This window comes from Microtus oregoni, unplaced genomic scaffold, assembly GCF_018167655.1.
Source record: "Microtus oregoni isolate MIOR12 unplaced genomic scaffold, Mior012 000025F_ref0000491, whole genome shotgun sequence".
NCBI classification, from domain to species: Eukaryota; Metazoa; Chordata; class Mammalia; order Rodentia; family Cricetidae; genus Microtus; species Microtus oregoni.
Window position 1 is genome coordinate 20,655,037 of NW_024543084.1, and position 71,401 is coordinate 20,726,437.

At 47.0% G+C, this 71,401-nt stretch overlaps 1 protein-coding gene across 1 annotated transcript; it reads left to right on the forward strand.

Annotated features, from left to right (window-relative positions):
• The first annotated feature begins 6,039 nt into the window (after positions 1–6,039).
• On the forward strand, positions 6,040–26,911 carry Ptgs1 (prostaglandin-endoperoxide synthase 1). Its single transcript, XM_041674592.1, has 11 exons — positions 6,040–6,114; positions 6,209–6,301; positions 13,217–13,333; positions 13,666–13,806; positions 13,983–14,126; positions 15,565–15,746; positions 15,832–15,915; positions 18,187–18,433; positions 20,545–20,831; positions 24,644–24,791; positions 25,581–26,911. Exons 1-11 carry the CDS (start codon positions 6,108–6,110, stop codon positions 25,934–25,936), a joined length of 1,806 nt encoding a protein of 601 aa, XP_041530526.1. The 5' UTR covers positions 6,040–6,107; the 3' UTR covers positions 25,937–26,911.
• Positions 26,912–71,401: the final 44,490 nt, after the last annotated feature.

Below are 71,401 nucleotides of genomic sequence, written 5' to 3' on the forward strand. Positions count from 1 at the left end.
AAGGCCAAAGGCTGTTAACCTTCCTTCACCTCCAGCTCTCGGGCGGCAGGCAAAGCCCCCTTGCCTCAGCGCACTCCTGCGCCTTCCTTGTTACCTAGAGGGAGAGAGGGTCTGCAGCTGTTCCTACCTGCCTCTCTTCCTTCCTGTTTTAATTTAACTTAATCACACAATTGTGTGTAGATGCTTGCATGTCTCCGTGTGTATATGTATGTGAAGCCTGACTTTGATGCTGGCCTTCATCTTCAATTGCTTTCTACTATTTTGTTTTGCTCTGATTTTTTGTTTGTTTGTTTTGTTTTGTTTTTCGAGGCAGGGTTTCTCTGTGTAGCTAGCCCTCGCTGTCCTGGAACTCTCACTGTAGACCAGGCTGGTCTTGAACTCACAGAGAGCCACCTGCCTCTGCTTCCCTCGTGTTAGGATTAAAGATGTGCACTGCTGCTGTCCCGGTTCTACCTTATTTTTTGAGGTAAGTCTCACACTGAGTGTGGAGCTCATAGATTAAGCTAGTCTGGCTGGCTCTGAGCACCAGGGATCCTCCTGTCTCCGCCAAGTGTGGGAATGAGAGGCGGTGCTGCAGGATCAGGCTCTATGTGGGCCCGGGAGAGCTGAACCTAGTTCTTCCTGCTTGCAACACTAGTTCTTTACCCGAGACATCATCACCCCAGCAGATCTGTTGGCTGCACCAGGTTTCTTGAGGAAGCATCCTGCTCCCGTTCTGCCATGTAGGTGCAGTCTAAGATGGGTCAGCCAGAATACTCAGGACATTCCGTCTTCCTGGTGATAGCAATTGGTTCAAAACTGGCTACTGGAGCTAAGGCAGAATAATCAAGAGTCTCAGGAACCTCTCTTGGGACTGTTAGGAGAAAGACATTATCCTGTCAAATAGGACTGGGCCAGGGGGCAGTGTGAACCTGGAGGTACTCAAGTCCTGGGAGGGAGAGGGAATGAATAGGAATTTGGATGTAACCATATCTGTCCTCTGATTTTCAACTTCTTTGTCAAAGTGACCTTGGATGTCTGTCTCTTGCATTGGAAACCATCCTGGTTTCTTCAGGGGCTCCCTATTCAGAGGTGAAACTCCTACTTGAAGGCTTGCTGCGCAGATCAAATGAGAAGCTGACGTAAGTGAGAATGTTTCCAGGCTGTATATGGAAAAGTGGTACTGAGCGATCAACAAAGCTTTAAAGCAGGAACACGTTCCCTGCCTAGGGTGGGTCAGCAGTCGGCTTCTATCTGCAAGACTCTAGAGAGTGGACTTACGGCTTTGGCCTGGGGATGGAGGAGTTGTTTGAAGTATAAATTCTTGCGCTCTCAGTCTCTAAGCCGTGGTGTTGTTTGCCAAGGATGCGTGCCCTTGCATTGGTGCACAGCTGTTTCTTACGTGATTGATGAAAGATTTATGGTGAGTGACCCTGGCAGGTCCCGTGGGTAAGGGTCAGACAAATACGCCATGCAGAGAGAGCTTGAGGATGGAGAGTTTAGTGGGTGTTGGGAGGGTATGGGGAGGTGGGGGGTATGAGGGAAGAGAGAAAGAGAAATAGAGAGATGGGGTGGAGATGAGAGAGAAAAAGGGGTGGGGGAGAGAGACAGAAAGCTGCCTCTTCAGAAGAACAGAGGGCTGAGAGTGAGGAAAGGGAAGGGAGCAGAGGTCAGCTTGCCTGGTAGGAAGGGGAAGATCAGGAGTGGGCAGAGCTCATCTCTTAAAGGGACAGGGTACTGACAGGGAAGACCAGCAAAATCATAACAATTGGCCCATTTTAGAACAGGCCAGAGGGTTACAGAGGAGGGATTGAATTCTGGTACCTGTAGGCAGCTGAACTGGATTTTCTCTGGGAGCCCTTGGTTATGCCTCACTGTGGTCTTGCTATTTCTGGACTTCTTCCCTTGACTGGAAACTGTTGCTCACCTCAGAACTTCAGCATGTAATTGTGCCTTCATTCTCCAGAGGAGTCACAGCGCACACGGGAAGCAGTTTTGGCTCTTGGCAGACACTGTACCTGGCCATTCCATTCCACATGTCTTGCTCTTTGTTTGCCTATTATAAAATTCCATTTCCCAAGCTCCTTTGCAGTTAAGGGAGGCCATGTACACAGTCTGGTAGAAGAGCAGTATATGTGTGTCGGTGGGGCTGTCTGTTCTTTCCTCAGCCTTTCCACACTTGGAGTAAGGGGCCTGGGGGGTGACACACAGATATAGCCATCAGAAGGTCTGACTGAAGAGCCCACTCCTCATGACATGCGTCCGCATGACTGGCATCTCCACCTAAGTACTTTCTGCCGTTTGAGGAAGAACTCCCTCCCATCCTCTCTTTGGATGGAATCTCTCATGTGTGGTGCTTTATGTCATATGCAACTAAATGTAATCCTGACACCGGAAGCTGGAACATGCCGTCCATCATTCCCTCTACAGTGCTCGTGAGCTACCCATGATCGAGGACCACAGCGACTGATCAGAACCTAGCGTGTACAACTTCTAGCGTGTCAGCTTGTTTCCCTGCTTATAGGAAGAAGCAAGGCCCATCATGGATGCTGTGAGAGTCAAGCTCTCAGCTTACAAAGTGCTCCAGCATGGGCTGTTGTTCCCCCTCTCCCTCTCAGCTCATGTAAGATCTAGGGGACTCCTTGGGCCTCTGCTTCTCCTTTTGCACCATCTCCTTCCTCTCAGGGTTGTTTTTAAAGATTTAAGCAAGAAAGACAAACAAGTGGATTTTGTGGCTTTCAGTCCTTGGCTTCTCAGGTAGACTGGGTTGTGTAATTTAACTGGTGCCCCCACCCAATTTTCCACTGCCCCAAAGAGTTTCTGCTTCCTCTTAGTGAATTTTGAGCAAACCATGACAGTCCTGGGCTTCAACCTTCTTTCTCTGTAAATAGAGATGACAATATTGGCTTCACAGGGCTACTGGGAATCTGTAATCTAAAAAATAGATTATAGATACATAGTACATACATAAAAATATTATTGTTATTTCATTATTTCAATACTTAACGTAAACCTGGCACTGAGCAGGTACAGGGCATGGAGGTAACCCTGCTCAGGTAGGGAAGAAAAGAAGGGACAGTGGAAAGCCAATGCTGAGGTCCCTGAAGGCTGGATGCCCACATGGACCAGCTCTTGCTGTCCTCAGAGCAGCTGTTGCAGAAATGGAATGAGTAAACCCATTTTCTGGTGGGGAAACTGAGGCCCACAAAAGTCAGTTGAAGGCTTCAGGTAGTAAGAGAGGAGACTGGGGTTTGGGACCAAGATTTGAAGAGATCTGAAGCTGACTACAGAACTTTCTGTTCTGTGAACCTGTCTGTGAGGTGGGGCGGGGTGGGGCTGGGCTCAGGAATGATTCAGGTGAGAGTCAGCTTGGGATTTCCAAATGCTGGGTGGGACCCAGCTGGGTGAGACCTCCCCAGTGACATTCAGATGTGGGCCCTAGGTAGACAGGAGGGCATGTGGCTGGTGTGGGGCAGGAGGTGGGGCCCTCGGAGAGACAAAGTCTTGTCACTGGGTAGGAAAGCCGTTCTTGTTGCCTTGGCTCGGAAGAGCTCTGGCCCGTGGTGGAGCTGAACCTATGGGACTGTCAGGGGTGTTAACTGGTAGGCTCAGTGGGAACTGAGGTAGCAACAACCGTTGGGGGGTTGCTCCAGCAGAGGGCACATTGGCAAACATGACTGTGGCTTCCTTAGGCACATGATTTTTTTCCTATATAATTATTTAAATTTTTTTTGTTTTAAATTATGTTGTCTAAATTATGGTGTCTACAGAGGACAGAAGAGGGTGTTAGCTTCCCTGGGACTGGAGTTACAGATGGTTGTGAGCCACCATGTGGGTACTAGGAACTGAACCTAGATCTTCTGTAGGGGCAACCAGTGCTCCTAACTGCCAAGCCGCCTCTGCATCCTTTTTCTGGAACATTCACACAGTCCGCAACCCTTTCCTAATCCAAGTATCCAGCCTCTTGTGCCGTTTTCAGTCAGTCACACCTTGTGCTTGGGTGTAGGGAGGCCACAGTGACCAAGAGAGTGGCAACTCAGGGGCGAGAGAGGACAATGCAGGGAAGGGCTTCCTCCAGGAGAGAACGAAAGGCATGCCGCGGATCAGCCACCCTCCACACCGTCCACATAGAGGACATTGGCTTTGGAGCAGAGGGCCAGGAAAGGCAGCCCTGACTGTGATCCTTCCAGCAGAATAAGGACGAGGGCTAGTCTGGATGTCCTCCAAGCTGGGTATGCACCTGCATCTTCCTTTGTAGTAGACCAAATTCAAGCTCTACTTGTTCCAGCTGACTGCACATCCCGAGTGTTAGCCCTGGCAGGATCTAAACAGGCTCCACCTCTCTAGCCCATACTCCAGTGTCGACTGCTGAGAACTGGCACTTCAACCACCATTCTCTTGTCTCCATCCCTGGAGGCCTGGATTGGCACCCCAGCTGGTCTTTTGGCCTCTGAATTCTCCACTGCATCCGTCCTTCATCAATTCCACACTCCCATTGCGTCTCCTTCGCTGTATCCAACTTTGAATTCCATGATTGATCATAGAGCAAGGTTATAGTAAGGGCTCATTTGCTCTCTAGTGGTGAGAGACCCGTCCTCATTAACCCCTGGTCTGATTACCCTGGTGTTCAAATGCGAAGCAGTCCCTAGAGGCTCCTCAATGATCAGAGCAAAGAAGGGAGACTTTACCTTAATTTCCTGATTCCCAGGCTAAGTCTCCTCCCTCCGACGCCAAGGTTGAGCTAGTTAGTGTTTGTTGTCTTCACTAAGGGAGATGGAGGTCTGGGCTACAGGTGTGGTTACTCCCTGGGTCTAGGCCCAGGGTGAGGGCGGGCCTGGGAGTAGAGGACTGAGGCTCATGCTAGCTCTTCTTTCATTTCTGGATCACCAGAAGGTCCCCTTTCCTCTGGGCGAAGGAACCTCAACTTCCCTCCTAGACCTCATTGTTTTTGCTGACACTCACTTGACTCAGGGCTCCTTGTCCTCCTGGGTGGTTAGCAGGGGCCCTGCCTCTGGGATGCAGAGAAGGCTGAAGCTCATCTCAGTGTCCTGGGGCTCCAGTCCCTCCCCTGGTCTGCCCCGGCTTGCTCTGTCTCCCTAGAGCAGTTGGCTTTTGTCCCAGTAGAGCATGGGAACAGTTCTTTGGAAGGGCATCCTGGCAGATCTCACCTTTCCCACCTGGTGTGGTTTCTTCCCTGTACCCAGAGATGCCTGACAGTCAGCACAAGGCTCCATGGGCCCTTCCACCAGGCCTTCACATTGGGTCTGGGCACAGGGTAGCTAGGTGTGCTGGGAAAACCGAGGGAAGGAGCTTACAAATGATAGGACCTGGGACCTTGCTCCTATATCTCTTTCTTCTAGGCTCAGTTTCTCAAGCTGTGAAAAAGAGTCAAAAGCTGAGATTCTCTAAGGCTGGCTGACAGCCACCCAGCTGGGGGATGACACTGGGCCACCCCTGGAGTTTTGTCTTCTGACCACAGAACAACCACTGCATATGAGATCTGTGTAGTGTCTAGGGTGGTCTTATATGCCCACGGATAAGTACACGGAGGACCAGCAAGGATGAGTGTGTACCTCGTCTAGGGTGACCCAGATGGCAGATTGTGCAATCAGAATCTAAGCTACAGTCCTTCATCTCTGGCAGGCAGAATTCAGGCAGGGAGGGAGGTGGTTCTGCTGGCTTCGTGCAGGACCCCGTGTGCAGAAACGGCTGGGGGCGCTGGGCTTCTTACTTCCTTTCTCCTTGTCATCTGCAAAGGGGTTCAAATCCACCTCTTCCAGCATTTGTTCTGTCCCTAAGCCCTGTCCTCTGTAATGCCTATCCTCAGCGATTCTCAGTTTCCTATATACCAAAGGAAACATTTCTAACACTTTCAAATGGTTGTGCACCTCAAGGATCTTGAGTGACAGTCTTATGGGTCACTACGCAGTAATTAATAAAACTTTGTCTTGGCCAAGGCCCGAGCAGAAGTCAGCGAGCGGGCGGGTAGCGTCGAGGTGACAACTGGAGGGAGGAGTGGGGGTGGAGCCATGGGGATGGGTGGGAGGGGACCCGCCAGGGCTGGGGCAGTGCTGGAGTTGCACTCGAGAGCCAGCCGTCCGCTTTAACATCCATCAACTCCCAGAGCCATGAGCCGTGAGTCCGACCCCGGTGCCCCCACGCACCCGGGAATCCGGTGGCCTGCAGGCGGAGCCTTGAATGCCAGGCTCAACTTGTGTCTCCTCTGCAGGAAGGAGTCTCTCGCTCCAGTTCCCGCTGTTGCTGCTCCTGCTGCTGCTGCCACCCCCTGTCCTCCTCACAGATCCTGGGGTGCTCTCACCGGGTAGGCAACCCTTCTCCAATGCCCATGTTGATCCTGAGTTCTGTGCTGTTGACTTGGTCCATCTCTCTCTTCTCCCTTCCAGAAGGCCCCACTTCCCCTTTCTGCTCGCGGTGCTGGGAGTGCGGTGTTGAGTTTGTGAGATGGGGCTCCCTGGAGAACTCCAGGGGTGTAGCCGAGGCTAGATCCTACCTAGGGTCTCTCTTGGCACCCAGCCAACTGAGATCGGAGCCGGCAGGGGGAGAAGGGACGGTTCTTTAACTTCACCTGTTCTGGGCTCTGACTTTCCAATCAGCCTCCAAACCCCTTCTCCCACAAAAGCAGGCAGTTTCCTGTGGGGGCTCTTTCGGGGAGGAAGCGGCAGGCGCCAAGGGAAAGGCAGACTGGACAATGAGTTCCCATTTTTCAGCCTCTAACGCTCAACCTCCCCCCATTGGTAGAGAGAGGGGCTGGGGTGGGACGCCAGCATCCTGGGAATAGGGAGGTGGACACACACTGATGAGGAAACTGAGGCTCAGTAGTAGGTGTGAAGTTAGAACTAGCCTAATCCAGAACTTCCCAATATCTGTAATGGCCCAGAGACCCTTCTAGTTTGTTCGTGAACGGGACCAAAAGTCAGGTCCCCTGAAGTTCTGTCCTTGATTCCTCCTCCAGGCCAGTACCAGGTTCCAGGAAAGAAAAAAAATTCACCCTTCCACCTCAGCCCCTCTCCCCTCCCCTCTCCTACCTTTTCTTCCTCTCTCTCCTTAGTTTGGATGCAGGGAAGGGAGGAAGTGGGAGTTTCTGCTGGATGCTCCTGGGACTTGGAGCTCCGAGGAGGGAAGAGCAGAATCTGAGTGGATGGGGAGTCAGGGCAAGCTTCCTGGGGGAGAGGGTTTGTTTGTGTGAGGAGAATTAGGGAAACCTGAGCAAGGATGGAGATAGCCACCTCCCCACAAGCCTGGGTTTTGGGAGTGCACGTTTCTGACCCCACTGCAGCTTACCGAGTTCAACTCTGGTGGATTTTTCTTTGGTGCTCACAGAGGCCTGCAGGGCAGATGTGTTAGATCTATTTCATAGAACAGAACTCTGAGATGCCCAGGAAGTGGGGTGACTTGTTGGGGATCGCAGTGACCTGGCTGTGCTGGTCCTGGGCCTGAACTATCAAGGTCAGGATGAGTCCAGCTCTCATCTGACCTCATCTGGGCCCCTGAGTACCTGATGCCAGCTCACTTGTCTTCCTTGCTTATTATTGGGAAGGAGGGGTTGGAGTTTAGCTTGGAGGGCAAGGGTCTGCTGGGAAATCCACAGTGCTCAACCTCCAGTCCCTGGTTTTGGCTCTCTTTGGCCACGGAGCAGGCATGACCTGGTGACCTGAGCTGCACAGAGCACCTGAGCCGTGATTTGAGCCATAGCATCTCTTCTGCATATGCCCATAATGCATGTGCTATAGTGGAATTTTTGCATTCCACGGGCTTCTTCTGTGCCAGCCTTTGACTGGGACCCTGGTGACACAGAGCCCAGTGGAGCTCACAGTCTGATGTGGAGTGATGTAGGTATCCAGGGCGACACTGGAGCTCACAGTCTGATGTGGAGTGATGTAGGGGTGCAGGGCACACTGGAGCTCACAGTCTGATGTGGAGTGATGTAGGGGTGCAGGGCACACTGGAGCTCACAGTCTGATGTGGAGTGATGTAGGGGTGCAGGGCACACTGGAGCTCACAGTCTGATGTGGAGTGATGTAGGTGTGCAGGGCACACTGGAGCTCACAGTCTGATGTGGAGTGACGTAGGGGTGCAGGGCACACTGGAGCTCACAGTCTGATGTGGAGTGATGTAGGGGTGCAGGGCACACTGGAGCTCACAGTCTGATGGAGGAGACAGATGCCAAGGGATTGTTATGTAAGGAGGCGAGTGAGGGCAATGGCTAAGGATGAGAGAAGCAAAGGACATCAAGGAGGGAAGATCTGTCCACATGGGAGGAATAGGGGGGTTTTCTGAAGGAGGTGGAATTTATTTCAATAAGACTTTGAAGGAAAGGAGGTGGTGGGAGGGGGAAACTGCTTCCTCTGGCGTTCTGTGAGGGTCTTTCTGACAGAAAGCAGTAGGGAGTGGTATGGCAGGCAGGTGTTGGACAGGAGAGCTTGTGAATACAAGGTCCCTGGGGATGTGACAATAAGGAACAATTCTGGGGTAAGCCTGGAGACCAAGAAGCCTGACACAGACCCCTGCAAGGTTTAAGGATAGGACAGGAAAGGTGGGTGCCTGTCTGATCCCAAGTCTGCTATAAATAGAGGCTCAAACTGCTTGGGCACCTGCTTGGAGTGCAAGGCTGCAGACAGTTTGTGGGAAGGAGGCCTCTGCCATGGATTGGGGAAAGATAGTGCCCTGTTTGGAGCTCAAGACTGTGCTGGGGACCCACAGTCTTCAAATGCTTCCCTTCCACAGCATGTGCATGTATGTGTGTGTGCGTATGTGTGTGCATTAGTGTGTACATGTATATGTGCATGTATGCGTGCACACAGATGTGTGTGTGGGTCTAATGTAGCCCTGGCTGTCGTGGAACTCACGGTGTAAACCAGGCTGGCCTTAAACTCACAGAGATCCGTCTGTTTCTGCCTCCTGAGTGCTGGGATTAAAGGCGTGTGCTTTAGGGAGGTGGTGGCGTGCGCCTTTAAACTCAGCACTCAGAAGGCAGAGGCAGGTGGATCTATGTGAGTTCGAGGCCAGCTTGGTCTACAGAGCAAGTTCTAGGACAGGCTCCAAACCTACAGAGAAACCCTGTCTCAAAAAACAAACAACAACAAAATCCAAAAACAAACAAACAAAAAAGTCACCAACATTTTGCTGGGTGTTGGTGGCACATGCCTTTAATACCAGCACTCGGAAGGCAGATGCAGGTTGATCTCTGTGAGTTCGAGGCTAGCCTGGTCTACAAAGTGAGTTCCAGGACAACTATGACTGTTACACAGAGAAACCCTGTCTCAAAAAAAAAAAAAAAAAAAAAAAAAAGAAAAAGAAAAAGAAAGAAAAAAGCCTGCACTATAATGCCAGGACCATTTAGGTGCCCCATGCCTACCTAAGGAGAGGGTATGACCTGGTGAGTAGAGCTGTGAGCCAGGCTGAGGAGCTTGAGGCCAGCTAACTCCTGCATGTGGAGTGAGACTTTAGTACATGCCAAAGCCTCCCTCTGTTTTCCTTGGCTGCTCCTGTCTTCAGTCCCAGCTGGTCTGGGGACCCCAAGTGGCCTTTCTTTCTTGCTGCAGGCTGCTGCTTGGGCCTGCCCTGGAGGCACAGGGCCTGGATCTGCCTACAGGCACGGGAGACCCAGGCCTGCCTACTCAGGCTTGCTTTCCCCTTGGCTGCCAGCTCCTCCACCCCAGCTTCTATAAATATTATTCTTAGAGGCTTTGGGCACAGCCTTTTCTATCTGATGCTGCCTCCACATCCGGGAGGGCTTGGTGTTCCCAGCCATACCTGTCCCCTGCCCTGCTTGCCTTTAAGTCCAGAGTCCCGGCTTTTGGGCTGGAGGATGGGTTTTGGATCCGGGAGATCCTGGTCGTGGTTATCTGCGGGGACACGGGTTGACTGCTTCGGCCTTCAGGTCTCTGTGTCTTGCAGGCACAGTGTCGGGCACTGAGTGACAACAGTTGTAGAGCTGTGTTGAGGGCAGGAGAATGAGGGGAATAATCTAGAGGAGCAGCTTGGCTTCCTTTAGAGTATGGGGCGGGCAGGGAGTCAGGGACGCATCCTCTGAGATACTCACTCTACCTGCTTATGAGACAGATGGGCAGACATGGCCCTACAGCCAGGAACAGCATCAGTTCTGAGTTCATCTTTTCTGCGTTCTTCTTTGGTAGCTGATTTGTGCTTGAGTGTGGGTCACTTGAAGTAAATCAGAGTGGGTGCCTGCCCCTCCCAATTCTCTCTGATGGCTCCTTAACTCCATGAAGAAAGATGGGTGGTCTCAGTAGATTGGTCCCTTCGGTAGGCAGAGGACTGGGTTGCCATGGAATCCTGCAGGTATGAAGTCCTACTGAGAGGACAGCCTCCTGTTGAATGACTGGCAGTCTGCTCATAGCAGGAGGCAGAGACCCTAGGCTTCCATATTCACTTGGGACTTGCAAAGGTCACTTTGAAGAAGCAGCAACATCCATGGCCTATGGATCAGTGTGACTCTGCCGGGTCTCTCCCCAAAATCAAGTACCAGACATCCCTAGGAGGAGTTGGGCAGGGAAAGGGAAGGAGATGAACCTTTTGGTTCTGCTGTCTGGAGGCGATGGGGCTTGAGTGTAAGCCTCTTGCCTTCTCTGATCCTCGATTTCCTCATTGTGCAATAGGAGTCTCGCCCATCTTCCTACTGGGTCTGGAAGACAAATACACCCTGGGGGTGTGAGGTCATGGACTTGGTCAGTGACAGCCCCAGTTTCTCCCAGCATGACTGCCACAGTTGCCATGGCAAAGTGGCACCTGGTCTCCTTTCTGCACACTCTGGTGTCCCTGCTCAAGAGGACTTTTCCTGCCGAGGGGAACTTGGTGTTTATGGAAAGAGAGTGGGGAGGAGTGGGGGAAAAGGGCCTCTTTTGGCTTGAGGCAGGACATGGTGCTGCAGGAGTCTCTGGTTAGTTGGAGCAAACCCTGCTGCAGCAGGAAGAAAAGTGTCTCTGCCCAGCAGGAAACGGCGAGGCTCATCAGGCCATTTTATTAGTTCCACACACACTTGTTAAGCTCTGGTCTCCAGTGGTTGTCCAGCCTGCACTAGGCCAAACCCAGGCTGTGAGCCCAACCCAGTAGGGAGGTAGATGTCTGGGAAGGTGTGCCCCTCCCTCAGGGTAGAGAAGAGACAGCAGGAAGGGCAAGGAGGACTTAACAGTGGGGACTTGGTGAAGCTTGGGCAGGACGCAGAGCAGGTTTCTTTGGGGAGCGCTGGGAGATGTGAGAAGTATAGCCTAGGTAAGGGTGGTGGCAGGAGGGGGGTTGCTCAGCCCCTTTGAGTTTCAGGACCTTTTGAGACTCCTGCTGAGGTAGAAGTCGAAAACTGAAGCCCAGAGGAGGCCTGGGCCTGTCCCCTGTTTCTTCTGAGTGGTAAGACATCCTAGCTACGGGAGAGCGCTATGGCCGAGCCCCACTCTGCTCTGGCACATGAGTTGCACTCAAGCAAATGATGATGGGAAAAGCCCCAGCCCTGTCAAGCGGGAGTGGATTCAGGCCCCTTTGGTTTTTCTGGGGGCTGTGACTAGCTTGGGGACATCCAAGGATGTGGAGAGCTGGGGTCCTGTCAGGTCTGCAGTACCTGAGTCTTGCTTACCAGGTCTGCTTATGGCAGCTTGGTAAGGCCTTTGTGTTTCTTCCTCTTCCCCTTGGCCTCTCTCTTCCAAACTCCTGCCAGAAATCACAAGAATGTCATTGTGGGATTTTTCAAAGTCACCGGGGCTTAAGCAAAACTATTTGCATGGCCTGTACTAGTTTTGCTGGTGTGTGTGTGTGTGTGTGTGTGTGTGTGTGTGTGTGTGTGTGTGTGGTGATGGTGGCTCTGGGGGCACCTGGAGGTTCCTGATGGCTGGAGAGTACTGCACCATGGCAGCTGTGAGCTGTGGACACAGGCTGGAGGGCTAGGCCCTGCTCAGGGGAGGTTCTCTGATGTGGATCTCTTTGATGACTGGCTCGTTCACGCCAGGCTACTCTGACTTTTTTCCACCCTCTGACCGCTAATCATCAGTCACACATGGTGTCAAAGTTTCTCATGCAATCTATGCCCAGAGAGAGAAGCATCTGCAGAAGGGATCTTGGCATTTCTGTGAAAACCAAAGGGAGGTGCCTTCTGCTGGCAGCCAGGAGTCCTGGGTCTGCCTGGCTTTGCTCTATGTCTTTGGCCAAGTAGCTCTCCCTGAGCCTCAGTTTCCCTGGCTGAGCCATGTGTGAAGGAGGGACTGGACCTGGATGAATTGAACAACTGTCTAACTTGACTGCTGAGGCATCACTGAGACCACAGAGCTATGGAAGGGGATGGCAGTCAGAAGGATGGGGTTGGACATAGGGAGGGACTTCATTGTTAGGGGTTCACGGGGTGGGAGTAGGAAGGAAGGAGGGTGAATGCAGAGTTCACACACCATCTCAGGAGACTTCTTTCCAGCCAGGCTTCTTGTGTTCTCTCTGTTCTTGTCCTCCCCAAGATCTTAGCATATAGACTCCACCTTCACTTAAGTCATCTGAGTTTTTAAAGGCAACTCAGATCTTGGGGTCCCCCTCCCTGCCACTTGTACTTTATTTTTGGTTCTGAAAAACTTCTTCCTGGAATTGATTGCTGAACCTGGGGAGGCTGGGTGGAGAGGAAGTGAAGGGATGGACAGTTGGCCTGATGTGACCATTTCCTGGTGGCCTTTTCTGGCCTCAGTTTCCCTACCTGCACAGTGGGTGTGATGAACGGGCTGTTCCCTCCCTTCTGCAGAAATGGAAGGCCAGTGGCAGATCCTCTTTTCCTAGCATCTAGAAGCTCACACAGATTGGTGGGGAGGGGGAGGCTCATCTGAGAGGAACCCTCCCACACTCTTGTCTCCTTTCTGAAGCCCCCACACATACCCTTGTCACTTGGCTCTGATCGGGCAGGAAGTGAGATCTCAGAAGCTCACAGTATGTTGTCTTATCAGCTGCTTCCCAACTTCCCAGGCTTGGTATCAACTGCTTGGGCCTGCACTCTTCCCCTGACCCCAGGCAACAGGGAGGGAGGGTGCCTTTCCCCTGGGCCCTGAGCATGGGCTAGTCTGGAGGTCCAGGGCAGGGGATGGGGGTTTATGTCTTTGGTGCTGGAGTGGGGTTGGTCAGAGAGAGTTCAGATGTCATTTGGGACAGAGTTGCCTCTGTGCCCTTTCTCCACACTCAGGGATTGGGTGGGATCAGGGGCTACTTGAGGGTATCCCTAATTCTTGTTTCTCATCCACAGTCAATCCCTGTTGTTACTATCCGTGTCAGAACCAGGGTGTCTGTGTCCGCTTCGGTCTCGACCGCTACCAGTGTGACTGTACTCAGACGGGCTACTCGGGCCCCAACTGCACCATCCGTGAGCTAGGCCTCAGGCCCCTCTCTCCTGCTCCTCTGGATCTTCCTCTCTACCCTACACCTGCCTTCCTTTCTGGCCATGGCTTCCTTTGCCTGTTTGGCTTTGACCCTGCTCAAACATGGCTTCCATGGGGCTCTTGGTTCATCCACTCTGTGGTAGTTCTTCTCCAATGCTCCCTGTCCCCCGTCCTCATTTTGGGTCCTGGCTCTTTCGTGTGTCATCACTCCTAAGGGTGCTGCCTATAGATTCCTGTTTGGTCCCTATCCTCTCACCACGGGTAGCTCTGGTCTTATCAGAAAGGATGGACTCAGTGACCCCCACTGTCCCTGCAGCTGAGCTCTGGACCTGGCTGCGAAATTTCCTGCGGCCCAGCCCCTCATTCACCCACTTCCTGCTGACACATGGGCGCTGGTTCTGGGAGTTTGTGAATGCCTCCTTCATCAGGGAAACACTCATGCGACTGATACTCACAGGTGGGTATGGGGCTGGGTCCCTCTAATCTGGGGAACAAGGAATCACCCCAGTTCATGGGATTCTTGGCATCTGATAAAAACAGTGGGTGGAGAAACTCCCAAGGCCCTGCATGGGAGGAGGCAGGGAAGTGGAGTGGGAGGGGAATAGCCTTGTCACCATTGTTTTTGATCTGCAGTACGGTCCAACCTTATCCCCAGCCCTCCGACCTACAACTTAGCACATGACTATATCAGCTGGGAGTCCTTCTCCAATGTGAGCTACTACACTCGAGTTCTGCCCTCCGTACCCAAAGACTGCCCCACACCCATGGGGACCAAAGGTAAGGGGCAGCGGTCAGGAGCTGACCTGAGTTCTCCTCTTCAGGCCAAAGCAGGCAGAAGAGCTGTTACTGATTCCATAGATGGGTGGATCAAGGCAAGACAGTTGACATGTTTAGGACCAAGGAAGGGGACAGAGAAGGCAGCTAAGGTTCTTGTCTAGGGTGACAAGGAAAGTCAGAGGCAGATTCTCCCAGATGAGCCTTCCCCTCCCCACCAATCTGTGTGAGCATCTAGATGCTAGGAAAAGAGGATCTGCCACTGGCCTTCCATTTCTGCAGAAGGGAGGGAACAGCCCGTTCATCACACCCACTGTGCAGGTAGGGAAACTGAGGCCAGAAAAGGCCACCAGGAAATGGTCACATCAGGCCAACTGTCCATCCCTTCACTTCCTCTCCACCCAGCCTCCCCAGGTTCAGCAATCAATTCCAGGAAGAAGTTTTTCAGAACCAAAAATAAAGTACAAGTGGCAGGGAGGGGGACCCCAAGATCTGAGTTGCCTTTAAAAACTCAGATGACTTAAGTGAAGGTGGAGTCTATATGCTAAGATCTTGGGGAGGACAAGAACAGAGAGAACACAAGAAGCCTGGCTGGAAAGAAGTCTCCTGAGATGGTGTGTGAACTCTGCATTCACCCTCCTTCCTTCCTATTCCCACCTCGTGAACCCCTAACAATGAAGTCCCTCCCTATGTCCAACCCCATCCTTCTGACTGCCATCCCCTTCCATAGCTCTGTGGTCTCAGTGATGCCTCAGCAGTCAAGTTAGACAGTTGTTCAATTCATCCAGGTCCAGTCCCTCCTTCACACATGGCTCAGCCAGGGAAACTGAGGCTCAGGGAGAGCTACTTGGTCAAAGACATAGAGCAAAGCCAGGCAGACCCAGGACTCCTGGCTGCCAGCAGAAGGCACCTCCCTTTGGTTTTCACAGAAATGCCAAGATCCCTTCTGCAGATGCTTCTCTCTCTGGGGATAGAGCCAACAGCATGAGGAACTTTAACACGTGTGACTGACGATTAGGGGCTTGGGGGCGTGAACTCAGGTGGTTAGGCTTCTGTGGCAGGCATTTTTTATCTGCTGAGCCATCTGCCTGGACCCCTGTATGATTTCAGGATACAGCCTCCCTGCATACCCCATGCAGGCCTTTAATCGAAGATGCTTTTGCCTTAGCCTCCCCAGTGCTGACATCCACCACCATGCCTGGCTCTTGGTAGGAAATTTTAAAACAAATTCCAAATATCAGTCATTTCCTTGGCAAATACGTCAAGGTCTTTCCATGGAGCAGGTTCAGGCTACCTGTGGGGAGAGACAGGTCCTTGGAGGATGTTCTGGCCTTCCTGCTTGGGATAGTTTGCCTGGGGACTTCTGGGAGCTCAGTGGTCCCCAGGGCAGGCAGACAAGTGGTACCAAGGCGTCTACTGTTCTTTTCCACCCCCCTACCAGGGAAGAAGCAGTTGCCGGATGTTCAGCTCCTGGCCCAGCGACTGCTGCTGAGAAGGAAGTTCATCCCAGCCCCCCAGGGAACCAACATCTTGTTTGCCTTTTTTGCACAACACTTCACTCACCAGTTCTTCAAGACCTCTGGGAAGATGGGTCCTGGCTTTACCAAGGCCTTGGGCCACGGGGTGAGCGTGCAGGCGGGACCTCAATGACACTTGCAGGCTATGACCAGAATCCAGGTGATCTGAGTGAACCTTTCTCCGTCCTCAGATAGACCTTGGCCACATTTATGGAGATAATTTGGAACGGCAGTATCACCTGCGTCTCTTCAAGGACGGGAAACTCAAGTACCAGGTAGCGTTGACTTGGGGGTGGGACAATGGGAAGGGCTTCCCTCATTTTCTCTTACAAAGATGGCTGGGTCGGGGAGTGGGACAGAGATCAAAGGCTGGGAGAAGCTAACAGGGCAAAAAGCAAATAAAGAACAGGCATGGCCTCCCATGGCCTCCCCATGGCCTCCCATAGCCTCCCACAATCCCCATGGCCTTTCTTGCCCCCAATGGATTCCCATATCCCCCTGTAGCCTCCCACAGTCTCTCTTGGTTTCCCAATGGCTTCCCATATCCCCCTATGGCTTTCCATGGCTCCCAATGGCTTCCAATACCCCGCCCCCCATGGCTTTCCATGGCTCCTATGGCCTCCCATGCTTCCAATGACTCCCCATGGCCTCCCTTGGCCTCCCATGACCTTCCATAGTCTCCCAGAGATGCTTTCACTCATTTTGCTGACTTACTTTGTGGAATGGGCACCATGATGGGACTTGTGCAGGTGATGAGCAGTGTCCGTCTTAGCTATAGGCCCAGTCATCAAGAAACCATAGTCCATCAAGGGTCATGTACATGAATGTCAGGGTATGGGGGCCCACAGTCAGTCAGGGGGTCACACACATGAATGTCAGGGTATGGGGACCACAGTCCATCAGGAGTCACACACAGGAATGTCAGGGTATGGGGACCACAGTCCATCAGGGGTCACACACATGAATGTCAGGGTATGGGGGCCACAGTCCATCAGGGGTCACACACATGAATGTCAGGGTATGGGGAGCCACAGTTCATCAGGGGTCATGTACATGAATGTCAGTGTATGGGGACCACAGTCCATCAGGGGTCACACACATGAATGTCAGGGTATGGGGACCACAGTTCATCGGGGGTCACACACATAAATACTGACTGTGGTATCGGCTGTAGCAAGATTGATTGGGTAACCAGAGCTGTCAAACAGTAGTGTGAACCTCATATGTAATTCAAATTTCCTAGTGGTCACATTAAAAGTGAAAAACAGATAAGATGGATTTTAATAATATACTCTACTTGGGCTGGTAAGATGACTCAGTTGGTAAAGGCATTTGGCACCAAACCTGACAGTCAGTGTTTGATCCCTGTGACCCACGTGGAGAAAGGAGAGAACCTGTTGTCTTCTGACCTAAGCAGGTTCACTTCAGCACCACTTTGCTCTTGCCTCGTGAACACATAAATAAATAAATGTAATAAAAGTTAAAAAGGTTTTCATTGGAGGTAGCTGATCTCTCTCTAGATTTCATAAAAATTATAATTCAATAAGTAGGTTCATATACCCAATAGCTGAAACATTCACTTTAAAATTTAAAATTACGGGACTGGAGAAATGGCTCAGCAGTTAAAAGCTTGCCACTCTGCCACAGGATCTGGGCTTGCTTCCTAGGACCCACAAGAGGCTCAGAACTGTCGGTAACTCCAGCTCTAAGGGATTGATGCCCTCTTCTGGACTTTGTGGGCATCCCCACACATGAGGCATACAAACACACATACAAAAATAAATCTTAAAAAAGAAAAATTTAAAAGAAATGTCAAGTAAAATCTAAATGAACAAAATAGTCGAATTTGGAGTGCCAGGGGCCATGGGTGGCTAGTGGCGACTATATTGGATTATGGAAATCTGAACGAATGGAATGAAAATTCACTGGGGTGTCTTCATAGCTGAGGCTAGTACTTGGCATATAGCTTGGCAGTGTGTATATTTCATGAATGGATGAAGAAGAGACCACCTACCTAGTTACTATTGTATAATTGCCACCAACCAGTTGCTACCATTGGGGGGCCTTGAGAAGTTGGAGTTGTAGCAGCAGAACTGCAGAAGCCAAGACGTGGCCAGAGTCAGCTCTCTGTAGGGTTTAGCTATGAGAATCGTGGAGGCAGGAAGAACCAAGGGTGCGAAGGAACGACTGGGTTAAAGGAGGGAGTAGTCGTCTGTAGTATGTAGGTTTCTGACCTCTGCTGAGAGCGGAGGGTGGCTGGCAGAGTTGCAAGCTCACATAGCTAGCCTGTGATGCTAGAGTTGGAGTTTTTGTTGTTGTTTTGTGTTATAAGTGGGTGCGCAGACTGCTGTGTACCTAGAAGGATGTCTAAGAGCAAGAGTTGGCCTAGGGCAGGTACTTAGGGAGAACCAGGCAGGCGGGTCAGGGTTGAGGAAGTAGAGCTGGAACACAGAGCCCCGGATGTGGAGAGGGATCTTGGAGGAGGGCTGGAGTCAGCTGCGGCTGCTCTGCCCGGCCCTAGGTTGCCAGGCGGCCCCATCCCACAGGTGCAGGACGGAGAGGTGTACCCACCGTCGGTGGAACAGACGTCCGTGTTGATGCGCTACCCACCGGGTGTCCCGCCCGAGAAGCAGATGGCCGTGGGCCAGGAGGTGTTTGGGTTGCTCCCAGGGCTGATGGTCATGTCCACAATCTGGCTGCGTGAGCACAACCGCGTGTGTGACCTGCTGAAGGAGGAGCACCCCACCTGGGATGACGAGCAGCTCTTCCAGACCACTCGCCTCATCCTTATAGGTGAGCATGCCCGAGGAGCTGAGACGTTGGGACTCTAGAGTTACTGAACTGGGGAATTCACAGCCTGAGCCCCAAGCCAGGTTTGGCCACCCATATTCAGTAACCCAAATAAAAGTAAAACAAATTAACAGTGAAAAGCAGAAAAAGACAGTCAGTGTGGTCCCATTGGTGAGAGGGACGGTTGCTGGTGTCTGAGACCTCAGTCGGGGCCTCCAGGCTGCAGCTTCAGATCCTGAATGTGTTGCTGGAAGGATTTGCTATGACACTTAGTCAGAATTTTCTGGGCATATTTGTTTGGTTACCTCGAATCCCAGTTTTTTTCCCCTTGTGCTGTACCCAGCTCCCTGCTTGGGCTACCACCCCGTTTGGCACTAAGATTCTCAGCACACCAGGATCAAACGCCAGTTTACCCCACCCTCAGGAACTTCCCAACTTCCCCTCTGTCAGTCTATCAGCTTTTGTGGAGTTTGGGAGATGCTCGGTGACTCAGGGACAGATATTTTTGTGTCTACTACAGAGGTGGGTCCATAACCTAAAATGTCAGATGGCTTCCTGCCTGGGAGCTTGGACCCTGTCACCTCTGTCCTGACTACTCTGTGTGAGTCACCCATCTCTGGGCATTACTGGGCATGGCTGGTCCCAATTACAGCGGCGAATTCACTGGCTTCAGGAAGAGTCGGGGATGAGAGTACTCTGAGGTGGACCAGCTGAGCTTTCTTTTGAAGTCTGTATCTCACAGACCTTTACCAGAGAGACCAGGTCTCTGGTTAGAGGTTGCCCAGCACCGCGGCTGGTGAAGAAACTGTGATCAAAGTCAGGACTGTGGCTAACCTGTGTTCACATGGTTGAAATTGCCTGTCCCATGCCAACAGCATAAACTTTGCCTGTTGTCTACTCTTCCCGTGGCCTGACACGTGGTCACACGGGAATCACGTGGGAATTTATAGAGCCCACAGTTTGCAGGTAAGAAGGGTGAGCCAGGCTCAGATGCTCACATATGAAGAAGCTGGAGACATATGAAGCCGTGGCTGCTAACCAAATCCTTCAGCTCTGGGTCGTTTTACTAAAAAGCCAGCTCGTGTGCTGGCCTGGGCCAGACACCAGTTTCCTGTAACTATCTGCTGGCCGATTATCCTGTTGTCCGGGTGTGTCCAACTTACTTCTTTCTCGGCTGTTTCCATTGTGTATAGCTGGTTCCCAAGGGGTCAAGGAAATCTCTGACCATGAGACTGTAATGTACATAATGACACATGAGAACTGTAGTATGTTTAATCGAATGCCCAAGGCTGCGCTCCCAACAGTGTGGCTTTCTCTGCAGTAGCTGTCAGGTGGTGTCTCTGAAGCCTGCGCCCTCACTAAGGATTTGCATGAAATGACACTCCTCACTAACACAGCACTACGTTTTTATATCTTTCAGGGTTTCTCAGCTTTTTCTTTTTTAGAGACAATTTTTTTTTTAAACGTAGGTCATTCAGACATCAACTTTGCAACTCTCCTGCTTTGGCTCCTTAAGTCCTGGGTTTTAGTTTAGGGGCTTGTGCCACCATGACTTCTCCAGACCCTGTCACAGTCTGCAGGGAAGACAGGTTTTGTTTTTTTTTTTTTTTGATTTTTTTTTAAAATATTTATTCTATGTATTTTGGTGATTTTGCCTTCATGTATATCTGTGTACCATATGCATGCCTGGTTCCCGAGGCGGTCAGAAGAGGACATCAGATCTCTTGAAGCTGGGGTTACAGATGGTTGTGAGCTACCATGTTGGTGCTGGGAGTTGAACCTGGGTCCCCTAGAAGAGCAGCCAGTGTTCTTCATCTCTTTTCATCTACCTCTAGCCCCTGGATTTCTCCCTTACTGGGCCCAGGGCCTCTTTCTGGAGCAGCAATGCCCCTGTCTGGGGAGCTCAGTCAAATCTGAGATAGTGTTTTCACATCCCTTGAGAAGGACAGAAAGCAGAAGTGACCAGGGGAATGAATGAGCGTCAGCAACAGTGAGGGTGGGAGTGGGGGTGCGGGGGCGAGGTGGGGTGGGGTAAAAACAAGCTCTTTTCATGAGCTTCCCGGTTTCCCACACATGAAGCTCTGCTGACCCCGTTCCCCATCTTCCTCACACAGGGGAAACCATCAAAATTATCATTGAGGAGTATGTGCAACACTTGAGTGGCTACTTCCTGCAGCTCAAGTTTGATCCGGAGCTGCTGTTCCGAGCCCAGTTCCAGTACCAAAACCGCATCGCCGTGGAGTTCAACCATCTCTATCACTGGCACCCACTCATGCCCGACTCCTTCAAAGTGGGCTCGCAAGAGTACAGCTATGAGCAGTTTCTGTTTAACACCTCCATGCTGGTGGATTATGGTGTCGAGGCACTGGTGGACGCCTTCTCCCGCCAGAGGGCTGGCCGGGTAAGCGTCAGAGAAACAGAGGGTGGGCTCTGGGAGCCAACAGACTTGATCCAAAACCCAGTTTTCTCATCTGTGGGATGAGCATAGTGTTACTTACTTTTTTTTTTTTTGAGACAGGGTTTCCGCTGCATAACCACCCTGACTATTCTGGAACTCACTCTGTATACCAGGCTGGCCTCGAACTCACAGAGATCTGCCTGCCTCTGCCTCCCAAGTGCTGGGATTAAAGTGACACTATGACACCAACACCCAGCTCATAGTGTCACTTCTACAGGTGTTCATAAATATCTCTTTAGGAATTCTCTCATTCAGGTGACAGTACCAGGGTTCATTAGTCACTTTCATATTATTATGTCTCAAATACCTTACCAAAAAAACTCAAGGGAAGAAGGGTTATTTTGGCAGTGCCACAACGAGGAAGCCATGGCAGAGTGACCCTGTCAGTGGCAGCAGAAGCTCAAGGCAGAGGTGTTCATGTCACAGCAGACCAGGAAGTAATGAGATGGGAACCAGGAGCTGAGCTGTAGCCTTTAAAGTCTGGCTTATAGTGACCTATTTTCTTCAGTTTGGCCACACCTTCTAAAGGCTCCACAGTGTTCCCAATAGTGTTACCATTTGGGGAGTAAGTGTTTAAAAATACAAACCTATGGGATATGTTTCAGGTTGAGACCACAACACAGACACTACTTCAGATGCTTGGGATGTGGTGATGAACAAGATTGACATGGTTCTTGGACCCTATCCTTTTGGCATGTACACCATAAAAGGAAGACAGTCCAATGACAGCTAACATAATTCGAGCTAGCACCATGACAGGTGCCTGCTAATGTCCTCAGAATGATAAGATGTTGATGCCCATATTTCAGAAAGCCATGGTACTCTGTCAACTCTGTAACCCAGAGCTGGGTGTTAGGGCGATGGCAAAGTAGAGAAGGTAAAGATGGGCAGGGATTTCCCCTGGAGAGGGTGGTGATGGTGACAGGGATGATTGTGTTCCAGATGGAGAGGACAGCATGTGCAAAGGCTTGAGGGTCAGAGGGCTTGAACTCTGAGGGACATGAGGGCCCTATTAGGATCTGGTAATATACATGACTGTGCCTGTATGAAATGCCTTTTGAGTTCTGTATTTCCTATCAGCTGAATTGTGTCTTACCCCAAATTAATATGCCATGATCCTAACCCTCAAGACCTCAGAATAACATTTGGAAATACTGTCTTTAAAGAGACATTTAAGATGAGCTAAGAAATTGGGGTGGGCACTAATCCAATGTGACTGGGATCGTTGTAAGATAAGGAGATTAAGACAGACTCGCCCAGAAGGAGAGCCACGTGCAGACACAGGGAGGCAGTGGCTATCTATAAACCAAAGAGTCTGGCTTTAGAAGGGACCAAGCGTCAGACACACTAGACTTCACACGGAAACTAAGCTTCAGTTAATTGAGACACCACTGTCATGGCCCTGGCAGACGAATGCATTCTCTTGGGATTCTTAGTCAGCCCCTCTGAAATCACTCCTTCCCTACAGCTGGAAGCTCCTCATTCTTTGCCTGTCTTGAGTCCTTTGCTTCTCTGTCTTAACTGTCCCCTACCCCACAGGAAGCTGTGACACTTAGTGGGTTTACATTTCCTCTTGGTAGTTTGACTGCAATTAGCATTTGCTGCCCCCTGAGTACCCTGTGCTCTCTGTGGGGACATGGGTGTGAAATGGGACAGAAGCCTTTGTGTGGGGCTGTGTGACTGCTAAGTGTGTGGAAGGTCTGGGTTTTGAAACTGGGAGAAGATAGCAGCTGTTGACTCTGAGGGTATTAAAAAGGAGCAGAGGCAGGACAAAGTAGGCCTTTCTCCAATGAACATCACGATGGCCACTGTGTGATGTTGCCATGTGACCAGCATTGTGACAACGCTTTATTTTACTACAATATATCAGGTGGATGCTTCCACACTCCCCATGTTTGCATATGAGGAAACCCAAGCATAATCTGTCCTTGTGTTTGCATGCCAGGGTTTCCCAACAAAATGCTTCAAAGTGGATGGCTTAAGGTAATAGAGACATGTCCTTCACTGGGGAGTGGCAGCGTGGCCACTCTCTGAGGGCTCTAGAGAGGAATCTGTTCTTAGCCTTTCTCACTGGACTCCCACAGTCCTTGGTTAGTTCTTGACTTGTAGAAGAAGTGTCAGTCAACTCTCTGCCTCTTCCTCTTGTCACATGGTGTCTTCTCTGTGTCTCTGGGCTGGGCACAGAGGTGCACTGTAATTCCAGCACTCTGGAAGTAGAAGTAGGACCACTAGGTCATTTCAGCTCCTGGGCTAGTTCTAGGTCAGCGTGGGTTACATGAGACCCTGTTTCAAAACTTGAAAACAAACAAACAAGGCATCATTTCTTGGATTAGGATCTCCCCTAATCAAGCATGACTTTATTTCGTCTATACCAGTAAAGGCTATATAGTTCTCCTATTCATAGGGAATACATCTAAGACTTCTTCCCAAATGGATGTCTGAAATGGTAGAGTACTGAACCACATATATACTTTTTTTCCTATACATATGAACTGTGGTGGTAAAGTTTAACTTACAAATTAGGTACAATAAGAGACATAGTAATAATAGAAACATTGAATATATGCATAATAATTTTCTGTAATAAAAGTATATAGTGTGAATTTTCTCTCTCAGTGGTGTGCAGTACTTGCCCCTCAGGATAATGTGAGCTGATATTGTGTCTATGTGAGGACATGGGGTGAGGTGAACGACACAGGTATATGATGCTTAGTTTACTGTGTAGGGGTTACCTGTGCATAGGACTTCGATATCATGACAGTTGACCTGATGACTGACAGATGCCAGATGATTGACAAGCCAGGGGTCTTGTGCAGTACAGACATGCTGAATGAAGGCATGATTCATATTCTGGGCAGGATCAAGAGACTCCTCATTAGATTTCATCATGCTACCCAGAATAGCATGTGATTTAAAACTTAGGAATTGTTTATTTCTGGAATTTTCCATTAAATATTATCAGATTGTAGTTGCCTGTGGGTCATGGAAAGTGTGTGAAGCCAAGCCACCAGAAAGGTGAGACTATTACATTTTCAGCTAAGGTCACATTTGTGGGTGCTGCAGGTTAGATAGTGCATCTTTGGGTGGGGGCACCATCGCAGCCACATAGCTTGGCATGGCCAGAACTGGGGTTGGAACTACTCTCTGCTTGCTGTTCCAAGTTTGCTTTGCTCTGAGTTGTATGATTTCAATTCAACTGTTTTTCTTTCCGGCTCAATTATACTTGTTCAATCAAAACAGATCTCAGAAGTAGAGCTTCCTTTAAACTGTTGCCCTGTAACTATTATGACTTTTTGTGGGGTTGTGTGTGTGTGTGTGTGAGTGTGTGTGTGTGTGTGTGTGTGTGTGTCAGAAGTCAGCTGTGGGTGTCACTCCTCAGGAAATGTTCACTTGACTTTTCAGACAGGATCTCTTACTTGGCCTGAAGCTTGCCAAGTATGCTAAGCAGGCCGGTCCACAAGTCCTGGGGATCCAGAGTCCTTCTTTTTCATCTAGACCTTTTTTTCTCTTTGAACAAAAGCGACACTACCTCTTGGTGTGACTCCAAAGAGCTCCAGTCACTAGAGAGTGGAGTGCTGCACACTTCAGTGTTGGGGGAGCAGGCGGAGATAGAGCCAAACCACAGTGTCATGACCACTGGGCTGCACCCCATTCTCTGTCCTGGTTCAGAAAGACCTGGAGTTCTCCTTTTAGGACCTTACACAGGACAGTCTGGCCTGGTTCCTAGACTGACAGCTGTGCTAATTTCTTGGCAGATTGGTGGGGGTAGGAACTTTAACCACCACGTTCTTCATGTGGCCATGGATGTCATCAAGGAGTCCCGAGAGATGCGCCTACAGCCCTTCAATGAATACCGGAAGAGGTTTGGTATGAAGCCCTACACCTCCTTCCAGGAGCTCACAGGTAGGTGGCAGCCGCTGCTTCCTGGACACAGTCTCTATCTATCTTTGAGACATGCCAAGGAAGTGAGGGAGATCACAAGGACAGAGACTGGAATGGTGCAGATGGCCAGCACTACACTGGACATTGTGAGGGAAGGCAGAGATGTGGCAGCAACCTACATGGGGAGATGATGACCTTCCTGGTGGGTTTGAGGGATAAATAGGAATTTTCCAGGTTGGAAATAGAAAGAGAAGAACTTCAGGTTTGGCAAGGGGGGAAACAAAGACACAGAGGCGAAGAAGGTAGGTCTCCTCTGGGAGGACAGCCATAGATGTGACTGGAGCAGGGGGCTTGTCTTGGGAGATGCCATGTGGTGAAGGGAGGTTGGCACTGAACTAGGATCGTAGGTGCTGAAGGCGTGGGTTTGTCCTGTCTAGAGAGCTTGGGCAGAGGTAAGGCCTTGAAATCCTCCTCGAGGGAATCATTACAGGCTGTTTTATCCATGTTGTGATGGCTCAAGAATTAAGTCCAGAGAATGGAATGAGTTGGAGGTAATGAACTGTTTGGGGACCGATCTAGGCCTCTAGACCCTTTGTCACCACATTGTCCGAGTCAAAGTGCCCATCTGCTCTTTCTTTCCTAATTGTTTGCTGATGCCCGCAGAGCCACATTTTAGGACATTTTCCCAGTGGATGAAATTGTTCTCCTGGGGTCTCTGTTGTCCCTAAAGAAAAACTGAATCTAGAAGGTTCCATCCCCAGGTCGATCTTAACAAAACTGTGACTCTGATGGTACGTTCTTGTTCTGCAGGAGAGAAGGAGATGGCAGCTGAGTTGGAGGAGCTGTACGGTGACATCGATGCCTTAGAGTTCTACCCGGGCTTGCTTCTGGAGAAGTGCCAGCCCAACTCCATCTTTGGGGAGAGCATGATAGAGATTGGGGCTCCCTTTTCCCTCAAGGGTCTCCTAGGGAATCCCATTTGTTCTCCAGAGTATTGGAAGCCCAGCACATTCGGTGGTGATGTGGGCTTCAACCTTGTCAACACAGCCTCACTGAAGAAACTGATCTGCCTCAACACCAAGACCTGCCCCTATGTTTCCTTCAGTGTGCCAGAGTCGCCTGGAGACAAGGGACCTGCTGTCGAAAGACCGTCCTCAGAGCTGTGAGGGGCAGAGACCGTCCTCCGAGCTGTGAGGGGCATGGAGGCAGCCTTCTGGAAGGAAGAGCTTTGTGCTTGTCCTTCTAGGATGCTGAGGTGAGGTAGATGGACTTCAGAGTTTGTTTCCTGGCTCAGCACAGCACTAAGAGAGCTGACAATTAGAACTTTGGATCTCACCCTTGTCTAGAATATTGTGATTTTGCCATTCTGGGATGCTGAATTCTTTGCTAACCCTTAAAAACTACAAGAGTAGTTTTTAAGTAGTTTTTAACTGGCTTCTCAGAACTTGGCTCCTTGTTGACAACCCAGAAGGTTAGATTTCTTGTTGATTTGGAATATACACTTCAAACTTTATATTATAGGGCATGGTGTGGTCTCACACACCTTAATCCCAGCACTTGAGAGAGAGAGGCAGTTGAATCTCTGTGAGTTTGAGGCCAGTCTGGTTTACATAGTGAGTTGTAGGCTAGCCACAGTTACACAGTGAGGCTCTGTCTTCAAACAAACAAACAAGCAAGCAAGCAAGCAAACAAACAAACAAACAAGCAAGCAAACAAACAACTTTAGGATGTAGAGCTCCTAACAAAATCCCTTGAAAGGTGAAAGGTTTCTTAATTTTCTTCCTAGAATCTGGGTCCCCTCCAGAATGTTGACTATCTGATTGGTAACTCAGGAGGTCATGTTCCTGGTCAATGATCCATAACATGGGCCAGACCAGTCCAGATCTGAATGTCTAGAATGTGGACTGGTTAATTCTCCTGTTCAGTGGGATGGACACAGAACACAAGGCCCCAGTGTCCAGCAAGGACTGCTTTGCCCACTTCCATTTCTACGCTGAAGGGCAAGTAAGATGTTCTTAAGAGCCACACTTAGACCCTTTCCAGAGGTGTGGAGGGGATGGTGGGAGGCCACCACAGCTCTGTCCCCATCCAGGTCTTGTGGCAGCTGTTGTTCATGAAGCTAATAAAATTATCTTTCCAAAGTTGCCTGCTATGTATCTCTTTAAGTCACATTTGCAAGAAAACCTCAATGAGGCTTTCCCCCTACCCTCAGGCCAAGTGTGCCTGAGATGCGGCCCTGCCTATAGGCCAGCTGTGCGTGAGACGTGGCCCTACCACAGGCCAGGTGTGCCTGAGATGCGGCCCTACCCACAGACCAGGTGTGCCTGAGGCGTGGCCCCACCCACAGGCCAGGTATGCCTGAGATGCGGCCCTACCCACAGACCAGGTGTGCCTGAGACGCGGCCCTACCCACTGGCCAGGTGTACCTGAGGCGTGGCCCCACCCACAGGCCAGGTGTGCACAAGGTGCTGCCCTACCCTCAGGCCAGCTGTGCACGAGACACAGCCCTACCCACAGGTCAGGTGTGCCTGAGGCGTGGCCCTACCCTCAGGCCAGGTGTGCCTGAGGCGTGGCTTGAGACTTTTCAAGAGTGACCCTGGAATCTGTCCTAGTACGCCTGCCTTTTCCTTTATGCTTCATCTCTATCTTTGGGCCCAAATCGACATTTGTCAGTCCGTTCACCTAGAATATTAACTCCCAAGCTCTGGAGATGTCCACATAGTTCTCGTTAGCTGACTAAAATGGCATCCTCTTACGGAAGAGACAGGCGAGACCATGGACACCTGAGAAGAAGAGCGCATTACTCTGTGCCAACTTTTCACACCTGATTCTCATTTGTTGTCATTGGGACAGTGCGGAGTGGGTGGTATAACCTCAGAACTGCAGAATGGCCAGTTGACATGCCAGTCCCATAGGACCCAGAACCAGGCTTGGAAGCCAGTTCGTCTCCCTCCTGTTTGGCTCTGGCCTCTGGTCAACATGAGAGGCTCAGGTTTGGTGGGAAGGTGGCTTCCACTTTATGTGCTGTGCTGGCTGCTTGCTCATGGCCAGTGCTGACCGTGCACACGGTACTTTGATGGAGACATGACTGTGAGGGGCCAGTTCTGAGGAGGCTTCTGTTCTTCAAAGCTTGTATTTCAATGGAGAGGGAACAGACAACAGGTACCACAGTGGAGACCTGGCTGCTGGCACCTTTTCTCTCTAGTCTTATCCTGGTTCTCTTTACCTTATTGCATAGATTCTATGGTGGTGAAAGTCAGGAAAAGCCTCTGTGCTCCACTCTTTGGACCTAGCATACTTCCAGAACTGTGGCCATGGAAAGAGAGGGACTAGGGTTCGGCTGGAGGTCTTCGGGGCTGGGTCCTATCCTTCAGAAAGCCTCTTCCTAGTTGTCTAGTTGGGGGCCATTCTCAGCATTTCTTCCTGGCCCTGCTGCACGTCAAGAATTTAATCACTGCCACCCCACTTCCCAACTCTTTCTAACATATGGATCCTTTGGGTGCCAAAAATGACCAGCAATCACTGCTGTCTTGTTCGTGCTTACCGAGTATCTGTTTTCCCCTTTCAATACCTGGTTATTTGCCCATTTCTGGTCCTTTCTAATGTCAGTCTTTTAAAAAGTTAATTAAACTGTAATCACTTCATTTTCCCCTCCCTTCTTCTTTCCAACCCTCCAGTGTCATATATGTTCACTCCCCTCAAATTCATACCTCTTTAGCTATTATTGTTACATATATATGGATAAATTTATAGATAAAACCTGCTAAGTCAATTTAGTGTTTTACATACACACACACACACACACACACACACACACACACACACACTTTTAGGGGTGACCATTTGCTATTGGATAGTCATTTAGTGTTTTACACACACATACACACACACACACACACTTTTAGGGGTGACCATTTGCTATTGGATAGTCATTTATAGGCTCATTCCTGATGAAGACTGATTCTCTCAGCAGTCATTAATTGCCTGTATTTCTTTATTTGGGCCCTGTGAGGTTTCCTCCATCCGCATCGGTATGCCATTTCTGTCTCTTTCTTATTAACCATCCCCCCCTCCCACCAGGGCTTCATGATGTAGCCCTGGATGGCCTGGAACTAGCTATGTAGATTAGACTGGCCTTGAACTCATAGAACTCTGCCTGCTTCTGCCTCCCGAGTGTGCTACATGCATGCTGTAATACCAGTTTTAACAATTATATCAGGAGTGTATTCTGGCCAAAGGCAGGGATATGATCCATGCCAGGCAGCCAGACACCTGACCTTTAGTGTTCGCCCCAGGAGTGTGTTCCATTGAGACCGAGATGGTGACTGACTCATCCCTGAAGCTAAAGCTAAGTTCCCAGAAGATCGTTGGCTCCTGCTTTGAAGAACCAGGGCAGTTGCATTTCCTAATCTCAAAACTTCAGCTTTTAAACTGAGTGTGGTGGGGGCACAGCTTTTAATCCCAGCACTGGGGAGGCAGAGGCAGGTGGGCCTCAGAGTTCTAGGCCAGCCTGGTCTACAAGGAGTTCCAGGATAGCAAGGGGGCTATGTAGAGAGATCTCATCTCAAAAAACTGCTTCAGCTTTTCCCTCCACAGTGTGGCTTGTTTCAGCAGCTTTTATCTTTTATTTGTATCAATGTTGATGTCTGTTGCTTACAACCAAACTGTGACGGCTGTGAGGTGTAGAGGAGCCAGCATGGGCCTGTAGTTGGGGAGGCACAACCAGACCACTGCTTTGGAAACAGTCTCTGGTGGGTTGGGCAGAAGAATGGATCAGAAAGACTTCGTAGCTACACTCCAACGAAGAGATAGAGGCAGCTAGGTTAGGCTGTGATGGGGTGGCCTACAAGGGGATTGCTCTCTGGAGTGCGACTGCCTTGACTTGCTTAGTGTTCAGCTCTGCATACATTTGAAGCAATTCACACTAATTTATTGTGTGCGCCAGTGTGCATCCACAGCTGGTGGGAGTCAGTTGTCTCCTCTCATCATGACAGCTCACCAGACACTGAGTTCAAGTAGTTATGCTTGGAGCCTGAGCCGTTGCTCTGGCCTGGATAAAAGTTTCCTCAAACCAAACATGTTGGTTTAAACAAGAGGTCTCAGTCAAAGTGAAAGGAGGCACGCTGGCACCTCTCCTGGGGTTTTGAGTTGGTGGGGGCTGGGCTGCAGGGACCATTGTGAAGACAGTCATATCTAGAACCAGCTGATTTTAGCAAGGATTACTCTTGGTGGTGTAGGTGGGCTTGTTCTAGTCAGTTGTAAAGTTTTTGAACAAAAACCTGTTTCTGAAAAACCAACAACAACAAAAATATGCTTGCTTCATGGCTTGCCAACACCATCTCTGTGAGCCTCCTTCCTGTGTCTAGATTTCAGGCTAGCCAATGCCAACAGCGGTGTGAGACCAACTGCCCACATAAAGATTTTTTTCCCTGTATGTATTATACACCATTGTACCTTGTCCGGGTTGCTTCCCTGGAGAACTGCTCTTTTGCTTTCATTCAGGGCGGTCAGTACAAACAACAGAGGCCATGCTAGTCTTTCAGAAGAGGAAAGGATGTATTATAGGCTTGCATAGCGCACAGACATTGACAGGACTAGAGCCAGGCTTGGGAGCTTCTTGCCTAAGAACAGTGGCCTCTGGCCTGGATGTGGCCATCTCAGATTACATCCATGTTGCCAAAGCTACTGTTGGGTCTGGAGAGCTAGCTGGTTGTTACTTTCATTGTCCTCGCTAGAAAATGGATTCTCTGTGGCACCTGCACCTCACTTCCTGTTTTGGTCATGTTTATTTCATGTATGATTGCTGGTGACAAGCTTATATGTCTGAACCCGCTCTAAGCAGGGGTGAGGAAGTGAATCTTCTGGCTTGGATCTTGGAGAGATCACGGACTCATCATGTGGGACGTTACCTGGGATGGAAAAGGTATCCAAAGGGCTGGAAATATGCCTGGCTTTTTGTCTCTGTTTCCAACCTTGGAATCCTACAGAGGCCATCAGATGGTACCATAGTTGACTATGGACATCTCAGTGGAGCTGCGGCCCAGCGCAGAAGGCTGGGAAGTGCTTGTTGCCCGTCTTTTAGTCAGGCTCATGGGAAGTGTCAAAGTATTAGATGTTCTCACCTTCCTACTCAACCACACTCTTCCAATAAAAAGAGACTTAACAAAAGCAGCCGGTGTGAGTGACAGCAAGAACTAGGACTCAGGGCAGGGAGGTTGCTCAGTGGATAAAAGGCGGCTGTGCAAATTGATGATCTGAGTTCAGCTGTTCAGAATGCATGTGAAAGCAAGGCAGAGAGAAGCAGTGTGGTGCATGTCATGTCTGCAGATAGACAGAGTGGTGCGGGTCTGCAGACAGACAGACAGAGTGGTGCGTGTCTGCAGACAGACAGACAGTGTGGTGCGTGTCTGCAGACAGACAGACAGAGTGGTGCGTGTCTGCAGACAGACAGACAGAGTGGTGCGTGTCTGCAGACAGACAGACAGAGTGGTGCGTGTCTGCAGACAGACAGACAGTGTGGTGCGTGTCTGCAGACAGACAGACAGTGTGGTGCGTGTCTGCAGACAGACAGACAGTGTGGTGCGTGTCTGCAGACAGACAGACAGTGTGGTGCGTGTCTGCAGACAGACAGACAGTGTGGTGCGTGTCTGCAGACAGACAGACAGAGTGGTGCGTGTCTGCAGACAGACAGACAGTGTGGTGCGTGTCTGCAGACAGACAGACAGTGTGGTGCGTGTCTGCAGACAGACAGAGTGGTGCATGTCTGTAATCCCAGCACTCCTGGAGTGCAGACATGAGACTCCCCTCCTTCCCCCACCACACAGAAGCTCATGAGCCAGCTAGCTTGGAGTTATCTGTGTAGCAGTGTCTAACAAGAGAGACCTTCCTTAAAAATGAGATGAAAGGTGAGGACTGACCCCTGTGATTGCCTTCTAACCACACATGCACTGTGGTATGTGAGCACTCTCACACACAATCACAAATACACACACTAAATCTATATATTTAATCTTTATTAGTGTGTATGTGCAGGTATGAGTGAGTGTCAGTGTGTGCATGCTAAGGTCATGTGGAGGTCAGAGGACAACTTTCAGGACCTGATTTTCTCCTTCCATCCTGGGACTTGGGGATGGACACAGGTCACCATGCATTCTCAGTAAACCTATACTTACTGAGCCATCTTACCAGCCACAAGCAACATTAGAAAAAGAAAAGGTAAAATTAATTTGCTTTTAGTTTGGGAATGCAAGGAGGTATTTCCTCTCTACCCTCTTATACCCACTCCACTGGTTTTATTTGAAGCTGATTCCACCCCCGGCTTGGCTCAGTATTTCTTTGTCTCTCTTTGTTTATGCTTTTGAATAAACATATTTGTGAGTCATTTGCACAACTGAAGGTTTGGGGGCAACCTGGTCATATGACTGTACAGACTTCCATGGCAGGTCCCCACTTCCCATCCCTGGCCCTTGTAGTATAACACCCTACACAGAGCCTAAGTACACACCTTGATGAGTTTTTACTCATCTGGCCAGCAAGGACATCAAGATGTAGACCTTTGCAGCATTCTGGAGGTCTCTTTTATGCTCTTCTGTGGTCAGGAACACCAAAGCTAACTGCTATTGTAACTCCTACCACCAGGCTAATTTTGACTACTTACAAACTTCATTCGAATATTGTCACATGGTGTGTTCTTTTTGTGTGTCTGGCTTCTTATTATCTTAGGTATCTGTTTGGCTGTGTAAATATTTTGTGTGTATGCATGTAGTCACCTGTTGATGACCATTTGTGCTGTTTCCACTCACTTATCATGTAAGATGGAGCCTTCCTTTATTCAATATCTACTTCCATGTCTCCTTTGCTCTGGCGGCTAGTGGAAAGAGAAAATGGATCTCCTGGGGGAGGGAAGAGATTACGTTTATAGGGAGTCTGCCCTGTGAAGCATTTCCACTGCCTGCCACGTATGCTCCACTTCCAACCATGTGGGCTCCACTGCCAGTCACGTGTGCTCCACTGTCTGCCACGTGTGATCCATTGCCGGCCATGTGGGCTCCACTGCCAGTCACGTGTGCTCCACCACTAGTCATGTGGACCCGTCCTGACAGCACTGTGAGCAGGGTTTTCCATGAGGACCAAATTGAGGTTTGGAAAATTCAGACAACTTGGGGCTGGGGAGATTGTTCCTTGATTAAGGTACTTGCCATATAAGGCTTAGGACCCAAGCTCAGGCCCCCAGAACTCAAGGAAAGCTAGACACATCCATAATTTCAGGAGTCTATGGTGGGATGGGAGGGAGAGATGGAGACAGAAGAACCTGTGGACACTCTCAGGTGGGTAAGCTTGACAGAGATAGTATCGAGCAACAACATTCCCGTCTCAAACAAGATGGAAGGTGAGGACCACCCCTGAGGTTGCCCTTTGACCTCCACATGTGCATCACAAGGCACAGATGACCATATTCACACACATGAACACGCCCACACACATTAAAAAAGAAAAGGAAAGAAAAAAAAAAAACAGACAACTTGCTCAAAGCCAGACATCTCTGAAGTGTCAAGGGTTGGTGATGGTCTGATGGGCAGTGGTTACATTCCCAGGTATGGACTTGTGCCACCTGAGCCTCACCCAGGTCATCCAGAAGCTGAATCACAGCGGGCAATGGGAGAACAGAGAGAGCTGAGGTGTGGCAAGCCTCGGAAGTGTTAGCTCACTGCAGAGGGTTCTGTGCAGGCTCAGATGGAGCTCTGGGTTCCATATCATGCTGGCCTGTGGTTGTGCTTCCCTCGGTGGGTGGGTGACGTTTCTTTCCTCTCCCATGACTCATTTCTTCCAGGCCTGCTATCTCCCTCCACATCTGTGACTTGCACTGTGCACACCAAGTGACCATGACGAAGTTGGCTGAGTACAGCTGGTCCCCTGGCGTCTGCAGGGTGCTGCCTGCCGTTTGTTTCCTCTGCTCTGCTCTCCCCTCCTCCGCTGACGCAGGCTCTGCCTTCACCATGGCACACTCAGGTGCCCACTTTTGTCTTGCTTCTCAGTTCTTGCTCTCATAGGAGAAATTCCTGGCTGGTCCTAACCACCTCCTACTCCTCTTCCTTACCCCTGGGGTTGTGAATGTAGATATGGTAGTGGTTCATCTTTTATTGTGGTAAAATACATGTAATATAAACTGACTGTTTTAATCTTGTTTTTGAGGTATGAGGATCAAACATAAGGCCTCATGCATGCTAGACAAATGCTCTATCCCTGAACTACACTCCCACGCCCTTTAATCATTTAGCAGTGTGTAATTGTGTACCATTCAGGACATTAATAATATTGTGCAATCATCACCGATATCTAGCCCCAGAACATTTTTATCATTCCGCAAGGAAGTCAGTATCCACTAGGCAGTCCCTCTTCCTTTTCTCCCCTTCCAGCCTCTGGTAACCATTAGTCGTTCTGCTTGACTGTTCTGAGCACTCCCTGCATGCCAGGCATTGTGCTAACCTTGCTGTACACACATCTCAAGGTTTGGGCGAATGCTCTGCAAGACTGGGTTCTTCCACTCACAGGTGAAGGAAATGGGACCCAGAGAGAAAAGACATCTGTGAGGTCATAAGGCCTGTAACTCGCAGAATCTGGACCAGAACGCCAAACCCAGTGCCATTTCTACCCCGTGTTAAACGATGAGCAAGCTCTGAGAACTTTCCCAGGATAAACATAAATTACGTAGGTCTGGCTGATCTCAAAGCCCACATTGCTCCATTATGAAAGAATATTCCTTCCATTCCACCCCAAAGGTCAAGCAGGAACAAAAAGATGGAGCACAGATTCAAATGACTTATGCCCTAGGAATTTTCCAGGATCTGAGATGCTGATAATGAGATAATGAGACCCAGGACATTGTCAGTTGCATTTGCAAACTGTGGGATGATATTCAGGGCAGCCAGGTAAGAAAGAGGGGATCCTTGTATGCTACTGACTAAGGGGCCTCAGGAGAGAGGTGGGTATGACCTGGGCCAGATGCTTGGTGTGTGGTGAAAATTCTCTACTCAGGAATTTGGGCTTATGGTTACTACAACCATGGAGACCGACTTTCTATATGGTTATAGAAATGAAAGCACCACTTCAGTGACATGAATAAAATTAAATTGAGAAAGAAAGACAGAGAAAAAGAGAACACATGGAAGTATTTATTTAACAGAGATAAGGCTGCTATGTAATCAAGGCAGTTTTTTTATTCCTGACATCTTGCTACTAGGGCAAATTTCTTTTGGATGACCCATCCTTCCTTTTTCACTAATCATATTAAAATTTACCAGTGTATCAATTTAGTTTGCATATGTATAATTTATGTGTATACTCTTCATGTGCATATATATTATTTATACATGTAAGCCTATTTGTAGTGGATTAACATTCAATTTTGTAAGTATTTATAATTTTGTTTCATTTTGTTTTAGTATTTTAGAAAATACATATTTTTTCCAACTCTCAGACAATTCTGTAAACCTTTGAGGAACCTGGTGGACCAGAGACACTGAGCCCACAGGCTTCTGACATAAGCCGGCTCTGTGGGTCTCCTTGGGTGAGCATCCTTGATGGGTAGCCTTTGTTTATTCTTTGGAATCTAGCCATTCTTGTCACACAGCCAGACCAGAGCTCAGAGGCGAGAGTCCTGCATATTTGGAAAAACACTGAACTATGTTCCTCAATCAACTGTTCCAAGGAAAAGTTCTTACATGCTTGTGGCAGGGCTTGTAGCTGCCATTCAAAGTGACAGCCAAATCACTAGCAAATAAAGGGAGGGGGGCAGAGGGTCTCACTATGGAATGGGTCCCAGCCACGTGTGAGCATGACTCTGCTAGTAGAAGTGCAGAAAACACGTGAACTATCACAGATTTGAAGCACAGGTACTTATTTTACAGAACATAATTGCCCTGATTTCGTCTCTTTTGCTGTGTAGTGGCCGTGAGCAACTTAGAGGAGAAAGGATTTATTTCAGCTCACAGTTGCAGGTCACAGGGAAGCCACAACACAACCACAGCCAAGATCAGAGAAGAGTGAATGCGCCCATGCTTCCTGCTTGCCTAGCTTCCTCTGCCCTTACACAGTCCAGGGTCCTAAACTGGGAACTGTGCTGCCCACTTTCACACTGGATCTTCCCACTTCAGTTAATTTAAGACAACCACCTCCCCCAAACATGCCCACTGAAAATTTCTTCCCAGGTGATTCTAGATCATGGCAAATTGACAATTTAACAAATCATCACAATAGCTGCAACCTCTTTCACACCCACTAAGCTGCTCAGGTCTTCACTGCTTGGTGTAAGCTGTATTTAACCCATGAGGTGGCTACTAGCACATGGACCAAGTAGCCTGGCCTTAACTTTTGTAGGGATGACATTACATTATGAACACGCTTTGTTTCTTACTTCTCTTGCCCAATGTTCCGTCTCATAAAATTATCATGCTCTGTTTATCAGTAGTTTTTTCTTTTAAAACCCTGGGCAGTGCTCCATTGTGTAAACATACAGTAATTTGTTTATTCCTGTACTTGGTGATGGACGTTTAGACCGTTTCTTGTTTGGGATATTATATACACATCAACTATGAACATCTGATACAAGGTCTTTGTGGATATATAACTTAGTTTCTGTTAAATAAATATTTGGAGGAGAACTGCAGGGTTATGTGGTAGGTGTGTGTGTAACCCTGTAAGAGACTGCTAAATAGTTTTCCCAGATGGCTGTGCTGTGCTTTATCCCTCAAGAGTGGGTGAGAATTCTGGACATTCTTCATCAGGCAGTACTTGATTAGTGCACTCTTCAAAGGGAGATTTATTTTATTATTATTTTTAAACTATTTACACTATTCTTTGAGATTTTAAAAAATGTATATCAGTGTTTTGCCTACACATATGCCTGTGTACATTGGATCCCTTGGAACTCGAGTGACAGACTGTTGTTAGCCACCATGTAGGTGCTAAGAATTGTAATCTGACAGTGCACCATCTCTTTAGCCCTGATTTTATTATCTTTAACTATGGGTGTGTGTTTACACTTGCACAAATGTGTGTATGTGAATATAGTGCCTGGGGAGGCCAGAAGAGGGGACTGGATTCCCTGGGACCTGGAGCCACCATGCCAGGTTATGTCTCTCGCTATATGCTATCTTTCTGCAGCTTTGGTGACTTATTGAATTGTGTCCTTATCACTGGTGTAAGTTATAGGATTGCAAGTGTTTTGTACTAGTTTCTGCCTTGCTCTTTGGTTTCTTTTTAAATTTTCTAAAATGATATTTAATTGTGTGTGTGTGTGTGTGTGTGTGTGTGTGTGTGTGTGTGTGTGTAGGTCAAGGGACAACTCAAAGGGGTTAGTTCTTTCCTTCCACCTTGTGGGTTCTGGGATAAACTCAGGTTTCAGAGTTGGTGGCAAGTGCCTTTACAACCTGATCCATCTCATTGTCATTGTTTTTGACAAAGTCTTGCTATGCAAGCTGAGACTGGCCTGAAATTTATTAGTCTTCTGATTCCATCTCTTATGTGTGGAGGTTGCAGTGTGTGCCACCATGCCTGGCTTTTGATTTTCTCAGAATAACTCTAAAGAACAGAATTGTAAGACATTTTAATAAGGTCTAACTGTCCCTTTCCCCAGCTCTCTCCTCTCCCATTTCCTCTTCTCCCCTCCCCTTGAGTCCACTCACTCATTTATTTTTTGCCTTTATGTGTTTGTATATATAATTATAATATATATTATATAATTATCCACCTCCTGACCCCAACTCTATGTTCTCTCTACTTCAAAATAAAATCAAAAGGAGGAAACAATATCCCGGACAAATAAAGCCAACAAAGCAAAGCTGCACAGCTAAGCATGGAGTCCCTTTTGTGCTGTTCAACTGCTCCTGGATACGGAGCCTGCCCTGGAGTGTTGTCAATACATCCAGTGACGTGGCTTTGCGGAAAATTGATTTCTCTTTCTCCCGCAGATATCACCTGTAAATAGCTTTGTGGTTAGTGGTGGGAGTTGGTGTCCACTTCTCCTTCTGTGTGCTGAAATTTTGTCTGCTCTGTACTTGTGCATGCTGTCATAGCCCCTGTGAGTTCATGTGTATCAGCCCTGTTGTGTTTGGAAGACACCGTTTCCTTGGAGTCAGTCACCACTTCCGGCTCTTATAATTTTTCTGCCTCCATTCTATATAATTTCCTAAGCCTCGAGGGGAGGGATTTGATAAAGACGTCTTGTTTAGGGCTGACCGCTCCGAAGTCTCTCACTCTTTGTGCACAGTCCAGTTGTGGGTCCCTGTTAACTACCATCCACGGACACAGTCCAGTCGTGGGTCCCTGTTAACTACCATCCACGGACACAGTCCAGTCGTGGGTCCCTGTTAACTACCATCCACGGACACAGTCCAGTCGTGGGTCCCTGTTAACTACCATCCACGGACACAGTCCAGTCGTGGGTCCCTGTTAACTACCATTCACGGAAGAGAAAGCATTTTTGAAATATGATATCTTAGTCATTGTTCTTCTGCTGTGAAGAGATAGCATGATTAAGACAACTTCTACAGAAGAAAGCATTTAGTTGGGGGCTTTGCTTAGAGTTTCAGAGGTTTAGTCCATTATCATTACGGTGGCGAGCATGGTGGCAGACATTCATGGTGCTGGAGAAGTATCTGAGAGTGACATCCTGATCCACAAGCAGAGGGAGAAAGAGAGCTGGGCCTGGCGTGGGCTTTTGAAACCTTAAAGACCACCCCCAGTGATATACTTCCTCCAATGAGGTCACACCTACTTCAACAAGGCCACATTGTCTAATACTTCTTAAATAGTGCCATTCCCTGATAAACATTCAAATAAACGAGCCTGTGGGGGCAATCATTCCCTCCAGTAGCCTACAAAGTACCTTCCAGTACCAGGAACACTTGTTGGTAGGGGTGAGGCCTTTAGTTGGGCACTAGCTTGGTTTATACATATTCAATGACATAAATAAGTTGTGTCTTCATAAATAGGGATTTATCATTGGATAGCCATTAGCTGAAGAATGGATAATAAAAATGTGGTACATTTACATTGTTTAGTTGCTAAAAAAATGAAGCCAGGAAATTTGCCAGGAAATGGATTGAGCTAGAATCATCCTGAGTGAGGCAACGGGGACAGCAACACACAAAGATCACGTGTTTTCTTTATATGCAGATGTTAGCTTTTAAGCTTTAGCCTTGAGAATTTCATTTGGAACGACCACAGAGGTTAGGTAGCTAGTAAGGGACCGGGGGAGAAGGGGATCTTCCAAGGAAGGGGAAATAGTGTACAGTGGTGTAAAGAGATAAAGGGACTAGAATAGGAGGACTGAATGGGGAGGGGATGAGAAGGCAGAATAAAGGAGGAATCTGGGGAGGGACAACTGACACCAAAGGCCTTTTGAAAAGTCATATGGAAACCTGCTACTGTAGGAGTTTCCTAAAGTACACATATATATAAAAGAAATGTAAATGGAGTCATCGTATAGTGGGTGGGACAATGCCCCAACTAGATATCCTATGCCATCAGTAAATCCTTCAGTGTCAGGAATAGATTACACCTTGTTGAATTCCCCATCCCCAAATATCGCAAGTCATTGCCAAGGATGTTGGTTAACCATTATGCTTAATTGTCTATGCCTAACCATTAAAGAAGACCTAATGCTACTGTGCCTCAAACTGTTTTACTACCTATAAGAGGAAGGTAAGCTCTATAAATCAACCAACTACAGCCAGTTGAGCCTGACACCAAAGTTATTAAATAAAGACACAATAAGAAAGCAAACAAACAACAGAACCCAAACTATGAACCAATTTCCTTCATGAACATAAAGAAAAAAAAATTCTCAAATTCTGCAAACTGAAGTCAAGAACTCATTAAGATCAAATACCACGACCAAGCTATTTCCTTTCTTGGGGTGTAAACGTACTAGAAATGATGACTGTGTGACCTATGGCACCTTCAGCAGTGAAGTGTGGCTGATGGAAGAGGCCTTGAGGCTGTCACAACCAAGGTGGCAGTTGAAGCAACAAGAACAGCATGCTGGAGTGAGAACATCATCAGTGGTCCCCAGTGGGCTTAATCCAGGCTAAACAGTCTCATAGCAACAGCAGCCCCCTAGAATGAAGAGCTCATGGGAAATTACTGGATGATACAGGGATCGTTAGAGTAGTGTCTCCCACTTATGCTGCTACATACAACATTACTCATTTTTAAACAATTAGACTTATTTTATGTGTGTGAGTCTTTTGTCTGCAAGTATGTATGTGTACCATGTGTGTGGCTGATGCCTGTTGAGGTTAGAAGGGGATGTTCAATTCCCTGGAACTAAAGTCACAGGTGTTGTGAGCCACCATATGGGTGCTGGGAATTGAACCCCAGTCTTCTGCAAGAACAAGAGCTCCTGTTCTTGTGCTCAGCCTACAACATTGCTCTTTTGTTGAAACAATAGTGTGATTGTTTGAATAAGAACGGCTCCACAGAGCTCCCTCATAGATATGAATACCTGGTCCCCAGGGAGTAGCACCATTCGAAAGAATTGGGAGATTGGGGGATGTGATCTGCTGGGAGGAAACTCTGAAGTTTCAAAAGCCCAGGCAAGACCCCCCCTCCCCGGCTTGTAGAATAAGACAGAGCTCTTAGCTACTTCTCCAGAACTCCAGAAGTTGGTACCAAGGATCAGGGTGTTGCTGCGACGGGCCTGACCATGCTGCTTGTTGGCAGGATGTGGAATTTGGATTAGGAAACAGTTGAATGCTTTAAGTGGGGCCTTAATGGACCATACTTTCAGGAACACGGAGGACTGTGCTGAGAACAATGTAGATGAGGATTGTTTAGAAACACTCAAGTGGTTTCAGAGGGGAAGAATATTAGTAAGGGGCCTAGAGAACTTTCTTGTGATATTTGGGCAAAGAATGTGGTTGCTTTCTGCCCTTGTCTAAAAGAACTGCCTGAGACTAAATTGAAGAGTTTGGATTAACATCACTGGCAGAGGAGATTTCAAGACAGCCCAGTATTGATGGTGTTGTACGGTTCTTAGTGGTCACTCTTACACGGAGCCATGAAGAAAACGATCAAGCCAGGCGAAGAGAAATACAACATGTGCAGTGTGAGGAGGAAAGGAGCACCAGGAAGTGTAATGAGCTAAGTCCAGTGCTTGAGGAGATGAAAAGTTTAAAGAGAGGCCTGATGCTAAATGGAATAAAAGGAGTGATGACCTCAGAGCAAGACCACACCCAGCTAAGTTTCCAACCTGTGAACAGGAATTAAAGAAAAGATTATGCAGTAAAGGAAACTGTCAACAACAGAAAGCTGATGCTAATGTAATTTAACAAGGGGGCCAAGTTTAAGCCCCAGCAGGCTGCAGAACTTGGCAGATTTGACCATATGGTTCTGGCTGCATAGTCAAGGGTCCAAAAAGGCTTGAGAAATCTCCCTCTGAGGCCAGGTGTGTGTGTCCCTGCATGGAGGCCCAGAGAGGCCTCTGTGTGAAGCTATGAATGTGAAGACTGGATTGTGTTGGACATGTCGAGTCAAGAGAGTCCTGCCAAGGAGAACCGCTAAGAGGATGTGGAGCCACTTGAGAGAGAGGAGTGCCGCAGTGTCTGTCTCTCCGATTGTGGATCCAGATGCAGGACCCTCAGGTAGTTCTCCTGCACCATGTCCGCCTGCACGTTGCCATGCACCGTCGTGGTGATAATGATTGAACCTCTGAAACTGTAAGCAAGCTCCAGTTAAATACTTTCCTTTACAAGAGGTGCCTTGGTCATGGTGTCTCTTCATAGCAACAGAACAGATGGGTACAAGAGAGTCACTAATTTTGTTCTGTATTGGATTTTGTTAATGTTTCTTTTTTAGTATCTGTCCAAGACCAATTGTCACTTGACTGGGGTGGATAGCAGTGGGCCTTCAGGTTCCACCCCATCCTTTGTAAAACATTTTATTTTTAAATGTTGATCTTTAAATATCTTACAGATTTTAGAAAGCAAGAAGAAGGAGGGTAAAAAAGTAGTCAAACTACTCTTTGCAAGTGGAAAAGAATATTCCACAAGAGCCATAAATTTGTTACATGATAACACCAGTTCCAGGGAACTTATTTGTTGGTTAGAGAGGTTCCAGAAGTCCCCAGCCCAACATTATACTGCTGTTGTTTGCATGCCAAGACTTAGTGATAAATACCTACTGCAGAAAGCACGGCATGCTCTCAAAGTTATGTAAATACTTGAGGATATTTCCAGTATCCAGACTTCATTTTCCCTCCTTGATCCAGGCAACAACTTCATGTCTCAGAGGACCAGGGACCCACATCATTTAACAAAGGCCGGTGACTGGAAAGAGCTGCTGGGTACCATTATTTGAACTGAAAGCAGAACAACCCCCAGCTTTCCCCATGGCCAGACCATGGGAAACTACTCCGCCTCCATACTGAAACATCAAAAAGAAAGGCTACCCTGACATCACTGGCTCTTGAACCAGAAAATTTGATACTAAGTCGTAAGTCAACACTGAAGGCTAATGGATTTCCATTACTGATATGTAGACTAGTGTAACTATAGGTACGTTCACAGAGAGACCTACAGACAGACATATACACTACACACACATGGACACAGACACTGAAACACCACACACACACACACACACACACAGACACGAACATGGACACCCCATCTTTCAAAATTACCATTGCTATTCCTGAATCCTGGTCATCTGCCAATGGGGAAAATGAGACACACCTCTGAGTGAGGATCAAGGAGGCTCTGGGAATATTATCAGTGTCAGGAAAGAGGTGGTGTTTTCCATCCTCCTATGGTTGTGAGTTGCTTTCTTAAGCTTGAAGAATTTGGGAAGGGTTCCCCAAGGGTTTGCAGGGACTGTGTGCTACTCCATCGGTGTGGAAAGGGACTTAGCAAGTCCTGGCAAAGGACTGTGGAGATAGTGTGGTCTGAGAGATCTCGGTGGCTATCGTCTCACTTTGGCAGCTCCGCGTCTCTGTCTTCTAGAATGAAGAGTGCCAGGGCCACAGGCAGATAGGGATGAGAAATGAATTAGAACAGGGTTGAGAAAACCTGATGGGCATTACCTTTTCCTGTCTGTCTTCCTCCTTCTGATCATAAAGAGGAGGTAGGGAAATGCTGGGTGGCTGAAACCTTTCACTGGGTAAATGTGAAGACTTGGCATGGAAAGGGTTATTCTATAGAAAGCTACTTTGACAAAGCAGCCATGTTTGCAGCGCATATCTAGACATAGGTATGCCTTCCTCGGTACCAGCTGTGGAAGAACCGAGCTGCAAAGTGTCCATGAACCAAACGTTGTCAAGAATCATTTTGGGGTTGGAGAGATGGCTCAGCGGTTAAGAGCATTGCCTGCTCTTCCAAAGGTCCTGAGTTCAGTTCCCAGCAACCACATGGTGGCTCACAACCATTTGTAATGAGGTCTGGTGCCCTCTTCTGGCCTTCAGGCATACACGCAGAAAGAATATTGTATACATAATAAATATTTAAATAAATAAATAAGTTTTAAAAAAAATTTAAAAAAAAGAATCATTTTGATAAGATACTGGTGAATCAGGGAAGGGTTACTGTGTTAATATCCAAGTTAACCAAATGAAATCAGTACTATTTATGTGTACAAAAAGGAGTGGGTGGCCACTGTGACTAAGCCTCTGGCTTTCACGTGTTTGGGTATCATAAGTGCACACAAGGCAGGCTTCCAAAAGCTAACTGCAACTGACTGCTCACTGTGCTCCAATATCGGGCTCCAAGTGGATGTTTGGAGCTGGAGATGCCAACACCTGCCAGGCACTGGGCTTTTATTTATTTATTTATTATTTTTCTTTTCTTTTTTCTTTTTTTTTAAAGAAAGAAAACAAACTATCTTTCTTCATTTTACATACAAATCCCAGTTCCCACTCCTTCCCCTCCTCCCATTTCCCCCATCTCACCCTGCATCCACTCCCCAGAGAGGGCAAGGCAAATTGCTCCGAAGAAGTACTAAGGCCCTCCCCACTATGTCCAGGCTGAGCAAAGTACCTATCCAAAGAGAATGGTTTCCAAAAAGTCAGTACAAACAGCAGGGACAAATCTTGGTGCTACTGCCAGTGGCCCCACAGTCTGCCCCAGCCACGCAACTGTCACTCACATTCAGAGGGTCTAGTTTGGTCCTATGCTGTTTTCTTCCCTGTCCGGGTGGAGCTGGTGAGCTTCCATTAGCTTAGGTAAGCTGTTTCAGTGGGTGTCCCCATCACAGTCTTGACCTCTTTGCTCGGCACTGGGCTTTTTAAATGTGTTCATGGAATTCTCCCAGCTACTTTTCAGAATGGATATTCCTGTTATCCATTTCACAGGCAAACAAATCTTGTTGAAGAAGTTAGGTAACTTGCCCTGGCCCTCTCACTTGACAAGGGGCAGGACCACATGGCAGACTAACATTCACTTTCAGGCTCCATGAAGCATTATTTCCGCATCAGCCTAAGCACTTCTTTTTAGAGAGGAGCTAAGAGGCCTGAGTACTTACTGGTTTTGATTCCAACAGTAAAAGTATTAAGTCCTCTTTCCTGTCTGTCACACTGTGGTCTCTCCTCTTCTTTTCCTTAAAGTACAGGCACAAATAAGGTAGCCATTCATTAATGAGAGTTGCCTCAGTAAAGTGTTGTGAATCGGGTGGCTCAAGCAACCGAAATTTGTTGCTCCGTGATCTCTGAGAGTGTCTCTAGCTCAGAGCCCCGAGTAGTCTGCTTCAAAGTGTAACCAGTGAGAAAGCAGGAAGCAGCCCCACTGAGGGCTCCTGCCACCTCTGGAGCGGTGGTCTTTAGGTGGTTTGAGACCTGCTGCATGTCTTCATGGCATCTGTTCGGAGTCCTCAATGGCCACCCAGCATTCTTACACTCTGTAAGTATTTACCAAGGGACCATTGTGTTCCAGGCTCCCTGCCAAGGTGGGCACTGTAGCCAGCGACCAGATGCAGTCTTCACACTCGGGCAGCGAGGAAGGCAGAGTTGTAAACACTGAGATTCGGTTCTTTACCAGATGTTTGCATAAGAGGATGACAGACTGATCTGAAACTGATGGAAGAATGCCTGGCAGATGTCTGAGAGGATGTAGCAGCTAATCTGAGCCTGAGGGTGAAGAACAGATAAGATAAATGGACGGTTTCAAGAAGACAGACAATGAAGTCCTGAAGGCATAAGAAATGAGCTTACAAGTAGGGCCTGGAATGCAAGGGGCAGGATGAGAGGTGAGGGCTGGGCCTGCCAACTTCCATAGGAGCCGTATTGTCCAGACTTAGTGAGCTCAGGATTTTAGGCTTTACACTGGACAATAGCAGCCATTATAGCTGATTGTGTTTCCAGAGAAGGACAAGTGGTAGTGCCCACTCTGAAGAGCTCAGAATAATTCTGCAGAGAAAATCAGGTTAAACTAGGTCTTTAGTGTAGGTCCTAATCCTCTAGGAAGCGACATCTGACAGAAAGAAACTTGGAGCTAGGGACTGACATACACATGTGAAGATGATGTTCACAGGTAAAGTCCTCGGTGTTTTATGATAAAATCCAAATCCAGTCGTACTGCAGGACGAGGCTCAGCCACCCTCCCCGACAAACCATTCAAAGAGACACGCAATGGCAAAAGGGAGAACCATGAGGTTTAACCAAAGTGGCTCATTGAGAAGAGGAACTGGTAAAGGGCCCAGTGCCCCCCAAGTCTGTCTTCAGGGTACTGACCCAAGTTTTAGTTTTAAAAAGAGGAAGAATGGGGGCAGGGGACAAGAAGCATCTGTAACTAAAGGAAAGCCAGGAAATTCATATATTTCCCATTTGTAAGCGGATCAGCATATCTCAAGAGCAGCTACGTGATCACCTGTGAGCGTTGCCATAATAAAGCAAAATAGGCAGACTTGGCTGTGAGTCAGAACTATGTGAAATACCTTCCTGGCAGACAAGTTCCTCTTTGATGCCAGGATTCTTGTTGGGGCTCTGATGCCAGTACTCTGGCTGGACTCCCCCCAGCTCCAGAAGTTTTCAGGACTTCTGTTAACTGTTACAACCATGTACAGGTTACTCAGGAGTTCCGATACAGTGCTAGAGCAGTCTACCCACCAAGGAACGAGGTTGGAAGCAGCAGACTTTCTTGATGGCCAACACTGAAGTTCAGACCTTTAGCATTCCACCTTGTTGCAAAATCTTGAGCAGAGAAGCTTCTTTTCTCACCAGGCAAAGGTTAATGCAGAGACTTACGACTTAGGGCTGTTGAGTGCTCGCCTCTGAACAGGACTTCTCTATCCCGGCCTGTGGTGGTCCGAATGAGAAATGTCCCTCACAGGCTTGACTGTTTGAGTGCTTTGGTTGTGGTATTTTATCTAAACAGCAAAGTGATGAGTACATCCTCCTGTGAAAGGCTCAGGGACTGAGATGGAAAGGCAGCAGAAAGCATGCTGGAGCCAGAGGGTGGGAAAGACTGCTGTGAAACACTGTCTTCGGATACGACATGGTCATAGCACTCATGAATTTACAGTATCTGTGCTTTACCCATACAAGGCGTGGCCTCTCAGTCTTCTAGCTTGAATGCAGGAGGCTCACAAGGCTCCATTCCTTGCTGAGGAGCTATTGGCAATAAGTGGCTATTGGGAAGGGGAGCCATCTTTCTGCAAGAATGTAGCCTGACCAACAGACCCAGGCTCTAGTCAATAACCTCACACACCATCAGCTCTAAACTCAGATGGATCTGCTATCTCTCTCTCTCTCTCTCTCTCCTCAGATATATATATGAATATATATGTTTATGTTTATGAGACATATTGAGACAAAGAAGAGTTCCAGAGGGAGGGAGATGGAGTAATCAAAGTATGTCATATACACCTATGAAATTGTTGAAAAATAAATAAAAATTATTTAATAATAACTAAAAACCAAGGATTTTTTGAAAGAAAGATACAACAGATAAAATTAAAAATAAATTAAAATAAATAAAAATAGGGGCTGGAGAGTGTAGCTCAGAGTTATACTAAGTATTTATAGCATGTATGAGTTTGATCACCAGCACTAACATAAAGGAGTCAATAATAAATAAATACTAGTTGAGATTTAAGAAGTAAAAGGGAAAAGTGGAGCTCTGGCAGCTGTGAAGCGATTGCACAGGAACAGCAGGGAGGTGGTGTCCCAGGCAGGGACAGCAGTCAAGCTGACATGATGCTTCAACCAGCACCAGCTTTACTTAGCACCATGATGTGTCAGGTGTGGTGGTTTGTAACTAGCCTCTTGATAGGAAGTGGCACTATTAGGAGGTGTGGCATTGTTGGAAGAAGCATGCCACTGTGGGGGTGGGCTTTGAGGTCTCATGCATGTTCAAACCATGCCCAGTGTCTCAGTTCACTTTCTGTTGCCTTTGGATCAAGATGTAGAGTTCTCAGCCCCTTCTCCAGCACCATGTCTGCCTGTACACCACCATGTCCCACCATGATGATAATATATTAAATTCCTGACCTGTAAGCCACCTTATTTTTTAAAATAAGAGTTGTCATGGTTGTGGCATCTCTTCACAGCAATAGAAACCCTAACTAAGACACCAGGGGACAGAGATGCTGTCATTAGGTGTGGATTTTTCTTTCTGAAATTCAGGCTGAAGCTGAGTCCTTGGCGTGACAGCACTGAGAACTGGTGGGCATTTCAAGGGTGTTTGGATCACAAGGGCTTCGTGAGACTTGGCTACCAAACCTGCCTCCCAGTGATTCTTCTTCCATTAAGATTCCACCTCTGAAAAGCATGCAGTCTTAGTGACTGTTCCATTGCTGTGAAGAGACTCTATGTCCCTGACAGCTCTTATAAAGGAAAGAACTTGACTGGGGGCTTGCTTACAGTTCCAGGGGCTTACTTAGTCCATCATCATGGTGGGGAGCATGGCAGCAGGCAAGACAGCATGGAGCTGGAGAAATAGCTGAGAACTACATCCTGATTCGGGGGGGGGGGCACTGATCATTTTTGAAACCTCCAAGTCCACTTCTAGTGACGTAGTCACATCTTGTACTCTTTTTCAAATAGTCCCATTCCCTGATGACTAAGCATTCAAATATATGTGTCTATGGGGTCGTTCTTACTCAACTACCACAGTTTAAAAATGTCTAGAACAGCACCACCTATTGGGGACCATGTGTCCACACACATGAGCCTGTGGAGGACATTTCACACTCAAACCACAACACTTAGACTTTGTTTTCAGTCTGACATTAAAATTCAGGCTGTCTTGGAACTTGTTATGTAACCCAGACTGATCTCAAACTTTGACAATCCTTCCCCATCCTTCCTCAGCCTCCTAAGTGCAGGCATTACATAAGCATCTTGTCTCCAAAATTAATTCTTAATTAGATAATTTATATAATATTTGTTTCACAAAAATAGACATTTTAAATTAAATTATAACCTCAACAAGACAAAACACATAGTAATAAAGAAAGTCTATGTGACTGCATGGGCGTCTCATCTAACAGGGAGCTGGGGTTCCTTCCATCAATCCTGTGGAGACATGACTATCTATGTTCCTGTCTAGGATTTTTGCTTCTTCCTGTTGCATTTCTCTGCTTTCCTTTTTCTTCCATTGCCACTCCCATTTTTTAAAATAATCCTTGACAGTGACATTGAGTTGCATACATCATTCCTAAAGTTAAATTTGCTTTCTTCTTTGACTAACACATACCTGTGAAAAGTGTCAGAGATTACAGTTTATTTCAAAATAACGTTTTATTAAGATGAACATTTCAAACCTCTGCCTTATTTTACTAATATTATGACTTAGTTTATGTCATGAGTTGAATGTATTCCCTAAAATTTCATAAGTTGGAAACTTAATTCTCAATAGATCGGTGGTATTTGGAGGTACGGCTTTTGGGAGATAATCAAAATTAGATGAGGTAATGAGGGTGGGGCCCTTATTATGGGCTAGTGGCTTCCTAAAGAGAGGAAGAGAGATGAGTGCTGAGCGTGTGCTGTCTTGTTTCATGTCAGCACACAAAGTCTTCACTAATCACGAGTGTCTTGATCTTGACTGTCACAGCCTCTACAACTGTGAGACACAATTTTCTGTTCTTTAGTTACTTCCCAGTCTGTATTCCATTATAAGAACAGGAAACAGACCAAAACATCTTACAAATTCTGTCTTCCAGCAATCCTGTTGTAGAGGGAACACATTAGTTATTAAAATAATGACAGGTTCCTAACTTTCCCAACAAAAATGCTATTTTCTTATCCCCCATTCATTTCCATAGATAGTGATCTGTAGGAACCATTGTTTAACAAATTCTAGGTTACTTCTAATCTAGGGCATGATTCTCCTTCATGCCCTGAGGATATATACTAACTCAGGTGTTCCTGGGGAGCACAGCCTACCTGGGGAATAATCCAAAATAATGTCCTCAAACCTAGGGCACCCAGGGCACTCCTTTCTAACACCCTCTGACTGAGGGGTAGCATGAAGTGCCATGCTCATCTCTCATCCTGCCTCGTGCCATGGTTGAGGCTGGCTGGTGTCATGCCTGAGCCTGGAACACATCTGGCTACTGTTGTGTAAGCGGCAGATGCCAAGGTTAGCAACCTGGCAATTGTTCTTCCTAACTGGCATAGGTTTTCTTACCCTGAATTATCGACAAGAAGGATACTGAGTCTGTTTAGTAAATCCCGTAATCCATCCAAATACCCTTTCATTGTATTTTTGGGCCACTTGCCAAGTTCAATCAGTTTCTTGGAAAAGGACTCCCTCTAGTGGTGAGCCTTCAGGAAAGTCGTGTACCTGGTGCCATCCACAATCAAATTCCCAACCTCCCAAGTTCCATTTAGCACAATGAACCAACATGGAATATGCTATTATGAATGTTGCTGCCAAGCACACTTATGGTACCAATTTAATTGAAGTAAACATTGTGATCCAAAACTGAACTGTGCTTCCAATAGAATGCTCTTTAATTCCCGGGGTCACCTAGTTCAACTATCCCAAATTCTTGGAAGTTTCAGGTGGAAGTCATTATTGATATATGACAACTATGTCATGCCAATATTCTCTTCTTGGGCATAGTATATTCCATCAACATTGACTTGCATTGTTTTTCATTTGTTGCAGTTGAAGGAGCAAACTAGACCCCCGTGAGTCTAGTCATACCTGGGCTAATCTGTTTTATGCCTTGGTGTCCAGTTGTTTCTCAAACCTTGACTTATCTCAAGGACATTGCATTTCTTTTAAAGCTGAACTTCAAGGTCCGTATGGTAAAATGGACTCAATCTTAAATGCTCTCCACTCTTATCTACATGGTCTGCTTTCCAAGATCCTAGTGGATGTCCCAGACTGGATAGTATCAAATGCTATAGGTAGGTGTGGGGATTTAGCTCAGTGGTAGAGTGCTTGTTGAACAAGCCCAGCATACTGGTTTTGGCCCTCAGCTCCAGAAAAAAAGCAAAAGAGCCACCTGGATTCAAATGCTGTATGCATTCTATGCTTTTCTTTCCACACACATACCTGTAATAAAGCCCACAAGACCCATGTAAAAGTGCAGCACGCCTTTACCACACTGCATTGCATGTTGGGGCCGTCGTTGCATAAGATAAGGGTCATTTGAGTGCAAGCCCAGTGAGCCCGCAGCAGCGTGTCTGCTAACCAACAGCGTTATTACCCAATGACTAATGGGTGGGAAATGTATACAAGAGTGGATGTGCTGGACAGGAGGATGAGTCACGTCCAGGACAGGGTGGACCAGGACAGCAGGAGATTTCATCATGTTACTTACAATGGTCCATCATCTAAAGCCTATGAACTGTTTATTTCTGGATTTTTAATGTAAATATTTTAGCTCAGAGCTGGCTATGAGTACCAAAACCATAGGCAGTGAAAACTTGGATGAAGGAGTGATCCTCGGCTGTGGTGGCTCGCGGTCCAACATCAGTCCTTTGTGTTTCACCATGGCTGAAGACTTCCTTTGGGTCTTTTTTCTTGATGAGCTTCTTCAGTTTTGCTTGAGATGTGGCATGAGTGTCTTCACTGGCAAGGGCAGTGTCTCGGAATTTTTACAGCGTCCAGTACAAACCCATCTGTAAATCTGTGTATTGTCCCTCGAAGTAAACCGCTTGGTGCTGCTCTCAGGCTCTGCGCTTTCTAGTCAGACACATTGTTTTCTATTGAAAAACGTTTTCTATCCCTGTATTTTCCACCGGCACATTTACTGCCTTTTGGGGAGGGGAATTGAGACAGGGTTTCTCTTTGTAGATTTTGCTGTCCTGGAATTTTCTCTGTAGATCAGGCTGGCTTTTAATTTATAGTGATTTGCCTCCCTCTACCTCTCAAGTGCTGGGATTGAAGGCATGAGCCACCAGGCTGGCTTTCTTTCTTTCTTTCTTTCTTTCTCTTTCTTTCTGGCTTCTTTCTTTCTCCCTTTCTTTCTTTCTTTCTTTCTTTCTTTCTCTTTTTTTAGGTTCAGCAAGTGAAAGTGTACTTCAGACAACAAATCAGTACCCTATCAGCCTACAGACTGGGCCTTCATTCAACATCCTTATTTGATTTCTCTCTCTCTCTCTCTCTCTCTCTCTCTCTCTCTCTCTCTTACAAGCTACTCAAATTACAAAAATAACAGCTATAAATTCTCTGTCTTTGGCATATAAAAACTGAGCCAGAAGTAGCCAGTAGTTACCTTAAAACAAACATCCCAGAAACAAATACAACATAGATTTAACCTCTGCACTATTTTTCCTCAAACAAAATGCTAGTAAAATATGCTTCTTAAAATTAAATAGTGGATACCAAACAAATTGTATGCATTGTTAAAGTTCAAGTGAATGAGGCAAAATATCCAGTTCTGCTTCCCACATGGGGGAGGCGTTCTATGCACAGTGTGCTGCGTGAACTCCAGTGATTCCTTCTCCCAATGCCAGCGCACACTGGAGCCTCACAGGACAAGCAGATGCAAGAGTGGGCATCCAGGGAAGATGAGTGGCTCCTTCTGAGGACACTGAGGGTGGCGTCTTAATGCTTGCTGACTCTCAGTCCTCTGGTTCCATGCAACCATTCCTCTACACATAGGCATGGGGGAGCCAACCAGGAGAAAGCAAGAGGCTAGCTCAGGGGTTTCACCAGCCATGCAGAACGCTGGCCTTTTGGACCATCAGGTGCTCTGATGGTCTGTTGATGCAGCAGAGGTACCCATTAACATCTCTGCTTCTCTGCTGGATGGCCATGCTCACACAGGGACCCGAGGGCAGGCAGTAGGGACTTCCAGCAGGGGAGCATCTCTGTGACTAGCGGGGGCTGAGGTGCCTATGTTCAGTGCTGTCTGAAAGCACTGGGCTGGAGGAACCTCTCCTGGTGCTCAGAGCATCTCTGTGACTAGCTGGGGCTGAGGTGCCTATGTTCAGTGCGGTCTGAAAGCACTGGGCTGGAGGACCTCTCCTGGTGCTCAGAGCATCTCTGTGACTAGCGGGGGCTGAGGTGCCTATGTTCAGTGCTGTCTGAAAGCACGGGGCTGGAGGAACCTCTCCTGGTGCTCAGAGCATCTCTGTGACTAGCGGGGGCTGAGGTGCCTATGTTCAGTGCTGTCTGAAAGCACTGGGCTGGAGAACCTCTCCTGGTGCTCAGAGCATCTCTGTGACTAGCGGGGGCTGAGGTGCCTATGTTCAGTGCTGTCTGAAAGCACTGGGCTGGAGGAACCTCTCCTGGTGCTCAGAGCATCTCTGTGACTAGCGGGGGCTGAGGTGCCTATGTTCAGTGCTGTCTGAAAGCACTGGGCTGGAGGACCTCTCCTGGTGCTCAGAGCATCTCTGTGACTAGCGGGGGCTGAGGTGCCTATGTTCAGTGCTGTCTGAAAGCACGGGGCTGGAGGAACCTCTCCTGGTGCTCAGAGCATCTCTGTGACTAGCGGGGGCTGAGGTGCCTATGTTCAGTGCTGTCTGAAAGCACTGGGCTGGAGAACCTCTCCTGGTGCTCAGAGCATCTCTGTGACTAGCGGGGGCTGAGGTGCCTATGTTCAGTGCTGTCTGAAAGCACGGGGCTGGAGGAACCTCTCCTGGTGCTCAGAGCATCTCTGTGACTAGCGGGGGCTGAGGTGCCTATGTTCAGTGCTGTCTGAAAGCACGGGGCTGGAGGAACCTCTCCTGGTGCTCAGAGCATCTCTGTGACTAGCTGGGGCTGAGGTGCCTATGTTCAGTGCTGTCTGAAAGCACGGGGCTGGAGGAACCTCTCCTGGTGCTCAGAGCATCTCTGTGACTAGCGGGGGCTGAGGTGCCTATGTTCAGTGCTGTCTGAAAGCACTGGGCTGGAGGACCTCTCCTGGTGCTCAGAGCATCTCTGTGACTAGCGGGGGCTGAGGTGCCTATGTTCAGTGCTGTCTGAAAGCACTGGGCTGGAGGAACCTCTCCTGGTGCTCAGAGCATCTCTGTGACTAGCGGGGGCTGAGGTGCCTATGTTCAGTGCTGTCTGAAAGCACGGGGCTGGAGGAACCTCTCCTGGTGCTCAAAGCATCTCTGTGACTAGCGGGGGCTGAGGTGCCTATGTTCAGTGCTGTCTGAAAGCACGGGCTGGAGGAACCTCTCCTGGTGCTCAGAGCATCTCTGTGACTAGCGGGGGCTGAGGTGCCTATGTTCAGTGCTGTCTGAAAGCACGGGGCTGGAGGACCTCTCCTGGTGCTCAGAGCATCTCTGTGACTAGCGGGGGCTGAGGTGCCTATGTTCAGTGCTGTCTGAAAGCACGGGGCTGGAGGACCTCTCCTGGTGCTCAGAGCATCTCTGTGACTAGCGGGGGCTGAGGTGCCTATGTTCAGTGCTGTCTGAAAGCACGGGGCTGGAGGAACCTCTCCTGGTGCTCAGAGCATCTCTGTGACTAGCGGGGGCTGAGGTGCCTATGTTCAGTGCTGTCTGAAAGCACGGGGCTGGAGAACCTCTCCTGGTGCTCAGAGCATCTCTGTGACTAGCTGGGGCTGAGGTGCCTATGTTCAGTGCTGTCTGAAAGCACTGGGCTGGAGGAACCTCTCCTGGTGCTCAGAGCATCTCTGTGACTAGCGGGGGCTGAGGTGCCTATGTTCAGTGCTGTCTGAAAGCACTGGGCTGGAGGACCTCTCCTGGTGCTCAGAGCATCTCTGTGACTAGCGGGGGCTGAGGTGCCTATGTTCAGTGCTGTCTGAAAGCACGGGGCTGGAGGAACCTCTCCTGGTGCTCAGAGCATCTCTGTGACTAGCGGGGGCTGAGGTGCCTATGTTCAGTGCTGTCTGAAAGCACTGGGCTGGAGGAACCTCTCCTGGTGCTCAGAGCATCTCTGTGACTAGCGGGGGCTGAGGTGCCTATGTTCAGTGCTGTCTGAAAGCACGGGGCTGGAGGAACCTCTCCTGGTGCTCAGAGCATCTCTGTGACTAGCGGGGGCTGAGGTGCCTATGTTCAGTGCTGTCTGAAAGCACGGGGCTGGAGGAACCTCTCCTGGTGCTCAGAGCATCTCTGTGACTAGCGGGGGCTGAGGTGCCTATGTTCAGTGCTGTCTGAAAGCACGGGGCTGGAGAACCTCTCCTGGTGCTCAGAGCATCTCTGTGACTAGCGGGGGCTGAGGTGCCTATGTTCAGTGCTGTCTGAAAGCACGGGGCTGGAGGACCTCTCCTGGTGCTCAGGATTCTGGGGATCCAGCTGCACCTGTGCTTCTCCACCTCTTTTTGCACCCAAAGTCGGATGAGTTCTTCGTCTTTCATGAATTTTTCCAAGCTCTCTGAAGTTGAAAAAAAAAGTAGAAAATAGAAATAATATTAACTTAAAAACAAATAAAGCAAGCAAGGAAACAAACAAACAAAAAATACTTTGTAGAGCTGGAGAGATGGCTCAGCAGTTAAGAGCACTGACTGTTCTTCTAGAGGACCTGGGTTCAATTCCCAGCACTCCCATGACAGCTCACAACTGTGTATGATTCCCATTCCAGGGGATCTGGCACACACACAGGCATACATGCACATAAAATAAAAATTAAACACCAACCAACCAACCAAACAGACAAAGCCCACTTTGCTCCTCCATCTTCCCCACCTCCCCATCTCCTCTCCATTGGTCTCAGTGCCCTGTGTGCCATGCTGTGTACTCTTTTGTCTAAACAGCTTTTCTTGCAAATGTTGATTGTGTGGTGTGTTATTGCTCTGGCTCACGACGTCTGGCTCTGGTACACCGTCAGTGCCGGAGCCTCACCAAAACTCCTTTCTGATATTCTGCTGTTGCTCCAGTCATGGAGGTTCTGCAGCCCCAGTCCCTTCACACACCCCATTAGGTCCTAGATGGGGTAGATGCTGGGGAGTGCTAACTCAAAGCCCTGGATGTGGGCCTGGGCTGTAACTGAATCATTCAGTCTGGGCTTCTGGGACCACCCCCATCAGGTGAGGTGTGGGATCAGCTTTCCCAAGATCAGGGGTGGGGGCAGCCCCCCTATGAGGGGCAGGGCTGGGTGGAGGGGGCACAGACAGGGTCAACTCACTGGTGTGAGGGATAGCCCTCTCTGGGCTAGTGAGGGTCAGGGGTAGCTCAGAACAGCCCTTGTATTTCAACACATGATTCAACTCATGGTTCACATGGGGCTCTATGGCAGCATGGGCAATGGATATCAACCCAGACCCCAGCCGTATAAACCACGGACACAGACATGGCCCTTGACCTGTAGTTTGGGCCTGAATGACACCATGGCCCCCAGGTGTCAGTGAAGTCTGTATGGCGCTGGTGGCACATGACCCTCAAGCACCAATGTCCTCAAGTATCAGCCTAGACCCTGGGTATCTGCACAGCCTTCAGTGGTAACAGGAGCCATGTATATTGATGCAGACCCTGCCTGCAGTAGGGCCATAGGCCCAGACAAGGTCTTTGGCAGTAGTCCATGGTCTCTGTGGCAGTGAAGGCCACTCAGATCGGTATTGCCCTAACTACAGCATGGCCCCCAGACACCATCAGGCCACAGGCAGCAGCTTGACCCCAGAGATTTACACAGCCCAATGGCAACAGGCACCATGGATATCACCATGGACTCTACAGTATGGCCATGAACCCAGACATGGCTCTGACTGCAGCTCAGGCCCAGATTCTCCATGGTCCCTGGAGGCAGCACAGGACACTTGGCAGGGTGACCAGTGTGGTGGTATGGTCCTTGGACACCAACATGGCACATGTGGAGGCCCAGACCCTTGGCATCCTCATGACCTTTGGTAATAATAGGAGCCACAGACATCAATACAATCACACAGACCCTGGCTGTGGCAGGGCCACAGACAACCTCAGGCTGGATGTTACTGTCAACCTCAGTGGCACACAGGTCTCCCATGTCAGCCTGTTCCTTCCTTGCTTCTCCTCTTTAGATCTGCCTCTCTCCACAGAACATGAGCCATTCTGCCCGTCTCAGTCTCCCACACCCCACCATACATTGACTCGCTGTAATGGTACAAAGCACTGGACTGGCCTGTGTTTTCTCCTCTCAGCCCAGGGCAAGCAACTCTGGGCCAGTGTGTGAGTGCTCTTCATCTACCAGGTCCTAATCTAAAAATGTAGTTTTATGTAGCTATAAAGAAGAATTAAATTATGTCATTTTCTAGAAAATGGCTAGAGTTGGAGATCTAAATCATAAACAAGCGAGAATCAGAAGGCCAATCCTGGATGTTTCCTATCATCTGTGGGTCCTGAGCTTTGTAGACACATGAAATCATTTATGTTTATGGCAGCAGGAGGGAGGTGGGGAAAGGAGACAAGGGGTAGGAGGTAGGGAGAGACGCTCCTGGGTGTTTGTCAACTTCCCTCCTAACCTCTTCCAAGACTGATCCATTCTTCAGTGTGTTGGTCGATCTCTGAGTCTGTGGTGTTTGTACCTTCTGCTGCTGGTTCTAATTTTATTCAGTTGATTCTACAGAATATAGGGAACCATCTGTATTTCTGAAGGTTTTCTTTGGGCCCCTAAATGTGGTCTCTTTTAGAGAAAGTTCCATGGGTTTCTGGAATAATGTTCATTCTGCAGTGTTTGTGTGGAATAGTCTATAGACCTCTTTTTAGTTCATTTGACCTGTGATGTCACTTAATTCTGGTGTTTCTTTGTTGATATTTTTGGTCTGGATGACTTGCTGATTGATGAAATTGGGATAATAAAATCACCTACTCTGGCTGTGGTAGGCTATCCTGTGCCTTACTTCCAATAGTGTTTACTTTATTAAACTGGGCATATCAATGGCCACTGAACACATGTTTAGAATTGTGATGGTCTCTTGAAGGACTGTTTTCTTAACCAATACAAGAGGCCCTATTTATTTCTTCTGCTTATTTTTTAATGGATATTAGCATAGAAGCATCATTTTACTTCCTGGTTTTATTTGTTGGGAATATTCTTTTCCATCCTTCTTTCCCAAGGCTATATTTATTTTATCTAGTGAGGTACCATTCTTGTAGGTAACAAGTAGATATGTCCTGTTATTTAAATTCAAACTGCTATACTACTTGTCTATGTCTTTTCATTGAAGAATAGAGACTTAACATCCAGAGTTTTATGGAAAAGTATTTATTAACTCCTGTCACTTTGCTGCTCTTATAATATTTGATCCATTTCTAATCCTCATGCTTTTTATTATTTAAGCATAGTTTATTCTTTCCTGGAGCCCCACAGATGTGTTTCTCTTCCATATGTAGAATTCCCTTGAGTATCCTCTGTAGGGCTGTTTGGGTAGTGAATTGCTTTAGTGTAGGCTTATCATGAAAAGTTTCTTTTTCCCTTCATCCATGGAGGACACAGACACCCCATTTGTGGCCGAGCATTGCACTCAGACAACCTGCACTTTGAGTAGTTGTGAGTGTCTGTGTCAACTACTGCGTGTGCACCACACAAAGAAACTTCTCTGATGAATTCGGCGAGCTTCACTAAGCTATGGGTGGAGAGATACAAAGTTAGGGTCTGTGATGATGCCTGTGGCTTGTGTTGTCACCAAAGGCCACAAAGATGTCCAAAGTCTGTGGCCATGTTGGTGATGTGGTGACATGGTGGTATCCAGGTCTGAGCTGTTGCCAAGGTGCTTGTCTGGGTTCACGGCCCTACAGCAGCCAGTGTCTGAGTTTATGTACAAAGCTTCTGTTACCACAAAGGGCCATGTGGATACATGGGGTCTGGTCAACCACCTGAGACAATGTCGGTGTCTAGAACCATGTTGCTGCCAGGGTCATACTGATCTGGGTGTCCTACACTGCCACTAGGACCATAGTAATGTCCAGGCCCGAGCTGCTCCCAGAGGCCATATCTGGGTCTGTGGTCCTTCTGCAGCTGAAGACAAAAGGGTACACCGTGAGACATACTGCAGCTCGCAACACCACTAAGACAAATGAAGAGGTGCTGGAAAAGTGGGAGAGACAGAGAAGTGAAGTGTTTTTTTCTTTTGTTTGTTTTGTTTTGTTTTTATTGTTTTTTAAATTTTCTTTTGGGGGAATGCTAAGGAGTTAAGGGGTAGTTATAGAGGGACTAGGAAATGAGCAGGATTGGGGGGCATGATGTGAAATTCCCAAAGAATCATTAAAAATATGTTTAAAATACAAATAGAAGATTGTTTATAATACTTCATAAAAGAAATGGCTGTCCTAGTGTGTTAGCATTTGCCTCCAATCCTTTCACTTGGGAGGTTGGGCAAGAGAATTGTGAGTTTGAGGCTAGCCTGGGACACATAGCTAATTGAAGTTACCTACTTAGGGGATTATGCTCACTCTAGAAGCTCTATGTTGCCAAATAAAAAGTCCAATGTCAAGTGTGGGATACCTCCCCTAAGTTTCTAAACTGATGTGTCCCTAAGAACCCCAAAACAATATGGGCTATTGTCATTGCTCTCAGTTGCCCACAGAACTTCATGATAAGACTCTAGTGTTGAAGATACCACACACACTGAGCACAAAACATGGAAAAATCAACTCGGTACTGACCAGGAAGCTCCCTCCATATTGGCTAGCTCCTTTAGTACTGGAGGGTACTACATAGCCTGCTTGGGGACAGGGAAGCCATGAATAGTCTTACTTAGTTGTGACAGGTGTGGCTAGATATGCCCATTTATGCATTAGTGCCTCCCTTCACTGCACACGAACCCTTCTGTTTCTCCTTCTCCCCCATTTCTCTACCATATATTTGCTCATCATAATAGCTCGTGCCAGGAGGGTCTGTGAATGTCTTCCATCTGCCTGGGCTGTGAGAACCTGGCAGGCCTGTAGATGTCTTCAGCCAGCTTGGGCCATGAGGACCCAGACAGACCAGTAATTCATATTTCATCAAAAGCCTGATAGGATAACTTATAGGAAGGCACTCTGAGAGAAAATAAAACAAGGGTTCCAGTTTGAAAATATCCCTTGGTCCCAATATGAAAATGCCCCTAAGTTTCTCCGCAATAGTTTCAGAGCTACACAGATATGGCATGGCTTTTCCACGAACTCTTTACTGTCATGGTCTAGGGTCAGCCTGGACCATAAATTATTTCTTAGACCAGAGGAGAGGCATGGGAATAAAGACACAACTCACATGACTTTATCAAGAGGGCATTTTCAGGAATCCCTCATGAAATCCTGAGTTCACAACCTGAAAACCATCCACATTTATTCTCCAAACAGCTTTTATACCAAAATGCAAACAGAGGGGGAAATTCATTAGCATTCTGCTTCCTAGGTAGTCGGGAGAATGACTGTGGTCATGTCCACACCTTCCATGTTCATTTTGTCATGTCTTCCTATCTATCTTCCTGCTCTGTATGCCTGCTCTGTCATGTAGACTGAATTAACACCTCTTTATCAGGTGAACTCCCCAATTACAAAGAAGGAGCAGAGCGACATTAGCATATCCTGACCCTATTAGAATGGCCTCAGTTTGTCTCAAAAGGCTAGATGACCACCTCCTGTGTGGCAGGTGCAAACTGTGGACTGAAATTCTGGCTGCCATACAATGTAGAAATATGGGCCTGTATAATACAGCCCTACAATCCACTCTGTCTTATTAATTTTAATAAAACCTGTGCTTTTGCAACAGGAAAGATGATAACATCTGCTTTCGGCAAAGACTCCTCATTTACCCAAATTTACCCATCCTTGGAATAGGCATTCCATTCATGTGAGCTCCTATCTTAGGGATCTGGGGAGAAGCTGCTTCAAACCCATCTCTGACTGCTGACCTCTGTGAGAAAAAGAGATTAAGAGAGAGAAATACCTTTGGATTCTGTGTCTCGGAGCCATATTTTCTTGTCAGGAGAAATTTGAAAATGTTTCTTCAGCTGGTCTAGAGCACCTCTTAACAATTTTATACTGTATCAAAACCTAGAATTCTTTTTTTTTTATTGAGAAAAGGAGAAAAAAAAACAAGTTTCCACCTCCTCCCAGCCTCCCATTTCCCTCCCCCTCCTCCCACCCTTCTCCCCCTCCTCCCACCCTTCTCCCCCTCCCCCTACACATCTCCCCCTCCCTCTCCAGTCTGAAGAGCAGTCAGGGTTCCCTGCCCTGTGGTAAGTCCTAGGTCCTCCCCTCTCCGTCCATATCTAGGAAGGTGAACATCCAAACTGGCTAGGCTCCCACAAAGCCAGCACATTAAGCAGGATCAAATCCCCTTGCCATTGTCCTTGGCGTCTCATCAGCCCTCATTGTTCGCCATGTTCAGAGAGTCCAGTTTTATCCCATGCTTTTTCAGTCACAGTCCAGCTGGCCTTGGTGAGCTCCCAGTAGATCAGCTCCATGTCTCAGGGTTGGGTGCACCCCTCGTGGTCCCGACATCTTTCCTCATGTTCTCCCTCTTTCTGCTCCTCATTGGGACCTTGGGAGCTCAGTCCAGTGCTCCAGTGCGGGTCTCTGTATCTATCTCCATCCATCACCAGATGAAGGTTCTATGATGATATGCAAGATATTCGTCATTATTGCTCTAGGATAGGATCATTTCATGTTCCCTATCCTCAGCTGCCCAACGAACTAACTGGGAACCTCGGCTTGGGCACCTGGGAGCCCCTCTAGGGTCAAGTCTCTTGCCCACCCTAAAGTGGCTCCCTTAACTAAGAATTGTGGTTCCGTGCTCCCCTATCCACCCTTCCTTTATCCCAATCCTCCTGTTTCCCCAAGTTCCCCCCTCCTTCCCTTCTACCTTTTCTCTCCCCATCTCCCCTTACCCCCATCAAACCCCACCACCAAGATCCCAATTTTCTCCCCGGCAATTTTGTCTACTTCCCTTAGCCAAGAGGATAACTATATGTTTTTCCATGGGTTCCCCTTCTTACTTAGCTTCTTTAGGTTCACCTATTGTAGACTCCGTGACCCTTGTTTATGGCTAGAAACCAATTATGAGTGAGTACATCCCATGTTCATCTTTTTGGGTCTGGGTTAACTCACTCAGGATAGTGTTTTCTATTTCCATCCATTTGCATGCAAAATTCGAGAAGTCATTGTTTTTTACCGCAGCGTAGTACTCTAGTGTGTATATATTCCATACTTTCTTCATCCATTCTTCCATTGAAGGGCATCTAGGTTGTTTCCAGGTTCTGGCTATTACAAATAATACTGCTATGAACATAGTTGAACAAATGCTTTTGTCATACGATAGGGCATCTTTTGGGTATATTCCCAGGAGTGATATTGCTGGGTCCAGGGGTAGGTTGATCCCGAATTTCCTGAGAAACCGAAACACTGACTTCCACAGTGGTTGCACAAGATTGCATTCCCACCAGCAATGGATGAGGGTACCCCTTCCTCCACAGCCTCTCCAGCAAAGGCTATCCTTGGTGTTTTTGACTTTAGCCATTCTGACAGGTGTAAGATGATATCTCAAAGTTGTTTTGATTTGCATTTCCCTGATTGCTAAGGAAGTTGAGCACGACCTTAAGTGTCTTTTGGCCATTTGAACTTCTTCTGTTGAGAATTCTCTGTTCAGTTCAGTGCCCCATTTTTTAATTGGGTTAATTAGCATTTTAAAGTCTAGTTTCTTGAGTTCTCTATATATTTTGGAGATCAGACCTTTGTCTGTTGCGGGGTTGGTGAAGATCTTCTCCCAGTCAGTAGGTTGCCTTTGTGTCTTAGTGACAGTGTCCTTTGCTTTACAGAAGCTTCTCAGTTTTAGTAGGTCCCATTTATTCAATGTTGCCCTTAATGTCTGTGCTTCTGGGGTTATACATAGGAAGCGATCTCCTGTGCCCATCTGTTGTAGGGTATTTCCCACTTTCTCTTCTATCAGGTTCAGTGTGTTTGGGCTGATATTGAGGTCTTTGATCCATTTGGACTTGAGTTTTGTGCACGGTGATAGATATGGGTCTATTTTCATTCTTCTACAGGTTGACATCCAGTTGTGCCAGCACCATTTGTTGAAGATGCTTTCTTTCTTCCATTGTATACTTTTAGCTCCTTTAGGTTTGTGGGTTAAAATCCGTGTCTTCTATACGATTCCATTGGTCGACTTCTCTGTTTTTATGCCAGTACCACACTGTTTTCATTACTGTAGCTCTGTAATAGAGTTTGAAGTCAGGGATGGTAATGCCTCCAGAAGATCCTTTATTGTATAGGATTGTTTTGGCTATCCTGGGTTTTTTGTTTTTCCATATAAAGTTGATTATTGTCCTCTCCAGATCTGTGAAGAATTTTGATGGGACCTTGATGGGGATTGCATTGAATCTATAAATTGCCTTTGGTAGAATTGCCATTTTTACTATGTTGATCCTCCCAATCCAAGAGCAAGGGAGGTCCATCCATTTTTTGGTATCCTCTTCAATTTCTTTCTTCAATGCCTTAAAGTTCTTGTCAAATAGATCTTTCACTTCCTTGGTTAGATTTACCCCAAGATATTTTATGCTGTTTGTGGCTATCATGAATGGTGAAGCTTCTCTGATTTCCCTCTCTGTTCCATATCCTTTGTGTATAAGAGGGCGACTGATTTTTTGGAGTTGATCTTGTATCCTGCCACATTACTAAAGCTGTTTATCATCTGTAAAAGTTCTTCTTTGGTGGAGTTTTGGGGGTCGCTTATGTACACTATCATATCATCTGCAAATAACGAAAGTTTCACTTCTTCCTTTCCAATTTGAATCCCCTTGATCCCCTTATGTTGTCTTATTGCTATTGCTAGAACTTCAAGCACTATATTGAAGAGGTATGGCGAGAGTGGACAGCCTTGTCGTGTTCCTGAGTTAAGCGGGATGGCTTTGAGTTTCTCTCCGTTTAATTTGATGTTAGCTGTCGGCTTGCTGTATATAGCTTTTATTATATTTAGGTATGACCCTTGTATCCCTAATCTCTCCAAGACTTTTAACATAAATGGATGTTGAATTTTGTCGAATGTTTTTTCAGCATCTAATGAAATGATCATATGGTTTTTTTCTTTCAGTTTATTTATATGATGGATTACATTGATAGATTTTCGTATGTTGAACCAGCCCTGCATCTCTGGGATGAAGACTACTTGATCATGATGGATAATTTTTTGGATGTGTTCTTGGATTCGGTTTGCCAGTATTTTATTGAGAATTTTTGTGTTGATATTCATGAGTGAGATAGGCCTGTAATTCTCTTTCTTGGTTGGGTCTTTGTGTGGTTTTGGTATCAGGGTAACTGTAGCTTCATAAAAGGAATTTGGCAATGACTCTTCTGTTTCTATATTGTGAAATACATTAAGGAGTATAGGTATTAGCTCTTCTTGGAAGTTCTGGTAGAATTCTGCATTGAAACCATCTGTCCTGGGCTTTTTTTGGAAGGGAGATTTTTGATAACGGTTTCCAGTTGTTCGCGACTAACAGGTCTATTTAGATCGTTCACCTGGTCTTGGTTTAGCTTTGGTATGTGGTACTTATCTAAAAAAATGTCCATTTCTTTTGCATTTTCCAGTTTTGTGGCATACAGGCTTTTGTAGTAAGATCTAATGAGTCTCTGAATTTCCTCTGTGTCTGTGGTTATGTCCCCCTTTTCATTTCTGATCTTATTTATTTGGGTGTTCTTTCTCTGTCGTTTAATTAGTTTGGATAGGGGTTTGTCGATCTTGTTGATTTTCTCCAAGAACCAACTTTTTTTTCATTGATTCTTTGGACTGTTTTCTGTGTTTCTCTTTTGTTGATTTCTGCCCTCAGTTTGATTATTTCCAGTCTTCTACTCCTCCTGGGCACGTCTGCTTCTTTTTTTTCTAAAGCTTTCAGGTGTGCTGTTAAGTCTATGATGTATGCTTTCTCTGTTTTCTTTAAGTGGGCACTTAGTACTATGAACTTTCCTCTTAGGACTGCTTTCATAGTGTCCCATAGGTTTGAGTATGTTGTCCCTTTATTTTCATTAAATTCAAGGAAGACTTTAATTTCTTTCTTTATTTCTTCCTTGACCCAGGTGTGGTTCAGTAGTTGACTGTTCAGTTTCCATGAGTTTGTCAGCTTTCTGGAGGTAGGATTGTTGTTGAATTCTAACTTTAATCCATGTTGATCTGATAAGACACAGGTGGACACTGATATTTTTTTGTATCTGTGGAGGTTTCCTTTGTTTCGAGTATGTGGTCAATTTTTGAGAAGGTTCCATGAGCTGCAGGGAAGAAGGTATATTCTTTCCTATTTGGGTGGAATGTTCTATAGATGTCTGTTAAGTCCATTTGCTTCATTACCTCCAGTTGTTCTCTTACTTCTCTATTAGGTTTCTGTCTGATTGACCTGTCCATTGCTGAGAGAGGTGTATTGAATTCTCCTACTACTAGTGTGTGTGGTTTGATGTCTGCCTTCAGTTTTAGTAATATTTCTTTTACATAAGTGGGTGCTTTTATATTAGGGGTGTAAATATTCAGGATTGAGACGTCATCCTGACAAATTGTTCCTGTTATGAGTATAAAGTGTCCATCTCGATCTCTTCTGATTGATTTTAGTTTGAAGTCAGTTTTGTTAGAAATTAATATGGCCACACCTGCTTTTTTCTTAGGACCATTTGCTTGAAAGACCTTTTCCCAACCCTTTACTCTGAGTAGATGCCTGTCTTTGTGGTTGAGGTGTGTTTCTTGCAAACAGCAGAATGTTGGATCCTGTTTTCGTATCCAATCTCTTAGCCTGTGCCTTTTTATAGGTGAATTGAGACCATTAATATTAAGTGATATTAATGACCAGTGGTTGTTTACGCCGGATATTCTTATTGTTTTTGGAAGTAGAATTTGTGTGTCTCCCTTCTTTGAGTTGTGCTTGTGAAGGGTCGCTAGATGCCTCAGTTATTGTAGGCAGTGTTGGCAATGTTGGATTCCTTGGGTTGCGATTTTCCTTCTATTATTTTCTGTAGGGCTGGATTCGTGGCTACGTATTGTTTAAATTTGTTCTTATCCTGGAATGTCTTGTTTTCTCCATTTATAGTGAACGAAAGCTTGGCTGGGTATAGTAGTCTGAGCTTGCATCCATGATCTCTTAGCTTCTGCAGTACATCTATCCAGGACCTTCTGGCTTTCATGGTTTCCATAGAGAAATCAGGTGTAAGTCTGATCGGTTTACTTTCATAAGTTACTTGGCCTTTTTCCTTTGCAGCTCTTAGTATTCTTTCTTTAACCTGTATATTTTGTGTTTTGATTATTATATGGCGAGGGTATGTTTTTCTGTGATCCAGTCTGTTTGTTGTTCTGTATGCTTCTTGAATATTCAAAGGAATATCTTTCTTTATGTTGGGAAAGTTTTCTTCCATAATTTTGTTCAAAATATTTTCTGGGCCTTTGAGCTGTGACTCTTCTCCTTCTTCTATTCCTATTATTCTTAGGTTTGGTCTTTTTATTGTGTCCCATAATTCCTGAATGTTTTGTGATGAGAATTTGTTGGCTTTGCAGTTTTCTTTGATCAGAGCGTTTATTTTCTCTATGGTGTCCTCAGAATCTGAGATTCTTTTTTCTATTTCTTGAATTCCATTGATTATGCTTGTTTCTGTAGGCTCTGCTCGTTGACCTAGATTTTCCATATCCAGCTGGTCCTCAGTTTGTGTTTTTTCTTCCTTGCTTCCATTTCAGTTTTCAATTCTTGAACTGTTTCCATTACTTGTTTGATCGTTCTTTCTTGGTTTCCCAGGGTATTATGTACGTGTTTACTCATTTCTTCAAATTTTTGGTTATACTTCTCATCCATTTCTATGAGGGCATTTTTCACATGTTGTTTAAGGGACTCTATTGCTTTCATAAAGTCAATTTTTTCCACTTCTTCTGTGTTAGGGTGTTGAAGACCTTCTGTTGAAAGATCTGGTTCTGGTGTTTTCATGCTGTTTTTCAGAGTATTGGGTGAATTCTTGCCTTGGCGCCTGCCCATCTCCTCCTATCAATGCTATCGAAGGGGTCTGTTAAAACTGGTTCTGGTTTCCCTGCTGGCCAGGGGCTCCTCTTACAAAATGCCCTTGCTCTGCTTCCTGGTTCCTGCCGGGGGGCCAAGATCCCTCTCACCCCTCAGAAGGGTCTTCAGGAATAGGACCCGGCTCCTCCTTTGCCAGGGACCTCCCCAACCGATGGCCTACCTCTTTGATTTAATTGTAGTGGGGCGATCGGTTAGAAGTCTTTTGATGACTTTTTTTTTGTTTGTTTATTTGTTTTTCGAGATAGGGTTTCCCTGTGGCTTTGGAACCTGTTCTGGAACTAGCTCTGTAGACCAGGCTGGTCTCGAACTCACAGAGATCCGCCTGCCTCTGCTTCCTGAGTGCTGGGATTAAAGGCGTGCACCACCATCGCCCGGCTTTTTTTTTTTGTTGACTTTTTTTTTTAAGGGATTTGTTGATGTCTTTCAATTTTTATTTGTGTTTTCCTCCATTTGCTTGAGGAAATTTTTCATTTCCTCTTCAAGGGCCTCAAACATTTTCTTAAAGTTATTTTTTAGGTTATTTTCTTCTGATTCATCTAAATTTGGTTGTTCAAGTCTTGCTGTGGTAGGGCCTAGTTTTTATTGGTGTCATGTTGTTCTTTGTGGTGTTGTGTGTGTTCTTACCTTGTCTGCCCATCTTTTCTTCTGATTAGTATAGTTGGGGCTGTGTCTCTGGTGATTAATCTTCCAGGTGTCAGTGGATCCAAGGCTCAGATAGTTGCTCTTCATGGTATAGTCAGGGCCATGGTTCTGGTCACTCCATGTTCTTTGGAGGTCACTCAGCATTCCCAAGGTCACTCTGCAATATGGGATGTCATTTGGGCCTGCTCCCATGGAAAACTGCTTGCTTGGGAATGTTTCTGATGAGGTTGCTTGCTGTCTTAGGCCTGCTCTGGCAGAGTTGCTGGCTCAGGTCTGCTCTGGCAGAGGTCACTGGACTGGGCCTGCTCCAGTGGATGTCGGTGGCTCAGGTCTGCTCTGGCAGAAGTCGCTGACTCATACCTGGTCCAGCAAAACTCTCTGGTTTATGCCTTTTCCCTCAGTGGTGACTCCTTTATACTTACTTCTGTGCCAGTTGTTGCCTCAGGCCTGCTCCAGTGGGGTCACTGGCTCAAACCTGCTCCTGGGGAGGTCACTGCCTTGGGCCTGCTCTACCTTAGGTAGGTGGCTCAAGTCTCTTCCCACAGAAGTGTCTGACTTTGGCCTGTTCCCTTGGAGGTCTCTGACTTGGGCCTGCTCCTTCAGTGTTCGCTCCCTTGTACCTGATCCTATGGAGTTCACAGCCTTAGGCCTGCTGCAGCAGAGATCACTGGCTCAGGCCTGTTTCCACAGATATCCCTGACCTGGGTCTGCTCCCATGGAGGTCCCTGGTTTAGGCTTGGTCCTGCAGAGGTCTCTGGCTCTGGCCTTCCTCTTCATTTTTGAGTATGTCCAGCTCCCTCTTTTACATAAATGGTGATTTAAATAAATAAAGGTCATCTTTGCAGACAGAAGTTTCTGTCCCACCCAGTCCCATAGCCATTCAGTCCCAAAGAAACACACAGAGGCTTATGTTAATTATAAACTGTTTGGCCTATTAGCTCAGGATTATTATTAACCAATTTTTCCTTTTCCCCTTTTTTATACATTTTTTTATTGATATGTATTGAGTTCTACATTTTTCTCTGCTTTCTGCCCTGCCTCCCTCCCTTCAACCTTCCCCCAAGGTCCCCATGCTCCCAATTTACTCAGGAGATCTTGTCCTTTTATACTTTCTACTTCCCATGTAGATTGGATCTATATAACTCTCTCTTAGTGTCCGCATTGTTGTCTAAGTTCTCTGGGATTATGGTTTGTAGGCTGGCTTTCTTTGCTTTATGTTTAAAAACCACCTATGAGTGAGTACATGTGATAATTGTCTGTCTGTATCTGGATTACCTCACTCAAAATAATGTTTTCTAGCTCCATCCATTTTCCTGCAAAAATCAAGCTGTCATTATTTTTTTTCTGCTGTGTAGTACTTCATTGTGTAAATGTACCACATTTTTCTTATCAATTCTTCGATTGAGGGGCATTTAGGTTCTGGCTATGACAAACAAAGCTGCTATGAACACAGTTGAGCACATGTCCTTGTGGCATAATTGAGCATCCTTTGGATATATACCTCAAAGTGGTATTATTGGGTCTTGAGGAAGGTTGTCTCATAGTTTTCTGAGAAATCATCACACTTACATCCAAAGGGGTTGTACCAGCTTGCATTCCCACCAGCAATGCAAAAGTGTTCCCTTTTCCCCACAACCTCTCTAAGCATAAGTTGTCATCAGTGTTTTTGATTTTGGCCATTCTTACAGGTGTATGATGGAATCTCAGAGTTGTTTTGATTTGCATTTCTCTGATGACTGAGGATGTTGAACATTTCCTTAAGTGTCTTTCAGCCATTTTAGATTCCTCTGTTGAGAGTTCTCTCTTTAGGTCTGGACTCCATTTTTTTTAATTGGATAATGTGATCTTCTGGTGTCCAGTTTCTTGAGTTCTTTGTATATTTTGGAGATTAGCCCTCTGTCTGATGAGTTATTGATGAAGATCTTTTCCCATTCTGTAGGCTGTTGTTTTGTCTTGTTGACTATGTCCTTTGCTTTACAGAAGCCTTTCAGTTTTAGGAGGTCCCATTTATTAATTGTTTCTCTCAGTGTCTGTGCTGCTGGGGTTATATTTAGGAAGTGGTCCCCTGTGCCAATGTGTTCAAGTGTACTTCCCACTTTCTCTTCTATATGGTTCAGTGTGGCTGGCTTTGATCCATTTGGACTTGACTAATTTTTCAACTTAAATTAACTCATAATTCTTGTCTATGTTTAGCCACAAGGTTTGGAACCTTTTCTCTGTGCAGCATTCTCATCTTGTTTCCTCTGCATCTGGATGATGTCTGACTCTCTCTTCCTCTTGCAAGTATTTTCCTCTTCTGGTTGCCCCACCTATACTTCCTTCGTGACTACTGGCCAATCAGTGTGTTATTAAACCTATACGAGTGACAACTCTTTACAGTGTACAAGAGCATTATCCCTCAGCACATCTTTTTTGATCATTCTACTATCAAATTTGATTATTTATTTGACCTCCAATACCTAGAATTTCTTCCAGAGATGCTTGAGTTTCAAGATGTTTGATTTAATATACACCAAGGGGTTGTCAGACATCAGCAGAAGGTCTAAGTTACCATGTGTTTCTCTTTCTCACTGAGATGATCACCTGCCTGCAATCTCTGCTCTTCTAGGCTCTCAGAGAGCCTTATCTACCAGGTACCAGAGCCTTGACACCATGGCCATTTCCTGGATTTTATTATCCTGGCTTCCATATGTGATGTGTGATTCAACTCTCACTGGATAAAGTTCCAAGCTGCATTCCAGGAAACACTCAAGATCAGGATCGATCGAACATTGTGTGCCTTTCTGTGTGGCTTCACATTCTTTTTCACACTAAGGACAAAACAAAAATGAAAATCCCACTTCTGTAAACTACATTACAAAATCAATGTCTGCTTTATAAGCATGCATGAATCTCTGCTGCCTGTTGGAATTAAATCACATAAATATTCCTTGCAAATGTAATGTGTGATGTGACTGTACATTTTGGTTTCCCAGGAAAAGCTTGATATAGAACTGTTGTACTGACATAATTATTACACAGTTAACCATCTACTCTCAAACATTAGAATAAACAATAAACTATAGGGTCCTTCTAGGTATGTATGTTGGCAGATAATTAAATAGTGGCACCGTGTGACTTTGAAGTTCTGAAATAGTTTCAGACCCAGCTAACTTCCCTCTTTCTTTCTCTCTCTGTCTGTTTCAGTCCCTAAGATTTTTGAGCTGCATAGCTGATGCTAGCTAGCTTCAAGATCATGAGCCCCATGCCTTGGCTTCCATTGATTATTGTATCTACCTTGGATCTGTTCATATAAAAGTCATCAGGAATTGTGAGCATCAAGTCTCACCTCAGTGACTTGGACCAACTTCTTAATCACCTGAGATTTAGTTCTATGAATCTATGAAATTTAAGAATATAATTTTATCAATGCCCATACTGGGCTCATCCAGCACAAGTTATGATCAATCTGATGGTATTATGATCAATTCTGATGGTTATGATTCTACGAAACCCTCAAAACCATACAGTACAACAAAGTTCTCAGTTCTTGACATGAGAAGCTTCCAGGGGCAAATTTTTAAGTCTGTTTCTGTGTATTTGGACACAGAGAGAAGAAGTGAGGAAAGAGAGAGAGAGAGAGAGAGAGAGAGAGAGAGAGAGAACACACACGTGAGACAGAGATTGAGAAGAGATTTTTTACTGCTGTTGCTACTGCAGGGAGCCAATCCATGGTCCAGATGTACAGGATCTAGGAGCTGGTTCTCTACGTGCCCAGGGAGTGTGGAAGTCTAGAAGGTTAATGATTTTTTTTTGTTTGGTTTTGTTTTCCAGACAGAGTGTAAAAGTCCTAGATGTCCTAGAACTAGCTCTGTAGACCAGGCTGCCTTGAACTCACAGAGATCCACCTGTCCCTGCCTCCCAAGTGCTGGGATTAAAGGCACATGTCACTACCGCCTAGTATTTTTTTTTTTAAATAGCAGTACCTGAGCCCAGCCTAATGTCCATTTCACTGTCCTATTTTTCAGGGTTCCTGGAATCTACTAGTAGGTTTTTGTTGTTGTTGAATATGCTCTACTACAACAGCTGGCGTGGATGAATGATATAATGTGCAGGAGTCAAGTCGATAAGATTATTACATGTATTAGCACAGATTTCTCCGAAATCCCCATAGCTGGATAACATTATCTCTTTGAAGAAGAGAGAACTTTGGCACATACAGGAAACGTTGCCTAAGCTGCTGCAGAAGTGTACTGATGAGGAAGGGGTCTTTTCATCTTGTTGGTGAGAGTTTTTGTTCCTCTCCTGTTTGGTATTCTGTGTGATGCTGATAGGATATAGGGTTCAAGAAGGACTCTTGCCATCTCTTACATTCCCTGTGATAAAAGCACTGTTTGGACCATACCTGAGTAAGCGAAAAATTTGTACTGTGTCCTGAAGGAAGCCTTGCTTGCACTGGGTATAAAACTTTGTGTTCAGAATTTAAGATTCAGACAGTAAAGCAAATAGTTTGTCTGAATTTTGATGCAGTCAGTCTCCTGAGAAAAAGCATGTGTCTGTTGTGTCAATTGGGTAAAGAGTTCCTTCTCTTTCATTTCCAACAGAGACAAGAGCAGTATGAAGAGGAAGAACCAGAGCAGGGGATCTGAGTTCCTCATCCTGGGGCTCCTCATCAGACCAGAGCAATGGGGCATCTTCTTCACCCTGTTGCTGGTCATGTACTTGACCACAGTACTGGGGAA

Bases quoted from the DNA above. Each gene is read 5' to 3' on its own strand.
- Ptgs1 (XM_041674592.1), top strand. The intron at 13,807-13,982 runs GTGGGTATGGGG...TTTGATCTGCAG, and splicing joins CATGCGACTGATACTCACAG to TACGGTCCAACCTTATCCCC. The intron at 14,127-15,564 runs GTAAGGGGCAGC...CCCCCCTACCAG, and splicing joins CACACCCATGGGGACCAAAG to GGAAGAAGCAGTTGCCGGAT.